Raw genomic sequence first — 65,109 nt, forward strand, 5'->3', positions numbered from 1 at the left:
GTTGAATTTGTTGAATTTTGAATCTTTGTTGAAGAGCAAAAAATGTAATTGCGGGTTTTTTTCTCCCCACCGACGTCCAGAGATGTAATTTTCATTTTGATTGACGCTATAAAGAGAGTTTCGTTAGCGGAAGCTTTTATTTCATGTTATTTCTCAGCGAGACCGTTGAGTCCTTCCCTTGAAATAAATGTATTAATGGAAAATGTATGAAAGTTACGTTTTCCAGCTTTCCCCGAGGTCCCTTTTTTACCCTCCCCCATTTACAGTTTAGATTTAATGTATGGAAACCGTGACTGGTCAGGAGGTAAAGATATTCTGAATGGAGTCACCTTTATTCAAGCAGGGATTCCAGCTGTGATATAGCAGGGAGAAAATAACCAATCGGGATCCTCAGATATCGTTTAATCAGAGGAGAATATGAAGGAGTCGGCTCCGGGCTGTGTGACCCCAGAATCTGCCAAATCACCCCAAGACCCTTACACTGGGGTAAAACCTGCCCATTTGCCCTGAGACTGGGATAAAAACCCGGGAAATCGGACCATTCACCCTGAGATCGGGGGTAAAAACTATGGGAATCTGCCCATTCCTCCAGAGACACTGAGACTGGGGTAAATACCCTGATAATCTGACCATTAACCCCATGTATCCCAAAACGCTTGAGGCTGGGGGTGAAAAGCCTGATAATGGGCTTGTGCCTCCGCGGTATCCCTCCTATAGGGCTTGTTTATGTTCTGGGTGACCAGGGTGGTTTTGGAGTTTTAGAAGAGGTGCGGGAGATGCCCTCATCGAGACAGGTCCTGGTGGCCCGGCTTATGGAGTCTAGCCTAGGATAGAAACCCTCATAAATATACCCCCAGGAGGAAATGATGACCCGTAACCGGGGGGGGGGTAAATGGGCAGGACTACTGCTGCCGAGAATTTGAAGAACTACCCCGGAGGCCGTAAAACCAGCCCCCATACCGGGAACTCCCCGGGGGGCATTTGTGAGCCATTTCCAGGCATTCTTTCTTAGTTTGCACCAGAAGGGGTTAAGGAGAAGTCGGACGTCACTCGGCAGAATTCTGGATTTAATGCCGAATGATTGCAATCAGATAATGCGTCTCCCAAATCCCGGCCGCGCAAAGATTACGCGTGATAGACGGGTACTTAACCGGCGGGGTAAATTAAATTCACCTCAGGTCCAAACTACAGAGAAACCGAGAAGAAACAGGAAGTCAGTCATTGACAGAACGAAGATTCTAGAAATGACTTCCTGAATGACAATAATTAAGAATTCATTTTGGGGGGGGAGATATGGGGGCCTTCATGGTATTTAACAAATATCTCCAAAAACTAAATTCATGAATGAACAAAAATAAAAAAGAATTGATACACAGCATTCTAATAATTTCCCTACGAATGGGTCCTGCGCAGGGATGCTGTTGCTATGACGTTTCCATGGTGATTCTATTATTGGACTGAGTCATCCCGTGTCTCACGTGCACCGAGCGGATACTTTTTTTTTCTGCCGTGCCTCCCTCTCATGTTTGATGACAGGAAGGGGTGAGGGGGCAACTAAAAAAAAAAAGGTTTAAATAAAAATAATGGTGGGATAATATGTGGGGGGGGCGAGGATGGGAAGGGGCCTCGGATCTTTCTCACCTTTTGATGGATCAGCGGGGAGTGAAAATCCTGAGAAAACCTAGAAATAGGCAGAAAAATCCCGTGGCGACAGCGGATTGACGGCTGTAAAGGACGCAAGGATACGGGGGGAGGCATGGGGGGGGGCTCGACGCCAAAAAATGCTACATTTGTCAAAAGCTAAATAAAAATAAAATGTACATTTATATACATAAAAAAATAATTAGTGTTATTCAGTGCATTATGTGATCAGGGCAGTGGATTCACGAGGCTCTGCGGAAGACGAGGGATTGGCAGATAACAGTTTCTTCCGGCGTTTCTATTGGCCGTCCCAACATATGCGGAATCTTGGATAAAGTTAATCAATGACCCCCCCTAAAACTGTTTTTATGACCCCTCTGGTTATTGTGTTCTCTCTCAACCATTCCACATGGCGATGACGAGGCGGTCCCGGCACTTTAAGGCCAGCGGCCGTCTGATGACATAAGAGCGGCATTTGCCCCACTACAGGCCCGATTCCATATTCAGTTCTCTGGACTGTCCAGGTAAATCTGATTTAAATTTCTGCTGATTTGTAAGTTTTTCCCCCCAATAATTCATTGGGGGGGGTTCTCTCCGGCTCTGAGAAAAACTACAGTAGCTGCCCTTTAAACGTTCCCGTATGCTAATGACTTCCCCCCCGAAAAAAGAGAGCAGTCGGGTTATGTCAAAGAAACAAAGAAAATATTGTTGTCATGCGCAACGCCGGCGCCGATAGAAAAACTCGCTATGATCCGGTTAAATCTACTAACCCCGGTGAGCTAAGAGTTACGGATCAAAGGGCCGTATCAAAGATTTTCCGTCGGGCTTATCAAGAAAATTTAGTTCCTCGTTTAGAATGAACAGAACGAGTGATCTGCGTTACCATGGCGACGGAGAGTAAAGGACACGGTAGCCCGGTAACAGGATAGCTCGTTCCCAGCGATGCTGAATCTCCGTATCGGTTTATTGAAGGCAGATCAAAGCTCCCTCGCTTCGCTTACAGCGTCTGATCCGGACGGACGGAAGCCACCGGTCCTCCACTTACAAGATCAAAGATAACGGGACTGGCCCCGGCCCATAAATCCATTGGAAGAACTAATTAAAGATTATCTTAAGTGTTTTCTTAAAACATTGAGCGTAAGGTGAGGTTTTGGCCCCCAGAGGATTCAAAAGTTTAACCATAAGTGGTCAACCCTTTGGTCCTCGACAACAGGTTAGATAAAGATGAGAATGTCTGCTGTGAGCTCAACATGGAAGAAGGGATAAAGTCCCATTCTGAAGAGAATGTTGGCCCATTTATGATGTCATTTTTTATTTTGATGGTATATTTACTCGGCCTATCACAGCTGAGGGACGCAGGGGGGGTCTCTAGAAGTCTCGGGTTATGAAGAGCCTCATCAGAGGTCATCAAGAACTTTCACACCTTCTCCAACTCAATGGTCATCGGTCAATGACCTTCAACGAAGTAAAGCTCAGGATGATACATTGTTTCACCTTGAGATTTGGTCATTTGGCAGCTTCACGTTGTCATCGATATACTGAAGCCTCTTTCCTTTCCATATCGACCTAATTCCTAACGAGTCTCCCCGTTCCCTAATAAGTCTCCCCCATGAAAGCCAGTGGCTGGTGGGACACGCGGCTCACGGTTGGATCCATTGGCAGTGGAAGTGAAGAACTCTGCTGAGACCTTCGAGGAGGGCGACTAAAACGATGAAAAGTTTGCAAGATAAAAGACTGAAGGATCTCAATATGTCCGGCATGAACGAGAGAAGAGGAAGAGGGGATGGGAGAGAGATAGAGAGAAAGAAAGGGAGAGAGAAGAGAGAGAGGGGGGGAGAGACGTTTAAATACAGAAAGGGATTTAACTAAGCACAGGAGAGAAGTTAGAAGAGGAGACCAGAATCTAACACTAGAGAGTCAGAGGCTGAGATGGAACGGAAGGAAGTTTTACTTTACCGAGAGGGTGGTAGATAAGTGGGACAGCCTCCCAGCAGAGGTGGTAGAGGGTAATACAGTGAGGGTATTAAACACGCATGGGATAGACATACGGCTCCTGAATCTAAGACGAGACCAACGACTGATTAAGGTTTGAGTCTTTACAGCAGGAGAAACGGGAGACTAGACGGGGGCCGCCGGGGGCCGATCTTATATATTTTTTCTATTCTTTCTTAAAATAACATGCAAAAAGCTTTAAAAAAAACCTACTGGCATCGCCGATTATCCGCCGTACATTTCCCACTTCACTGGAACGCTGTTATTTTCCTTTGAGAAACAAATTGTGTCCCTGAAAAAAAGTCACAAATGGCATTTAAAGCGAGGATCTCAGCAGGGAGGCCGATGAAAACTTATTTCTGCCGCACACCCATTACTGAATCTTCAGAGGAAATTATAACGCGTATGGCGGAGGAGCGATGAGCCGGCCCGTCCTGCACAACCAGAACCCAACATTTCTGTCATTTATCTATTTTTTTTAAATATGGCCCAATTTGGGTGTGAGAAATTTAGTTTCATTCCAAAGGTCAGAAAGTTTTGGCTGAAAACACAGATAATCTCCACATAGATAAAAACCTCCTCTCTCTCCCATCCCCGCTCTCTTCTCTCCTCGTTTCTCTTTCTCATCTCCTTTCTCTCTCTCTTCTCTTCCCGCCTTCCTCTCCCATCCCCTCTCTCTCTTCTCTCCCCGTCTCTGTTCTCTCTCTCCCATCCTCTAATTCTAATCTCACCCTGTATCTCTCTCTCCCATCCCCTCTCTCTCTCTCTCTCTCTCTCTGTCTCTCTATCTCTCCCATCCCCTAATTCTCTTCTCACCCCCCCATCTCTCTCTCTCCCATCCCCTCACTCTCTTTTCTCCCCATATCTCTCTCTTTCTCCCATACGCTCTCTCCTCTCCCCCCCCTCTCTTCTCTCCCCCTCTCTCTCCCACCCGGTCTATCTTCTCTCCCCCTCTTTCTTTCTCTCTCATCCCCTCTCCCTTTTCTCTCCTCCAAGCCGGACATATTGAGATCCCTAAATATTTCCTGATCATTTAAATCCAGCAAACCCTTTCTTATTTTAGTCCCTAGAGATGGGGGTCTCCAGAACCGGCCGCAGCACTCTCGGTGGGGTCTCTCTTTTCCTGCCACTAATGCCCCTCGCCAAACTCCCAGCACCCTCTCGCTGTTTCCAACGTTTTCAGGGATTACCTGTTTACCTTTATACGTGATGGTATATATCTTATATATATATATATATATATATTACTTTTTCAGATTGCAGCTCCCATTACCCTCAGCCAGACACAGCCTGGGAGTTGCATGTAACAGCAGTTTTTTTGCTCCTGTGTATTTCTGTACCAGCTGTACGAAACTCTGCCCGCGGATATCGCTTGATGCCATCGGATTTCTATAAAAGCCGCTTAAAAGACAATCAGAAGCCGTTACTAGGATACGGGGACGATCATCATAGCGGTGTCTAAAGATCGGCCCTTCTGGAGCCCCCTGGGGGGGATCGCACTCCCGTCAGAGAATGGAGGCGATCAATGGAGCTCATCAAACGCCCCGAACGGCGGGCAGCGGCCGTAATGATGGCTCAAAGTTACATCGTATCGAGGTTCGGAATCTCGTATCCGCGGCATTCAGCCTGCGCCGCCACAAAAGAGCCGGGACAAAGCCAGATGAATAGGTTTCCCCGGGTGGCGGATGATGTCACCTAACCGCTTTCTGGGATTTTTCTGCATTTTTTTATTATTATCCTCTCTACCAGGGATTGGCCACTAATCTTATATTTGTACCCAAAATACTTTATTAAAATTAGATTCTTTTTGCATTTTGATGAAACAAATAAAGCTTGTTAAAAAAAAAAAGCTAAAATGGGCAGGAAGTAGCGACTTCCGTTGCAGGTAAAATCCAATGGGAATACGGTTGGGTGCGTCATGTGACAGGAAACACCGCGGGGCGTTAATGTGCAGAATTTGGTGCCGACCCCAATGCCCTCAATCCGTCGGTGGGCGTTCCCAATGACGGTGGGCGGTCCCAATGACGTCAGCGGGAAACAACCCCCAATTAAAAGGGAAATAAGCGGGTAGTCAAGACCCCGCTCCCGCGACCCAGAGGATTCAGGTCTTGACCCGGAGAACTGGTGAAGCGGTGCTTCACCCGGGGATCTCCGGCTCAAACCTGGAGAGTTCCCAGGTATGTAGATAAGTGGAACAGCCTCCCAGCAGAAGTGGTAGAGGGTAATACAGTGAGGGGATTAAACACGCATGGGATAGACATATGGCTCCTGAATCTAAGACGAGACCAACGACTGATTAAGGTTTGAGTCTTTACAGCAGGAGAAACGGGCGATTAGACGGGGGCCGGATGGGGCCGATCTGCCGGCGGGTTCTTGGTTTCTGTGTTAATGGAATTTTTGAAACTATAATATTTCTTTTTCAGTATTCGGGGCAAATCATGTAGAATCGGTGGGGTAAATGTTACTATTTCTTGAGTCACGGGGGGGGTTTATCTCGGTTTATGACATCATGCTGGGGGTAAGAGTAGAATTTGAAGGCTTAGGGGGAAATGTCTCTGGAGGACGAAAGATCCGGAAAATAACTTAAAATCTAAGAAATATATAAAAACTAATAATAACCCAAGTGGTCGAGGGTTTGCACTACAAAGTGTAGCGGAATTCCGGCGGGCTGCGCTGTTGTCGGAGCGTTCACCGTCGCCACTCCGAGCAGGTGGTGATAAAGATACTCGAGAGCGTCATTAGCGGCGTAATTTGAAACATTTCATTTTAAAACGCTGTGGAATCTAAGTGTCCGCAATTACAGCTAAACTTGGAGTACGGCGCGCAATCAAGACGGTTCCCCTGCCGCCGCCGTATCGTCAGACATATCATTCCGGGTAATTCTACCGCATGTCTGAGTACCCGGCTAAGTGAAACCAGAAAACATATTTTATTTAATACAGCATAGCTTTGCAGAAAAAAAAATAAAATATATATATATATATATTTATTTGCCTAATTAGCCCCTACCACTTCTGCTGGGAGGCTGTTCCACTTATCTACCACCCTCTCAGTAAAGTAAAACTTCCTTCCATCCCATCTCAGCCTCTGAGTCTCTAGTGTTAGATTCCGGTCTCTTGTTGTAACTTTTCTCCTCCATGGATATAATTTTTTTATGAATTAATACGGAATAAACGCGGACAGTCCTTGGATTTGTGACATTAAAAAAGTAGTTTTGCTGCTGGCATTAATCTGCATCTGATTTGCATAATTAATCCCTCCTGTTATGTTACTCCTCCCCCTTGTTGGAAGTTGATTGCTTCTGGCTTTCTGAATAAGGAGGCGTTAGGAAAAGGGGAGGGGATATCATCTTAAAATAATCAACAAAAAAAGGAACTGGAAGGAAGACCGCGAGGATTTATAATTATTCGAAAAACATTAAATAAGACATTTAACATCTTTAAGAGAAAAAAAACACTAAAAAAATATTTATCAGAAAAAAAACATTAAATAATACATTTAACATCTTTATGGGGGGAAAAATACACAAAAATATTTATCATACAAAAGTGTAATAATACATTTAACATCTTTATTTTAAAAAATGCACCAAAAATACCACTTTAGGGGTAATATGTCGGTTTTTATCACTGACTGCGCTGGAGCTGTAAATGATGGTTAATTTTTTTTTTTTACAGATTACTTTTTAATCCCGGATCACGCGGACCGATCGGAATCCATCTCCGAATTGCGTTTGTAAACGTGAATATTAAATCTGCCGCCTGATCCATAACCAGGATTTGCTTCTATCACAGCTTCTCCCTCCCAGTGCCCGGGGCCAGTCAGCGATCCAGGTTTTTTCCGGGTTTTTCTGGGTACCCCTTCCGGCCCCCAGCCTGGTAATCCCCAAATCCTGGACGGTGTGTTTTTGGCAGGGAAGGGATGGGAAGAGGGGGCCGTGAGGGGGCCGTGAGATTTTAAGATTCTTGCTCCATTCTGAAACCCCTACTTTTTCCTTAAAGTGACCTTTAAATGAATCCCCTCGGCGGAGCTGGGTAGCCCCGCCCCCTTCTCATACCCCACCTCTTTATATTTCAGGTGTCCAAATCGGGACACCTGTATTGGGCGGGGTGGCAGGAGGCGGGAATGTGGGCGTCAGAAGTGGGTGGGGACAGGTGTGTGGACCTTACCGGCTTCAAAGCGTCTCGCTGTTTATACGACGTTATAATTTCTTCTCCCTTCAGATAATGGACCTTACATCCGGTGAACAGATTCCGCGGCTTATTATTATTATTTTTAGAAAATGTTCAGGACCACTCAGAAAATAAATATTTGATTATATTTAATAAAACATTTCTCCCGGGAAAAGTCTTCTTTTTAAATATTAAATTTAATGTATACGTGTTGCTGAATATGCTATAGATGTGACCGCACTTCACGCGCATGTATCTGGTTTCTTCCATTTGTGATTCCAGCCCCCCCGCCCCCCGGGTCCCGGTCTTGGATCACTTCACGGTAATAGGAGAAACGGCAGGGAATTTCTGACGAGGCTGATTGAGGAACTCGGTGACTCAATCAAGAAAATTAGACGTGGCAGATGGTCGGACCGGTGGGGTGGGGGGGTGGTTAGGAGGTGCCGCTCACCCCTAGTAATAAATCTCAAATAAACCCTGAAGCGTATCTGAGTGTAACCAATTCATTAGGCTAATTCCAATGCATGCCAACATCTGCAGACTTACTCAACATACACATACATATAACATAATATAAATAAATATAAGATATAGCATAATATAAATAAATATCAGATATAGCATAATATAAATAAATATAAGATATAGCATAATATAAATACATCTAATACATAAATAAACAGTATAATATAAATAAATATAAAATATCGTATAATATAAATACATATAATATATAGTATAATATAAAAAATATAATAAATATACATATAGCATAATATAAATATAATATAAAGTATAATATAATTACATCTAATAAATATATATATAGTATAATATAAATAAATATAAAATATCATATAATATAAATCAATATAATATATAGTATAATATAAATAAGTATAATAAATATACATATAGCATAATATAAATATTATATATAGTATAATATAAGTACATCTAATAAATATATATAGTATAATATAAATAAATAAAATAAAAAGTATAATATAAATAAATATAATGTAAAGTATAATATAAATAAATATAATATATAGTATAATATAAATATAATATATGCTATAATTTAAATGCATCTAAGAAATATATATAATAAAATAAATATAATATAGTATGATATCAACAAATATAATCAAATATATATATGTATTATAATATATAAAAAAATATAGTAAATATATAATATAATATAAATAAAAATACATATTTATGGATTTGGACGTCCTCATGTGTCATTAATTTCAATGGAAGAGCTTTCATGACACTGGTTGGCTACTTGAAGCAGCCAATCAGTGACAAGAATAGTCATACCAGGTAGGCAGCTGCTGCGGCAGGGCTAAAGCTTCTACCTCAGGTAGATGTTTTTTATTTTGAAGAATGCATATTAAGGCTCTTAAGGTTACTGAGTAATATGCATTCTTCCTCAGAGGGGGTGTCAGGGGCATTAAAATGTCCTTTAACTGTTTGTCAACCAGTAATTGTTTTGGAGACACTTTGGAACATATGGAACAGTCTGTTCCTTTACCTACATTCTGTGTGCTCTATTAGCACTGTTATCAGGACTGTCTGCATAAAATCAGGACCCTTGTCGACTATGCAATGTAATAAATTCGCAGGGAATGTTATTTTTCGCTAGAAACCATTTCATTCTGCTTAATAACCCCGACCTCTGCTTGGATTCATTAAACAATAAATGTATATAATCAGCTTTATTTAAGATTTGAATAAATTAACTTATTAGCATTAATTACAGGTAAGAACGTTACATTCTCACGCAACGCGCGTTTCGGGTTATTCTTCGGAATTAGCAATTAATAGGGAGCCAATTAATTCCAGGTAATGAGTTTACGGTGAACTAATTGGTTTTTTTAATCTATTTTACACTTAACCCTTCATGTGCCGGAGGGTGTAATGCTACGTCTTAAAATGAGTGTCCGACGCGTTTAACATCATGTCTGGCGTTTTAAACAGTTCTTTTTATCCTATTTCCTTTTTTATATAAATTATTTAACATTTTGTTCCAAACCCCCCCCTTCTCTGTTTTGTGAGAATACGAAAACTCGAATATTGATTTTTCTAAGATGAGGTTTAAATGCATAGTTATTAAAACTGATTAAACCCAACAGAAATCAATGTAAAAATAATGGGATCCCCACTGTGAGGAAAATAGATTAGACAAGTAGATCGGCCCCATCCGGCCCCCGTCTAGTCGCCGTTTCTCCTGCTGTAAAGACTCAAACCTTAATCAGTCGTTGGTCTCGTCTTAGATTCAGGAGCCGTATGTCTACCCCATGCATGTTTAATACCCTCACTGTATTACCCTCTACCACCTCTGCTGGGAGGCCATACCATTTATCTACCATCCTCTCTGTATCCAGAACAGCTATATGCTTATCTCAGTGGCTCTCTCCGTTTAAGAGGGTTAATGTCAGTTTCTAAGAGTTAATGTCACCAGTAAAATGAGTTAATGAGATCTCTGCACATCGGCCTGGCTACATCTGATGGGAAATGATCAACTCTAAGGAGTCTGGAAACAAAAGGGTTAATCTTTCTGCTGTTTGTGTCATTCTTTTTGCATGTTGCTGCGTGTTACATGCGTGTTAAAGGTAAAGTTGGTGACAGTGCAGAGGTACGAGGCTGCTGTGTGCGAGTCGGTTTTTATTCTCATCCTATGGCTCCTCTCAGTGGCAATAAAGTAAAATGAAAGAAAAGTGAGAATTAAAAATGTTCTGTATTTTACATTTTTAAACCTGGTTTAATCTCATTTTCCCCAATAAACTCCCTTTATCTGCAGACCCGGAGCCGCCGTTGCTGTCAGTCATGTGATATTTTGGGTGACTTTCCCGGCTCAATCACCACACTGAGCTGATGCTTTATGGCAATGCTAATGAAGTCCGTTCCTCCATAGACTTTCATTAGTCAGAGAGTCTGGTTGGGTGATTAAGTCTGAGCCATTCTATTGTTCCCCACGGGCAGTATGATAAGGAGTCGGGGTGTTTAGTAGATTAGTAGATGAAATAATAATAATAATAATAATAATAATAATAAGCGAATGGCCATTTCTGTTGTTCTGCTGCCACCTAGTGGAATTTTGTAAATTCGTTTCTCAGAAGTTGCAGGAATGTTTTTTTTTCCCAGAGGCTACATTTCCTTTGCAGGTTTTTAACCAGATATTCAATTATCCAAGTGGAATTCAATATTCTTAATATTAACTCTGATTAACTATTAATGACGCATTGTCAGCTGAAAACCTACTGAGAATAAGTGTTGGGACTGCGGTGACCTCTCTATGTAACAATAAGAGAAGAGAGAGAAGGGAAGGGAGAGAAACCAGGAAGGGAGGGAATTTATTTCAAAGGAGGAGAAAAGTTACAACAAGAATCTAACACTAGAGAGTCAGAGACTGAGATGGAATGGAAGGAAGTTTTACTTTACTGAGGGGGTGGTAGATAAGTGGGACAGCCTCCCTGCAGAAGTGGTCAAGGCTTACACAGAGAGGCACTGTAAACATCTACTGTCAATATATAGTATCAATTTCCTCCATGGGTTAAAATAGAACTAGATCACCTTTAAAAAATGGCAAGAGTTCAGTTTTGGGAGAATCTCGCCTGCTTTTGGTGCCACCAGGGGGCGCTGGAGCTCATGGTATAAATACAGGCACATTGCCCAAAATTCTAAAAACTTTACAGGGCCCTGGTATGTGGATGGTTAATATTTTATGCATCATGCTTTGCTTACTTTTATCCTAATTGGTTTTTACTAAGAAGGTGATACTTAAGTGAAACAGCCTCCCAGCAGAAGTGGTAGAGGGTAATACAGTGAGGGGATTAAACATGCATGGGATAGACATACGGCTCCTGAATCTAAGACGAGACCAACGACTGATTAAGGTTTGAGTCGTTACAGCGGGAGAAACGGGCGACTAGACGGGGGCCGGATGGGGCCGATATGCCAGCAGGTTCCATGTTTCTATTTGACCAATAGTGACATGCGTTGGGACATCAGTAGGAATTTTTTCACATGGATGCCAAGAGTCGGATGGCCGAGTAACTTATTATTTAAAATATCAGACCTGGTTTGGACGAAGTGAATGTTCTAGAAATAAAAATAAATCCCTTCTTTTGAAAAAGTTCCTACTTCCCTAGAAAGTTTCATTTTCCTGCCGTTTCGGGTCTTTTCCGCCGGTGTCTGGACGTTGGGTATGAGAGACAATTTCCAAGAATTCTCCAATTTCCAGTACGAATTAATTTTTTTCTGAATTTTCCCCTTTTAATCTTTTTTTTATTTTTTATCAGATTATTCGGAATGCAGGTGGGGGTATAATGCAGTTTTTTTACCCCTAGGAATTTGCCTTGGTCCCCGTCTAGAATGAAAGATCGTCGTATTCTAGAATCCAGTCCCAGCGGGTTCCATGTGCGTTCCGCGTACGAAGGCGTATCGGGGGGGGGGAAAGGTGCTGATTGATCATCTTACCCGTTGTTGCCATGGAAACCGATTGATTATTCCATCTTTGTATCAGTTCAGGGTTCTTAATTACCCGCCTGTCCGCGGGCGCGCTGCTCGCCGGTTCCAGTGTACAGGAAGACGGCGGCCGCTTTGGATTGGGGTAGAAAGTTAATGGCGAGGTATTGATTTTGCAGCCAGCGGCTGAGTCGCTCCATTTAATTATCGTAACTCCCGGCTGCTTCAATATCCGCGATCACTTTAAGTGCCGCCCTTAACTATATTACTGTTTCAGAGTCATGACCTCCCCTTCTCCATCTCACTAATACATTCACCTGAATGAGTGTACGGAGCAAAGGCTTAACCCTTTCATAACATCTTTTTATTTGACCTTACTGAGAGTGTGGTAGATCAGTGGAGCAGCCTCCCAGCAGAAGTGGACCAAGGCATTGGAGGGTACTAATAGCGGTCTTGTAAGTCCAAATTTCTGTTAGCGACACAGGCAGCTTCCTCTATTTTATGCCCCCCTCCCCAAAATGGACCCCAGTTAAGAATTCCCAATGACTATTTCCCTGTTTTTATAAATATGGTATAATAAAAAAAAGTCTCTCCCCCCAAAACCAACACCAAATGCAGACGAGGTGACTTTATAACACGACACGACCGACCATAAAGCAGCCAAAACTCTGAACTTTAACAAGAATAAAATAATAAAAGCAGCTTTTTAATTTAATTTATTTTATTTTTATTGTAGTTTTTTTTTTCTGGATTGACCTAAAAAAGTATTATTTCAAGGTGTGTGAAGCGGATCTGCATGTGTTCCAGGGAGATAACGCATCTGCCAGATGCCGAGCCGTCGGCCAATGAGAGAGCGGCGCTGCTTGGCAGCTGTTACAACGTTTCAGTAGATTCCACCCGAGTGAAACAATGGATCCATTGTTCCGACGTTCCGAGCCCGGAACCCAATGATCCGGTTACTGTTCGGTCTTTGTTACGAAAAACGGATCTGAATCCTAATAAATTCCGTGTGATGCGCTTAAGACAAGCGGTAAATAGGTATCAGAGCCCCCCTCTATGGGGATCCCATGGGGGCAGCCGATCACATGATGCTGACTCTGCCACAGGCTGCCACCGGTCTCAACTTCCATGAGGCTGAACTTTTTCAGACAAAACAAAAACACAAAACAAACAAAAAAAAGCTGGCTATGGGTAATTAATTAGAAACACAGAACCTGCTGGCAGATCGGCCCCCAGCGGCCCCCGTCTAGTCGCCCGTTCCTCCTGCTGTAACGACTCAAACCTTAATCAGTCATTGGTCTCGTCTTAGATTCAGGAGCCGTATGTCTATCCCATGCATGTTTAATCCCCTCGCTGTATTACCCTCTACCACCTCTGCTGGGAGGCTGTTCCACTTATCTGCCACCCTCTCAGAAACGTAAAACTTCCCTACATTCCATCTTTGCTCGTTAACGTTACTTAAAACATATTGAGGGTTATTTCCAATAAGCGATTTTCATGCAAACTTTAAAAAGTGGTCTGGTTACTATAGCAACCGATGGCATGGTGCAGCAGGAACAAATATTGGTTGCTGTGAACACCTTTAAGTCACCCCCCCCGCGCTCTAACGTTATCTCGCATAGATCGTAAAAGAGCTCTAAATATCTTCTAATGGATTTATTAAAAGCGCATTAATTATCACATAGAGGCCCTGACTCCGTGGCCGGCGCCGCGCTTCCTCCAATCAGATTATTTGTTTGATCCTCGAATAGTAAAATATATATATATTTTTAATTAATATATAAAGAGCCATCATTGTGCAAAGTAAATACAATCGTGCAATCGCCATAGCAACCCATTAGATTGCTCCCAACAACCACTCCTCGCACATTCCCTGTATTACGGCATATAAGGAAAACCAGGCATGGGGCTTTAACTCTTTCAGCCCCTGGCACTTTTATTTCTCTCTGCCGGATTGTGTACAGTAACTCGTCTGCATTAAAAGTGCCAAAAACTTCAGAAAAACAATCACAAAACTACATCTGTTGTTATATTTAGTAATTGTTTTTAAAATTTTGAACCAAAACTCCCCAATTACCTCCAAAAAATACATCTAAACTGGGACTGGGCGCTATGCAGGATAGCAGGACTGTGCATGGAAAGCTGGGACTGTTGGGAGTATACCAACCTGCTTGCATACTCTCTGCTTGGATATGATGATAGTAGCGGGATATTTACATAACGCCCAAGTATCCTTGTTTAGTTTGTCCAGTCCCTTCTTGGGACTCATTCCTCTCCTGTTACCCTCCCCCTAATTGTGCGGCCATCTTTATCCAGCTGGTGGCCCATGAGGCCTACATGGGAGGTGCCATTGGGTACCAACTCACCAGGCATTTGCCTCGTTTGCCCGAAAGCCTGATCTACAGTTCAAATATTTTTCCCCAGCTACTTTTATCTCATTGGCTACTCATTTGGCATATTTTTAAATGACACGCCCCCGAGGAACCTCTAACCCAGTCTGTGCTATATCACCAAAGAAAAAAAAATATATATAATTATATACGTTAAAACATTCAGCCTCCCTGCTCTGTTCGGTAATAGTAATTAATCAATAATTAGAAATAGATATATTTTTAGAATATTATTTTTCATTTAAAACGGAACCAAACTAAGGAAATTGGAATTTAGAAAATGACGTCATTTGGCAGGAAAATGTACCTGATGGTTTGGTCACCATCCCGGGGCGAGGTCTCTGCCTTTCTATTGGTCGCTAGCAGGAGATGTTCCTCCTGTATTTGCAGAATGACGGCTCTAATTAGGATTCATATTCCGGCTTCGCTTCCTCCACAAAAAAATGATTGGGTTTAATGGGAAGCAGGTGGCGTTCATTTAAGGCAGGAAAACCGGCGTAACGCTCTAATATAAACCATAAAACACATAAAACAAACTTAAAATGCTGCCGACGTAGAATACTCCTTATAAACAAAACACATAAACGTTACGTTATAGGAAATCTCTCCAGTCCCTAAATATTATTTCCTCCCCCTGATGCCCCTCCCTCCTCCTGTTGCCCCTCTCTTACAAGAGGTGAATCCCACAAAACTAAATATTTTCCTCTGTATACAGAAATATAACCCCCAGCGCTGTATACAGATCTGGAGCCGCCGTCGCTGTCAGTCATGTGATATTTTGGGTGACTTTCCCGGCTCAAACACCACACTGAGCTGATGCTTTATGGCGATGCTAATGAAGTCCGTTCCTTCATAGACTTTCATTAGTCAGAGAGTCCAACTGGGTGATTAAGACTGAGCCATTCTGTTGTTCCCCACAGGCAGTGTGATAAGGAGTCGGAGTGGGGGGGTTGTTTAGTAGAAAAGGCTGATAGGCAGCTGCCTGAAAACATTCTATTATGGGGCAAAAACTACAACTGGGGCAAAAAAAATCAAACAGGGCAATATCTAAGGAAACGTATTCTTAATCTGATACGAGGAATAAAATAAAAACGTTGGAAACGTGAGAACGCTCGTCATACGGAGCGCGAGGAGACAGAAGTCCAAATAAACCCACTCGAAAATGAATATTAATCTCTGAACGTCTCCGAGCCATCTGGATATTTTTGTCTGTTATTTTTTCCTTTTTTTTCTATAAGTTTCGTGGTTTTTCGGGATCTCCGCCTTTCTAGACGGAGCGGCGATTAGCAGTCCGAGGAAGTCGTCGAAATGATCCGCTTGCCAACAACTGCGGCATTTTCTGTGACAAGAAATATCTTTGTTGGACCGAAGCTGCATCTTCCGCTCCCAGACGCTGCCGTTCCTGGAAAGAGATGACGGCGAGCGCTCTCTGCGCGTCTCCCAAAGAGACTCCCTGTCTGTGATCGGTGACGGTCCTGCGCGGCCTCGTCTTCATTCAGTCTATTCAGCCGTATGCTAATCTCCCGAGTAATAATTAAAGATCATCGTATCCGCAGGCCACGCTCGGCCAATCAGAAAGAGCGTCTATCAAAGGGACGCTCCAGGCGAGAGAGGGCCCTTTAAATTGCCATGGCGTTCCTTTTGCCCCCTAAATGAATTTGCCCCTCACCCTCCCAGCTGTTGTTGCCACGTCCGGATGACCTCATCTCGCGGCGTGCGGAAAGTGCTGCCCCGGGTTTCAGTGATAGCGCTTTCCAGCCACTGATTGGCTTCTTCAAGCATCCAATCACTGTGATGGAACATCCAAACACGAAGGGGGCGTTCTGCTGCAGCTCTGGAGCTGCAGCTTCTCTCTGCATTAGGTTTTTTCTTTTGTGCTAGCGTGATCAGGAGCTATGTTTCTGGCCACATCCGTGTCTCGTGGCCTAGATCGTGGTTTTTGAAGCATCCGTGTATTAAAATCACTCAAACAAACGACTTTACTTGATTTTGTTTGAGGACTGAGGACCCGAGGAGACGCAAATCAGCTTTTGTATACGGACCGGCGTATTATCCTGCAGGAACGCTTCTTCTTTCCACAATAAATTCGTAGTTGTGATTGGCGTTATATGCGGCCAGGTGGCAAAACATGGCAGCGAGGCCAGCAGATCAGATAAATGGAACAGCCTCCCAGCAGAAGTGGTAGAGGGCAATACAGTGAGGGTATTAAATACGCATGGGATAGACATACGGCTCCTGAATCTAAGACGAGACCAACGACTGATAAAGGTTTGAGTCGTTACAGCAGGAGAAACGGGCCGACGGGGGCCGGATGGGGCCGATCTGCTGACATATTCACAGATGGAACGATAGGTTCAATTATTACTGTTTTCCCAAATAAATTAGTAAATATTTACTAAACACACAAATATTAATTTAATTACAGTACGAAATCTGCGCAGATTAACCCGTTCAGCTCCAGCGAGCATCCACGTCATCTCACTTACTCTGGAGTTTTTTGGTTTTATTTAAAGAGATAAGTGCAGCCAGGCACTCACAGGGTTAACAGAAAAGCAATCCGTATTTGTCATGAAATATGCAATAATCCTGTCCAAATATTTGCAAACACGCAGATTTATGATGCTTTGAAAAACTTCCGCATCCACTTTCTGAACGGTTACATTGTTGTGAATTTTTAATCTACAAAAAAAAAAAAAACAACTGAGCTGGAAATTTTACAACTGGAAGTGATAAAAAAAAATGGGCAAAATAATTCGATTTTTTGTGAATATTTTTCAGCCAGTTTCATTTGTACTGAAAAAAATTTTTTTTTTAAATTATTTTCCAGGAATATCTTTAATTTACAAACAAGTCAACACTCTGTCAAAAATATGGGCAAAATAAATTGTGGGTTTTTTTTTTTATATTTTTAATAATAATTTGAAGGCAATTTTTTTTATCCTAATAAAAATTAGGAAAAAATAGTATTTTTTATTGTTTTTCCAAAAAATATCTTTTTCTTTTCCAACAAGCAGGATATTAGTATTACTCAAAAATATACACCATAAAAAAAATGTTAAAAATAAAATAGATGACTTAATTCTGTGAGGTTTTTTTCTTTCTTTTTTAACTGTTTAGTTAATGAAGTCTATGTATTAGATTTTTGTTCCCAATGAAAAATTTCCAAAAAAAAGAAATAAAAAATTCCTTTCGGCTGCAGATCGGCCCCATCCGGCCCCCGTCTAGTCGCCCGTTTCTCCTGCTGTAAAGACTCAAACCTTAATCAGTCGTTGGTCTCGTCTTAGATTCAGGAGCCGTATGTCTATCCCATGCATGTTTAATACCCTCACTGTATTACCCTCTACCACTTCTGCTGGGAGGCTGTTCCACTTATCTACCACCCTACTTACATTACATCTAAACGTCCTTGCATCACAGACACCTTCTCTATTTAGTTTACTATTCCAGATAATTTTAGTGCTGAGACAGATAAAAAAAAACCAGGCATAGAGAACCAAAAAAAAAAAGAAAAAAACCACAAAAAACCCATAACTTCATTTATTTGATGCAGATCTTTATTTGGGTAAAATTTTACATTTAATAAGTAGGGGGGAAGCTAGGATGCTTGGAAGGAGCAAACTTTTTTGGAAAAAAAAGCTTATTATTTTTCAAGGTGACGTTGGAAGACTTGACCCCCCCCCCAGTAACTTTTATCAGGTTTTACCCATTTTGCTGATTTTTTTTCTTCTCCTTTTTCCCACCGGTAACAGTTATTATTCTCTCAGTGTCTTTGGATGTTGGGGCGTCCGGAACGTTAGTAAATAACTCCAAATGTTCAAACTGAACTCACTTTCTATTCTTCTCTCAGCTGCCAAAATATATATTTTTTTTGCCGTAACATGGAGATACCGGAAGGCAAAGCGGTCCCTGCCAGGGTAAGCAGCGAGACGGGAAGTCTGCTGGTTGGCGGATCAGCTGCCATTTGGCTGCCATATTGCGCTTGTCGCAGAAATCTGTGTATGAATTAAATATTTCATCTCCCGGTCCGAACGTCTGTACCGTAACATTCCGACTTCCTCCGTAGGAAAATATGTTACGTTTTTTTATTTGGTTTGGCTGTTTTCTTTTCTGGAGAATTTATTGATGGTGAAAAAACCATTTTTTTTTGGGGGGGGGTGACAAACTTTAAAAAAAAAAAGAAGTAAGAAAAATATATGAACATTTTATGATATAGCAGCAAATCTCAAATTTTACAGCAGAATATCTTTGAAACGATATACTCTTTCATGTTTGAATTGTTCCCAAAGAAAGGACCCCTAACTTCCTCCGCTTCGGGGCAAAACATTTGTCTAATTACCCCGAAACTTTACCACCGAGTCAGCAATGTCCCTGATGTGGGGCAAAGGGGCACATGTACCTACCAATGAATCACACTTTTCAACAGTTTGCTTTATGGCGATGCTAATGAAGTCCTTTCCGCCATAGACTTTCATTAGTCAAAGAGTCCGACTGTGTGAATAAGACCGAGGCATTCTTTTGTTCCCCACAGGCAGTATGATAAGGAGTCGGGGGGGTTTAGTAGATCGGGGGTCAGATAACAGAGCGAGAATCATACAAACGGCTGATATGCAGCTGCCTGAAAACATTATATTATGGGGCAAAAACTACAACTGGGGTAAAAAAGAAAATGTATTTTTAATCAGAAGCGATTGGCCGGAGATCTCCTTTGAATTCTCTGCCGTTTGATTGGTCTGCACATTGAATTAAATTATATTTTGAAATTGGGGTATTTCTGGCTGTCGGTTTGTCCGTCTCGTCTGTCCGTCAGGCCGGCTCTTGTAAATCTTTGTAGGGGAAGCGAGTGATATTCGGGGGGGGGGGGCAGTTACAATGTATCTGCCATTTCTTTTGCGGATTGGAATAAATGAACAGACCTCGGAGATAAAGATTTAACTCTTCGAGGGTTTATTGATTGAGGCTTTTGTTGTGTGAAGCGTTCCCAGGATCCGCAGCGCCTCGAGAATCGCGGCATCCTGGCAACGGCCGCCCACTTAATTAAAAATGACCGTTTTCCGCGTGGTGGATTAATCGTCTGCTTTTGGCGTGAAATGTCACATCCGGGCGCCTTCAATCGTTTCCCCCGCGTCCAGTAAACAAACTGCCTGCATTAGGGCCGCAAACCAGGGTATGTGGCAACCCAATTTGCCGCGGGGCTGTCTTGCAGGAGGTCTTCCGACCCCCCCCCTTTGCCGGGCAACTGAGCTGAAAAATTGATTGGTCCACACTGCCCACGAAAGCAGGATAGTGGGGCAACTACCCAGGAGAGAGGGGCAGTGCAGGAAATTCTGGACTATCCCGTGAAAACCAGGACTGTTGGGAGGTATGACTTAAATTTTGGAGACGAAGAGTCAAGTTGATATCGGCTAACTGAGTAGATTTAGAGTGCAAGCTTTAGAGGCCTCTAAGGTCTCTTCGTCAGGAACACTATACAACGTAGGGGGGGTATAGTTTAAGACTCCCTTTAAGTAGACCGGGGTCACACCCAATGTACCTTTTTATGTAAAAATACGTTTTTTTTATTAAATTGATGAATTTACTGGTATGAAGTAATGTTATGAAGGATCAGGTTTGTCACGCTGTCTGGATTCACGTAAACTTCTCTTTTTTTTTGACTGGTTTATACTGGGGGGGCGGCCAGTCGGACCGGAAGCCCCGTTCGGTGCAGAAACAGATGTTGCCGGAGACCTCTGACTTGCTGAAGCATTCGTTTTAAAGGATGATAAAATATTTATAAAGGCTCTGGATTAATTCAGTCCTGATTTATTTCTTACAGAGACGTCACCTACCCTGCGCGGCGACAGATGTTCAGAATAACTACTTCCTAAAATAAACCGATGACCGAAAAATGACCCAACGGAAAGGGTTAATCCGGCTGGATTTTTGGGGAATTAAAAAAAGGGATCATTGAGAATGTGCCTTACTTTGGGGAAAGTTTTAGGAATGAGTTGAGTTGAGTCGGCACGATGGACCCCCACCTCCTCCCCAAAAATCACACGCACAGGGGGTAATGAGAAAGAGGGCCGCTACCACCAAGCTGCTCGGCCCCCTGTCAGAAGATAAAGGAGACGAGCAAGCGAACTGATGTATTACATTACCTATTACACAGAGCATGTGGTTAATAAAAATCTATACTTTGGGTTGAAGGGGGGGGCACCTTAAATATGTTCTCTTAGACCCCATTAAAACTGGAATGGACACACTATTTACAACTCTATACTGAGTACTGGTAGGTAAGTGGAGCAGCCTCCCAGCAGAGGTGGTAGAGGGTAATACAGTGAGGGTATTAAACATGCATGGGATAGACATACGGTTCCTGAATCTAAGACGAGACCAACGACTGATTAAGGTTTGAGTCGTTACAGCAGGAGAAACGAGTGACTAGACGGGGGCCGGAGGGGGCCGATCTGCCGGTAAATTCTCCAGTTAGAAGATATACACGCGGCTTGGGAAGCACATCGAGTTCCTGCGGACGCTAAAGAGATGTTAATCTAGTCCAGCTTTTGTTCCCATAGCATTTTGGACCCAGTATTTTGCCTGATTTATATTTATATGAAATGATCTTTCCATCTGATCCTCCTTTATGGACACAAGAAACACCAGATCCGGGGCACTGGGGCATTCTGCATTTTATTTGTCCCCTAAAGGGTACTTAGACCCCAGCGAGCCCCCTCCCCAGCCCCCCCCCCCCCATATTCCAGAGAGGGTACTCAATAGCACCATGGACCTCTTCTACTACATGATGCTTTAACATGCTCTGGCACACAGGGGGTTAATGAGCTGTACACATCCATGCATCTTGCACATTATCTATAGTGATTATTAAAGGGACAGGCACTCAGGGAGGGGGCAGCAGGGGCTGTTTGCAGCTGGCAGTGCAGGTCACTTCAGTCTCCCTGTTAGCTCCTGTTTATTCAGTTAGTGAATGCATTCTGCCATGTTTATGATTAAACAGCAGGTTGGGGATAATTATTACCCTGTGTTCTGGGGATGATCAGATAATACCCCCTCCTCCGAGAGGCAGAGAGTGGTACTGAGCATGGCTCGGGAGGGGGGGGGGGAGGGAGGCTGTGTGAGGGAGGAGGGAGGCTGAGAGAGGGGAGTCGCCTTCAGGCTCCAGCAGTGGAGGATGGCAGCCTCGCAGGATGGAGGCAGCCTCTCAGCACCAGGGCTGGGTTAATATCTCACTCGCCCTACCTCGGAGCTGCTAAACCAGACACCGGCTTCCACTGGATCCCCTGGCAGATCCCCCAGACAGATCCCCCGGGATCCCCACGCTGCAGACTGTCCTCACTCATCAACCAGGTGAGCATTTCTCCATCAGCTGATTGGGGAGTGGGTAAGGGGGGGGCACCCCCTCTGGCAAACACAGTGTTAATGCATGGCTGCATGTAATAATATAGATCACCCAGATACCGCTGCAGCCTCCAGATCATCAGTGATCACAGACAGGGATCCCTGGGCATGCGCTCCTCTGCAGCAGGCAAGGGGTTAACCCTCTGTGGGTCTCAGCGTCCCCTTCCGGGGGTCTTCTCCCTTTACATTCAGCATGTTCAGGGTTTGCCTGATTTGCAGGGTGGTAGAAGGAGGTGGGGGGGGGGGCAGACCAAGACACATTAAGGAGATGCTTATGTCTGCATCCTGGCAGAGCCCCCTGGACCAGACGCCCTCCCAATGATCGGGGGGGGGTTGTGTCACACACAGGGTTAATTGTGGCTAAAACATGATATTGATAAGTTACCTTTTTTTGTAATCAGAGCCCCCCTCCTCATACCCCCAGGGAATGTTATTGTTACAAACTGGCAATTATGTAACAATTTATAAAAACAAAACAACCCCAACGTTCCAAGCACTCTTTCCTGTCCAGAGCCCAGGCACATGCCAAGCTTTTTGAGTGCCGGGGCATTGCACAGCCGTCCGGTGCGTGATGGGTTAATGGTGTTTCTGGTGTGCTGGGGCACCTTTATGGCATGGTCTACCCCTGTTGTCAGGGCAGGGTAGAAGCTTTTAGATAGAGGAGGGGCAGGTGGGGGTAAGAATGGATCTTCATGACCTGGACATACAGTTTGCCACTGATTGCGCATACAGATCTGGAAGCATGGGGTGGGGTGGGGAGTGTGGCTGCTGCAGAACCTCTTGGACCCCAGAGATGCCAGTTTGGGGTATTTTATAGACCAGACCAGTGTTCTTTTTTTTGGGGGGGGGGGTATTTTTGCTGTAGGAAAAGCCCCGCATCAGGATTGTTTGGGTTCTGTCACTGGGATTCTTGGTACTGAGTACAGCTTCACTGTGGCCGTCATGATCTCCCTGAGGCAAGCCAGCATTCAGAGCTCGGAGGGTCCCTGTAGATATTGATGGATGTACAGCAGCTGCTGCGGGGGTCTCCTCGGAAATTCTCAAGGGAAATACGCCTTTTTTTTTTCAAGCCAGATTAAATTAAAATGTCCAGTGTGATATTTTTTCAATTATTTTAGAATAATTATCCTGAGTGGACTTAGAAGTCGCTTAATTCTGCTTCAGTCTCCAGATAGCGGGGGTCTCGACTATGCAAAGGAAAGGGTTAAATGCCCTCTCTCTTACATTAATCCTTTTAGGCTCCTCAGATATCTAATTTGTACGTCGCCCTCTTATGTCATTTTATATCTAAACCCCCGTTTTACGGCTTCCTTTGGCCTACTCACCGGCCCCGTGAGCCTCATCTGCTCAGCGACGGAGGTCTGGCAGAAAATATTGTAGAAACGTAAAAATATGAAGACATTATGGGTCAGAAATTCACCTTTTGTGGATTTAAAATGAATGTGATATTAGTTTGAATATTCTTCACGTATATTAATATCTGTGACATCATAATTATTAACACAGAATGAAATGTGTTCCAGCAGCAATCATTTTAATACCAGTTTTCCCTACGTCTGTCTTTGTTGAGCCAGACCACAATATCATATCTTATCCATTGGCAATGAGCTGCATGCTGTACCCTGAGAACCCATAAATCAAATCCTAATAATACCCCCCCCAGACACATTGTTCCCATGATTCTGTCTCCTGCAGGAACATAATGCTGATTGCACCAAATTTACTACAAAATAAAAATTCACAATTAGCAGCATTTTTCGGACAATGTCCTTGGGGTGTCCGCCAGACCATGAAATCACGTGTAACGATCAAAATGTTACAGTTTCACTTATAAAGTTCAGGGTTTACAGGCTTTAGATGGAATGTAAGGAAGTTTTAGAAAAGTGGAACAGCCTCCCAGCCGAGGTGGTAGAGGGTAATACAGCGAGGGTATTAAACATGCATGGGATAGACATACGGCTCCTGAATCTAAGACTAGACCAACGACTGATTAAGGTTTGAGTCTTTACAGCAGGAGAAACGGGAGACTAGACGGGGGCCGGATGGGGGCCGGTCTGCTTTTTGATAAATAAGATAAAATAAATTAACCCCCTCCCCCCCTGATACTGTGCTGTTGGGGGACAAACGCTCGGGGCTAGGAAAGCTAATCTCGTGAAAGGCATTAAAGCCGTCACCTTTTGCGACCGAAGCCATAAAAATACCGTTTTTTAATGAAATACCCGCTTCTGGTTAATTTTCAGCGGCCCGGCCGAACCTGCTCCGCAGACCGCGAATAACCCGGGGGGGGGGGAGGGGGGGAGACTTGTTAACTGGAAATTTTTGGTGAAATATGTAAAACTTCGAATAATCGCACGCGATTGGAGACGCGCTCCGGTGACTCAGATCGAGCCCCTTCGTCGATGGGTAGGAAGTGGTTTTTAACCTCTTGTGTGCCGGCGGGGCAGGTGCCGGCTCGTGGAGACGTGTCTCCAATACTCATACCTTGTTGCGTAGTAGTGTACTTGCTCAGGGCGCCCCGGGTGATGTTGGGGTACTTATCCATACTCACTCTGTTGTGTGGGGTATCGGGGAAAATAGTAAGGATTATTACCCAACTCCTTATTCCAGTAAACAAACAGTTAAGTCAGGTCCAATAGATTGTAAGCTCCTAGGAGCAGGGCCTTCATCTCCTTTGGTATCAGTGCGTTTTAACATCATAACTTCCTTTTTGTACCCCCAGTTATGGCGCCCGTATCTCTCCCCAGGTGGGGGTTCCCCGCGTGACCCTCAGCCTGCGTTAGGCCCTGGTACCGTGGGGCCTCAGTAAGCGAGTGAGGGTCCCGGAATTGGGTAGAAAACCTTGTTTTTAGGGAACGGCCTCGGCGCGGCTCTCTGTGAGGTCTGTTTGTTTTGCAGAAAAACACGAAGAACTCGAATTTCAGGAGTCCTCGGCCGGTTTGCGGAGCGGAAACTTTTACAAACTGTGTTAAGGTTCAGCGGCTCCGGTGAGTGACGCCTCTTGCTGGTCACGAGCGCCGTGGGGTGATGGGCGTCCGACAGGCAGAAGGCGTAATTTCACCCCAACAACGAAAATGCGGCCCGGAGAATGGACACCACATCCAGTACCAGTCTAGAAAAGTATGGTGCAGGAGACGGGGTCAATGGATCTCTGGTCTTCTTCCCTGATGCCCCCCGATGCCCCTCTCTCCCCCCCTGATGCCCCTCTTTTCTAGGAGGTCAGAATGTTTGCTGGGTATGAGGGGATCGCAGGGTTCTACAGCCCTAAAAGCCCCGATAATGTGTATAGAAACAGCAGGGAACAGCTTTATAAATGAAACGGGGTAAATAAACCCCATTATTCTTCTTCTAAATGCCCCCCTCAGTCACACAAATACCCCCGGAATAGTGTATAGCACCGCCCCAGCCACACCCCTAACCACACCCCCTAAAACAAATGTACCCCTCTTTGATCGTTTCAAATGCTACCAATAATGTTATTCCGGACACCTTTACTAAAAAGTCAGAGCTGAAATCCTGCTTTTATATACCAGAAAATGTTTTGGTTTTTTTTTACTGTTCAAAAAACGGGGGAGCAATTTTCCGGTGCGCTTTATCTGTCTGGCACTTCCTGAGCTGAAGACACGGCAGGAAGTGGCTATTGTAACGGAAAAATGCATCCCTTTTGTTAAAAAAAGATTATGTTTCGAGTAAAACCCTTTCTAATAAAAAACGTGCAGACTTCCTGTCTGCTGATTAGAATATTTATATTTATACGAGATCCTGATATACATCTCGCTAAATCCGCTGGAAATTTGGTGACTTTTTGGCAAATATCACGTTCTCACAAATCGACAGTTTTGGTGCCAAGCTGTAGTTCCATCATTTCTGTCTTTCCTTTGAAGATTTAATCAACTAAATGTCTGGAAACGTTTTCCGTTTCTATGGCAATAACCTCTCAGTGGTTACCTTTTGTGTCACATGACAATTAAGTGTTCCCGGCCAAAATTTCTGTGAAAAGTTTGGTGGGATGTTTCAATCAGATTGTTTGCTGACGAGCGGGACCCTCATGAGCTAAAGGATAGATTGCAAGCTCATGGGCAGGGTCCTCAAACTCCATTCATCCCATGTTTCCGGGGGGGGGTTGGGGGGAGCTGGTCCTAGGGGCCCGCATGATGCACGTTACTTGACCCCGCTTAGCGCTTCTCTGGGACCAAGCGGCTGTACCGGTTGCACCTGTCCGATGGCGGCCCTGCTCCTGAATCCAAGATGAGACCGAGGACTGATTACGGTTTGACTAGACGGGGGCCGAATGGGGGCCGATCTGCCGGCAGCGTCTGGGTTTCTGGGTGTTAGAGGCTATAAAGCAGCGGGACCTCGCGATATTCTTTTCATGTAAGCACCGGAGACCCCGCGAATGCCTCGCTCCGTAACGTCTGTGACGTCTGTGGCTTCGGGGCTTTCGCTCTCCTTCTCCGAGAAACGTTAAAAATGATGAATCAGACCCGGAGAATGTTTGAGAGCGTCGTCGTGGAGGCCCGCGCTCGCTCCAGAATTCCCAGTTTGTGTTACTAAATTTTACCATTCATTCCAGTTTGGACAGCAAAAAGTGGATGGGGGGGGGGTTACAATAGATTCCAGATGCTTTGGTTGCGTAATAAAGGGCAAGACTGTCCCAAAAAACTCGCTTTTACGCAGCGTGGAGGAATTACGCTGACGGAAATGTTAATTTGATGCATATGTCTCTAGTTAGATAATACTTGAAGGGGCCCACATCTGCTGAGAGGCTGCTCCACTTATCCACAACCCTTTAACATAAAGCCAACAACCGGGCGAGTATTTGTAGAACTATATATGGAGACAGACAGACCGTAAATAAGTACTTAAACTCAATAATTAAGTTAAGTTTAACTAATTTCAAGTATGGGTATTAAATCCATGCCCTGCGTCTACAGTTTCCATGTATGACATCATACGCAGCTCAGTCTATAACGTGAGCCGAGCTATGACATCAAGGTGGGTCTACCGAAGGAATGCCCAGCCCCCGCCCAGGAATTTCCAGCAACTATGTAGTTAATAAAGAACGCCGACACCGTTTATTAACCTTTACAGCCCCGCGGAGGGCAGATTCAGCGGTTGATGCTGCTGGCGGTAAGCGGTTTGTTGTGTACAAAACAGTCGGAGAAGAAAGCGGAAAATTTAACCCAAGCAGTTAATAAAATGTTTATACTGATGAATTACGAAGTGTCACAGGCATAAAAAAACAAATAAAAAATAGCAAAATATATAATTTCAATAACGAAAAAAAAACACAAGAAAAATGTATAATTTAATAACAGAAAAATAACACAAAATTTATAGTTTAAATAACTAAAAAGCACGTAAAATGTATAATTTAAATAATGAAAAAAATCAGGCAATATATATATAAATAAATTAAATTAATAAAAAGAAATTGCACAAAATGTACCATTTAAATAAAGAAAGAATTTCACAAAATATATAATTTAAATAACCAGAAAATTGCATAAAATATATTATTTAGGAAGAAATGAATTATAATCGAGGTTTATTATATCTGCTGATCCAAGTGGTTTATGGGAATTCGTGTTCATTTGCATGTTTGCGACACCGCAGCACGATTGGTCGGTTTCTGGCGCATTCCGACCAATAGGACCGCACTTTTTTTTCTTTTGTAAACTTTTTTTTCCAGTTCATATCTTTATTTATAATGTTTTCTGACAAATTCGCCCCTATTTTTGTCTCTTTTTTATCCTCCAACAGAAAACAAAACAAAAAAAAAGCATCTTCAGCAGAATTTTTTTTTTTTATTTTAAATAAATTCCGCTTTCTCAGCATAAAGTTAACTGTGCATTCCAAGGTCGCTTGAAGGTCATTAACCGGCTGGTATAAAGATCACGGCCGAGGACGGGTCCTTTTTAAAACGTTTCTTCTGTCCTTCGGCAGTTTCCCGGCTTCATCAGACTTCTTTTTTAGGGCACGATTGTCTAAGCTGCGTCCCATGCACTTTATGCCGTAACTTTGGGGTGCGTTTTAAAGGGCCAGTCCCCAAAATAATTTGGGACAGTGACGCCAATCCTGACTTTCCACCTTCTGCTGTATCCCAGGATAACTTCTTATTTATCAATGCCCCCCCCCATAGACGAGCTGGACAGTCTCAACGTGGGGTCTTTAGGGTTCTGACGTTTAGGCATTGGTGGGGTCCTAAGGATACTTTGTCCTTACCGGCTTATTAACGTATTGTTATAACGAAACTGATGATGTCATAGTTGCCAACTGTCCTGATTCGCCACGGACAGTCACGACAGCAGGACTTTTAGCCGAATGCCCCGACAGCCCGGCCAGTGGCCACATATCGTTGCCTTGGAGCTTACGCTGGATATGAGCCGGCGCAGGCTTTTTATTTATCTTTTAATTGTGACCTCAGCATTTCCTCCGCCTGTTTAATCCTCCAAGATAAGCGGCTGCCCGGCCGAGGCGTCTCTGGGCTGCCTTTCTCCCGGCAGCTGCTCCAGAAAAGCGCCGGCTTCTATTATTAGAGATTATAACCTGATTTCATTTCCAAACGCGATTTCTATCCTTCCGGGTCTTTTTTTTTTTTGTTTAAAAAGAGAAGAATATTAAAAGCTCTTGATGGAACATCTGCAAAGACCCTGAGCCAACAGGAGCCTTCAGAGGCGCACCAGATATTAACGGCAGCAAATCTGACAGTTAGTACAGGAAGCAGTCATCTGATACATTTCCTTTCTATTTAAATTTTAAAAATATTTTTTTTGGGGGGGCAAAAAAATATTCTATAATTAAATATATATAAGCGTGTAAGTTTTGGAATCCCGAGTTCTATTAAAGTATAATGCTTATTGTTAGCATAGTTCTGACACGCCCCACTCTCTGCCCATTTCCCCCCTTTAACAGCGGTGTGTGGCTACGTCAGCGGGACCGCCCACCGATGTCAATGGGACCGCCCATGCATGTCAACGGGACCGCCCACCTTTGTCAATGGGTCCACCCGCTGATGTCAACAGGACCGCCCACTGACGTCAGAGAGACTTCCTGCCCGCATCTCGCAAGGGGGGCTCTGGGTAGGAGGAGCCATGAAGTTCCCAGGTAGAGCTTGACAGGATAGCGGAATTTGAGACCCCAATTTCCACGGTAACGATTTCATTCTCCGGTCTCATACTCCGCATTCTACCTCCCAAGCTCCGCCCCCTGGGGGTCCCGATACACCAGGGGGGGGTATGTGAACAACTGGTTAACATGTAACACATTTAAAAACTTTTGACTCTACAGTCGCCCCAGAGACTCATTTTTCGGTCTGGAATGCCGAAAAACTAAAATCCCCTGTTTACTAAACGCAGGGAGCCGGCGCTGCCGCCACCAAACATTCTGTTTCTCCAAAATATTTATAATCCTCTTATAATCGTTTTGGAAATAAAGCCGGCGGAACGCCCTGTGAACGTTTAAAAGCGCAATTAATCAGAGAAAGAGGGATCTTTGGTCTGAGAAGAAGTAATGAGCTCAGAAGATAACAATCACGGGGACGAAAGTCACTCAGCGGCCGCTGAATCCGTTCATTTGTCACGAAAATAAAAACATGAAAAAAAATAAGGAGATTTCTTTTTGATCCTTTAATCATCTCACCGGCTCACTATTAGGCTGTAGGGGTATATTCACTAAGGTGGGGGTTGGCACCTATTCTGCTGGAAGAGCTGAACTGGCCCTGCATAATGTATAGATCAAGCAGTGACATGACTTAAACCAAATGATTTAAACATGCTTTATCCAGGGCCACCCAACCTGTTTGTGGCACTGGGGTCAGACCCTTATAATGTAACGTTTCAGTGAATAGTGACGCTACTTCACTGGCTATGAGTAATAGGCCTGGCAGTAGTTGCCCCCCTAGGTAGGTACGGGGCAAATTCTTATTATTTATCTTTGGATAAAGAGGCAAAAACATGTATTTTCTGCAGTGGAAGTTTATGAGAAATGCATTAAATGCGTTATTTAGGTGGTCGGACGCGCGGAGATAGTACCGTTTATGTGCCAGTAGGTGGCGCTGTAAGTGTTAATTTGCAGCCCATAGATGATTATTGGAATATTCTTCCTTAAAAAGATCAAAGTTTGGGTGTTTTTTTGCTAGAGAGCAGCTTATGAGAAGACGCCGCAAAATATATTTATACTCCATTCCAGAATGTGGGAACTTTCATATAATTTGATTATTCTGATGATTTTTCATATCATTTTTAGTGATAAATTGGTCGATTGGGTTTTTCATCTATGGGTCATCAGAGGGTTAGAGTGTGTGTGTGTGTGTGTATGGTGTTAGAGTGTGTGTGGTGTTAGAGAGTGTAGGTGTATGGTGTTGGAGTGTGTGTGTGTGTGTGTGGTGTTAGAGAGTGTAGGTGTATGGTGTTAGAGAGTGTGTGTGGTGTTAGAGAGTGTGTGTGGTGTTAGAGTGTGTGTGTGTGGTGTTAGAGAGTGTAGGTGTATGGTGTTAGAGAGTGTAGGTGTATGGTGTTGGAGTGTGTGTGTGTGGTGTTGGAGTGTGTGTGTGTGGTGTTAGAGAGTGTAGGTGTATGGTGTTAGATTGTGTAGGTGTATGGTGTTAGAGAGTGTGTGTGGTGTTAGAGAGTGTAGGTGTATGGTGTTAGGGTAAGTGTGTGTGAGTGTACGGTGTTAGAGTGTGTGTGTGTGTGATGATATTGGAGTGACTGTGTGTAAATGTATGGTGTTAGGGTAAGCGTGTGCGTTAATATGTGATATTAGAGTGAGTATGCGTAAGTGTATGATACTCACATGTGTGAGTGTATGATGTTAGCATGTGTGATCGTGTGTTTCTGTGTCTCGATGGTGTGTGAATGTATGCTGTGATGTGTTGAAAAACAATTATTCAACAAAAAAAAATCCAATTTATAGAAAATTTTATCCCAATTCACGCTTCTTAAATATACATTTCTTTTGTTTTTTCCCTCGCAGAGATTGGCTTGTAGCGGATCGGGGGCCACTCGGTGCCAAAGACTCCGAAGATCTCATTCCCCTTCCTGTTTTCTCTTTCGGAAAGGTGAGGGAATGGGGCAGAAATGTTATCAATAACTTAAGGAACGCATACACAGCTACCTAATGCAGACGAGCACTCATCGGGAGAGGTGGAAACGTGGATTTAAAGGGAACTGTCACATGTGAGAGGAATGATCGCTGACTTCCTGATTGTGTCATTATTTAAAGTTCAGGTTTTTTTCGTTATTTCAATGTATATTTTCCATCTCGAAGCTTAAAAGACACAGCAGAGTTATTTTATGCAAATTCCCCTCCATTTCCCATGATCCCCCAGTGCAGGCTGCATCGGAATCCTCCCGTCAGCCCAAACAGGAAGTTGGAAGCCGCCTCCTGTTCCCTCCCTCCCGTCAGCCCGAGCAGGAAGTTGGAAGCCGCTTCCTGTTCTCTCCCCGCGTTGTTTTAGCGGGTGGCGCAGGAGCCTCCAGCGCTAGAGATTGTTTCCAGCCGCGCAGGTCCCTCCGTAACGCTATTATCACAGATACCTCAGGGCGACGGGCAATTTAACCCCGCGATGGCAAGGTGGCGGCTCCCGCATATAGCCCAACAAGGAATAAGAGAGGGTTTTTTTTATATTAAAACTTAATTTAAAAAATGATATTAAAATTTTGATCTGATAGGAGATTTTTTTAGTAGAATTATGGAAATATTTCACATTAGTCGTTGGGGCGGCGGATCTTCTGTCCCTTTAAGTGAACTTTAATATTTGACTCACGCTGTTGAGTCACGTCCGAAGTCTCATTTCCGGGACGTTATACATAACTCCATGACTCACCTTGTATACAAATCTGTCCAATCATTTAATTCTGCCAAGTGTCCCGCGATGCAGGGACTGGCTGGGACAGAATCAGGGAAAGATTCACTAAGCTGCGTTACGTTAGCGTGTTACTTCTGTAATGGATGGTACATTTTTTGGGGGGGTTGATTTCCAGAGATATTTCTCAAAACTCACTAATCATATTCCTCATTCACTCTGCGCTAGATGAGCTAAGGTGTGATGAGGAGCAGAGCTGTGCCACGAACAAAAAAAAATTCAATAAAAATGAAGAACAATAATAAATATATACTTTTAAAATAAAAATCATTAAAATCATGTTACAGCTTGCTATCACTCTCGCCTCACGTCTGTCACTCTAAAGAGTTAATTTACCTTCCTTCCCGGGTAACTACCCCCTAGGTGATAACAATAACAAAAATGACAAAAATGCGGTTTTTCAGTTATAACTTTGAGTGTGTTTTGCCAACTCTCTGGGAAAATAAGGGGTTAATAGAGCGTCTTGTTTTAAGATCCCCTCTCTTTTCTCTAGACACCCCTCTATTCACTATTCAAATGCAAAGTGTGGGGTGGAAAAAAAGGGGTTCACTTAACAGCCAATCAGAATCCCCCGTCCTGTGCAGGCTCAGTGTTGATTTTTTTCCCTGATCTCTCTCTCTTTCTCTCCTCTCTCTCTCTCCCCTCTCTCTCTCTCTCTCTCTCTCTCTCTCATTCCCATGCTCATACGATCAGCTCTCCGTGCCGTCTCTGTACGAGGAAGTCAAGCTCCGCTCGCTCTCTCAGTTGCGACATCTGAACCCGACGGCTTGTGAAACTTTATTTTTTTTTCTCGTTATTTTTTTTCTCCTCTCTCTATCTCGTTTTACTCCGTCTGCTTCCGCCATTCCATTTACAGCTACAGATACTTTTTTTTTTTCTCCTCCTCCTCTAAAAGAGACCGAGAGCCAAACCACAAGAATGAAACGCTAAAACTTTGGCTGCAAAGCCACCATTTCCGATGCACGAGGGAGCCGCCGGGCGTAAGACGACTCTTTGGGGGAAGAAGAGGCTCGGAAACCTAAACCTGCGATCGGAATCGAATATTTCCTCCGGGTTTTATGGCCGCTCCGTCGGATTGGGTCTCGATTAAAAGTCCGCCGTTCCCTGCCGGGCTGCGCCGAGACGTCCGTTAATTTATGCAAAGCCGGGCGGCTCGCGGGATTTATTCTCTGCAGCAAATGCTGAAACGCGCACTGACCATGAGGACTCTTCGCAGGTCGAAATTCATGAGTTCACCCAGCCTTAGTGATTTGGGGAAGCGAGAGCCGACGTCACTGGAAGAGCGAGGGACTCAGCAGAAGAAAGCTGGATCTAACGCCACCTGGAACAGGTACCGTCTTCTTTAACCCTTATAATACCATATTAATGTGGTTTTCCAGCGGAGAGGGTGGTAGATCAGTGGAACTGCCTCCCAGCAGAAGTGGTAGAGGGTAATACACATACCTGGGAGCACCAGGTTCTCCGGGTCAAGACCCTTGCGATGGTCTCCCTGACGTTGGTGGGAGGTCCCCCTGACATTGGGGGCGTTCCCGCTGATGGCAGTGGGAAACATCCCCATTTAAAGGGAAAATGGGCGGGGAGTGAGGCGTGTCAAGACCCCGCGACCCGGAGGATTCAGGTCTTGACCTGGAGAACCGGTGCTCATCCGGCAATGTTCGGGTTAAACCCAGAGAGTTCCCAGGTATGCCGATGACGTCAGTGGGGGGGTCCTGCTGAAAGCTGCCCGTTTTTGGAGAGGAAGTGGCGAGGAGTGGGGTGCGGTGACCCGGGGGTCCAGAGATGTGGAGAGGCCCCCTGTGCTGGAATGTTATTCACTAAGAAGCCCTCAGATATAAAGATATAAAGTCACATGGTCTTTTCTGTCCTCGGTGGTCTCTCTTGCTGTATAGGGTATCATGCAGAGAGGATATCGGGTATTTGTTTCCTTTATTTGCCCCTCCAAGAGAAGTCGCGTGGGACAAGTCTGTCAGTTACCTCCCACCCCCTATAGCAAGTTGGGCAAAAAAAAAGGTGCTGTCTGGATAAGAGGGAGGGGTTATGGGAACGCAGGAAGTCATCAGAGATACAGGAAGTGATTCTGGGGTCACCAGAGGTGTTACCGGGAAACATGTGCCGGGAACTTGCTTTTCGAGCGACAACCCGATTGGTGAGAAACGCCGTGCGAAGTGACAAATTTACCCCTGGGTCAGGCCTAGGGCAGCATCCTCCAGCCACCACCCCCGTGTCTGCTGTCATCACTATAGAGTACCAGGATATGATGTCATATCCTGCCATTCCGTGATTTAAAGGGACGCAGCACCTTTTAATCTGTCCTAAGGAGGCTATGGGGGCCTGGCTCCTCCCCCATAGTGTAAAAGAGCCAATTGGGAAGATCTGGGATCTCCCTCATCATCACCCCCCCCCCCCCCACCAATCTAGTCCTAGTCGGCCATCGGCCAATAAGAAAGCTGCTTCTGTAAAATCCAATTTATCACAAATTGCTTCTTGGAGCCACCAATGGGAGTTATTTATTACAAATGATAATAGTCGCCCAATCACCATAGCAACATGCGGAATTTTGCACTAAAATTGAGTACAGTTTGGTAATTTTAGTTCCCAGGAACCTTAAACTAATATTATGTACTTATTTATTTTCAGCAAAATGGGAAAAAATGTTATTATTTGCATTAAAGCGTTTCCGCCGCGTTACAGAAATAGCGATTAATGTCGCTTTACCTGCCAGCTTCACAGAAATGTAACCAAACGCTGACTTATGTATAAATTTATAATGGAAATGTCGGAAAAAGATGAAATAGCCCTGTTTAAACATTTCTACGGCCCACGCTGTCAAACTGGAAAATAATAAAAACTCTGTGATTCCGAGAAAATAGCTTATTTTGGCCTGGCACGATTTAAGCTAAATTTACAATTATTAAATTATGAATATAAATGATAAATGTTAAATTTCCCATAGTTATTGAAATAATAAAATATATATATTTAAAATCTTAATATTGCCTTATATGGTAATATACATTAATATATATTTACTTTTATTATTTATTAATTGTGAGGATCAGAACAAGTCATACATTTTAAAATCTCTATGTTAGTTTTGCCTTATATGGGTATTATAAGGCAGGATTTAAGATATATTTGGGGTTATTAATTCTGGAAAACAATAAATATATATATTTTTTATTTATTTATGTATTTATTTAAATATATATATATATTATATGGTAATATATATTTAGAATTATTTGTGTTTATTAATTATTTATTAAATATGAGGATCAGAATAAACTGTACATTTTAAAATATCTAGATTTCTAAAATATATATATATATTTAAAATGCCATTTTGCCTTATATGGTATTTAAAAGGACAGAATGTACATAAATTTGTCAGATATAATGTATCTCTAAATTCAACAAGGGCATTAGAAACGCCTTTCCTGGTTGTGATGAATGCCCAACGCCTTCCCAAAAATAATTTTATCATATTTGATTATTTTTGCTGGGGACAATTAATTGTCATGTGACACAAAAGCAGATGCTGATACGTTGTTGCCACAGAGAAAAACATTAAAAGTATCTGCATTAGTTTTTAGGGAAAAGAATAAAATGCCCGTTCTGCGCGGATGTGCTGGAGAATGAAAGTTTAGCTGAAGTGGAACCGCACCGTTAATTGTCAGATACCCTCCGGCAGGGGGTGCAGAGACCCCCCCTTTAAAGCTGGACCGTCCTGCGCTGCTCTCTAAACGTCATTAAAGGGTCGGATTCATAGGATTTGGGGGTTAATCCATTTGTGTTATGAGGCTGTTTTCATGAGATTAGGGATTGCGGAATTCTTTAGTATTAAAAGGGGAAGCAACCTGAAAACTCACAACACAACAGAGTTCACCAGCAGATCGGCCCCCGGCGGCCCCCGTCTGGTCGCTCGTTTCTCTTCCTGTAAAGACTCAAACCTTAATCAGTCGTTGGTCTCGTCTTAGATTCAGGAGCCGTATGTCTATCCCATGCATGTTTAATCCCCTCACTGTATTACCCTCTACCACCTCTGCTGGGAGGCTGTTCCACGTATCTACCACCCTCTCAGTAAAGTAAAACTTCCTTACATTCCATCTCAGCCTCTGACCCTTAAGAGGCTATGATGTGAAACTAGAGAGAGAGGCTCAGAGAATCCCCCCTACGCATTTGCAGGGAGGAGACCGCGTACATTTAATGGGACCACTCAGCTGTCACGTGGTTTTTTTTAAGAAGCAGCTCTCGAAGGGTTAAAAGAGCTCTATGTCTGCCCCCCCCCCAGGGGGGAGTATCGATACACCACGTAAAAAGAATTAGTCCTCCCCGGGGTCCGCAGCGCCAGCTGTGCCCGGAATAATAAACAGAGGCAGCTGGGCGCGCGTTAACCCTTTAATGCCCGCAGGGTTCCGGACTTAAAACTTCGATCCAATGTGCGTTTATCCTTTTTGTCCGCGTAACTAAGCTGTTGCCGGATAAACCGCGACGCCTTTTCGGGGCCCCTCTGGGTACGGCCGAGGTACGGCGTCTGCGCATGAAGCGGGACAGAAGGGCTTAGACGCAGTTTAACCGTTTCTTTGATGGGTTTAAATGCCCTGCAAGCCCCCAGCTTAATTTTCAGGAATTTTACTGGGGAGGGGGGTTCCTGACCCTGAATCTAGAACCTCCCCTGTATAAATTGGTAAGAAAATGTGTCTTTTTGGGCTCAGAGAGAGAGTTTTCCATACATTTTGGTGATTTACTTCTCCCAGGTTTTGGTATGCAGTTTAACAGTTTATCGCTGGGAGCCGGAACACACATGGTTAATCCTCGTGTTCGGGGGGGGGCACATCTGTCCCCCCTCAGGTGTATCTGTCACTCTTTCCAAAGTTTTGGCAGAGAGGCGGCCGGTGATTCAGAATTTCCGGCTCGGAACCGTTTGCCGGAATGACGGAATGTTTTCGGTTACGTTAATTAACATAAAAGGACAAAAAACATCAAAACCGAGGAAAATGATTCAGAACGGAACAAACGGAACATTATTATTATTATTATTATTTATTGTTTTATATAGCGCCATCAATGGGTGGACAGGACATAACAAGTAGTATATAACAGAAACAACAGGCGAGGAGGGTCCTGCGCACAGGAGCTTACAATCTAGAGGGTGCTGCATCAATCATGACAATGATAGGTGACCATTCTTTGTTGCCATAGCGGCAGGGAAAGCTGCCTAAAAGTTTGCTTCGGTTTTAAAATACATCACGTTATCAGCTAAAGAAAATCGAGTAATATTATTATAATAATGTAAAATCCACATTATTATTATTATTATTGTTATTATTATTATTATTATTATTATTATTGTTATTGTTATTATTATTATTATTATTAGTGTTATTATTATTATTAGTGTTATTAGGTAAAGTGTCAGCTTTTATCCTGACTCTAATTATAGCAAAAATAAAAAAAATTGGCCCAGCATCCTGGGGGGGGGCTTCCTGACCCCGGTACTCAGGGTGAAGGTATAGTGAAGGGGCAGTTCCACTGCTTGACTTATTTTATCCCTTTTGTAAAGAGACACTCAGCACTCCATGCGTGAGACCCCCCTACCCTCCACGAGACCCCCGTGTCACACGCGCTGTCACGCGCCCCCCCCCCGCAAAGGAAACCAAGGTCTCATTAACTCCCGAAGTGCTCTAATTGGAGTTTAATGGCTTCCGTCTGGATGATTGACATATTGTGTAAAACAACAAATTGAAGCATTATCTGATCATTCTCCCCGTTTCCTTAGAAACAGGGAGTGCTTAATCTTTGTTCATCAGGAGAACGCGGGATCTGATTTTAATAAATTCCACAAAAAATAATCATCTGGTTACTGGAATTTCTTGGCGCTTTATTCATGGAGTAAATCTTTTTTTTAAATGCAAAATTAGCCGATTTTTGAGAAAAAAAAATTAGGAATTCCGCGGCAGCTGACTTTTGTTTATTCAAATTTTTGGAATTAAAACACAATTTTATTGATTGGTGAAAAGTAGCAGATTTTGGGGTTTCTTCGGAGGTTTGCCGCTGACGGTTTCGGGATAAATGACGTTTTAAAGAATGAGTCAATTCGAGTGTTTTTGGTGATTTATGGGCCGGCCGTTAGCTTTTATCAGCGTTTGGCTTCGCTCAGCAAAAAAGCCGATTCTCAAAAACCGCTGACCTGTTCCTTGGCTCCGAAATCGGGTTTTTTCACCTCGAATGGATGACGGTGATAAATAAATACCGGATATATAAGAGGCTTTAAAACGGCGAGGAACGGGAAATATTCAATGATCTGAAATCGCTGTAAAATAGCATGAAATTCCCGCTGCGTTCGGGGTGAATAACGGCGGATTTCTCTCTGTCGCAGCATCCAGAATGGAGTGATTTCCGTCTTTCAGAAAAAAGGACTTCCAGATCATGAACTCTATAACCTCAACGAGGGCGTCCGGTGAGTACAACGTCCGGCCCCTGTATAATGTATAGATAAATCAGTGACCGGCCCCCTGTATAATGTATAGATAAATCAGTGACCGGCCCCCTGTATAATGTATAGATAAATCAGTGACCGGCCCCTGTATAATGTATAGATAAATCAGTGACCGGCCCCCTGTATAATGTATAGATAAATCAGTGACCGGCCCCTGTATAATGTATAGATAAATCATCGACCGGCCCCCTGTATAATGTATAGATAAATCAGTGACCGGCCCCTGTATAATGTATAGATAAATCAGTGACCGGCCCCTGTATAATGTATAGATAAATCAGCGAGCGGCCCCTGTATAATGTATAGATAAATCAGTGACCGGCCCCAGTATAATGTATAGATAAATCAGTGACCGGCCCCTGTATAATGTATAGATAAATCATCGACCGGCCCCCTGTATAATGTATAGATAAATCAGTGACCGGCCCCTGTATAATGTATAGATAAATCAGTGACCGGCCCCTGTATAATGTATAGATAAATCAGCGAGCGGCCCCTGTATAATGTATAGATAAATCAGTGACCGGCCCCTGTATAATGTATAGATAAATCAGTGACCGGCCCCCTGTATAATGTATAGATAAATCAGCGAGCGGCCCCTGTATAATGTATAGATAAATCAGTGACCGGCCCCCTGTATAATGTATAGATAAATCAGTGACCGGCCCCCTGTATAATGTATAGATAAATCAGTGACCGGCCCCTGTATAATGTATAGATAAATCAGCGAGCCGGCCCCCTGTATAATGTATAGATAAATCAGTGACCGGCCCCCTGTATAATGTATAGATAAATCAGTGACCGGCCCCTGTATAATGTATAGATAAATCAGCGAGCCGGCCCCCTGTATAATGTATAGATAAATCAGTGACCGGCCCCCTGTATAATGTATAGATAAATCAGCGAGCGGCCCCTGTATAATGTATAGATAAATCAGTGACCGGCCCCTGTATAATGTATAGATAAATCAGCGAGCCGGCCCCCTGTATAATGTATAGATAAATCAGAGACCGGCCCCTGTATAATGTATAGATAAATCAGTGACCGGCCCCTGTATAATGTATAGATAAATCAGTGACCGGCCCCTGTATAATGTATAGCTAAATCAGCGAGCCTCCCCCTGTATAATGTATAGATTAGCGAGCCGGCCCCTGTACATTGTATAGATAAATCAGTGACCGGCCCCCTGTATAATGTATAGATAAATCAGTGACCGGCCCCTGTATAATGTATAGATAAATTAGTGAGCGGCCCCTGTATAATGTATAGATAAATCAGTGACCGTCCCCCTGTATAATGTATAGATAAATCAGTGAGCCGGCCCCCTGTATAATGTATAGGTAAATCAGTGACCGGCCCCTGTATAATGTATAGATAAATCAGTGACCGGCCCCTGTATAATGTATAGATAAATCAGTGACCGGCCCCTGTATAATGTATAGGTAAATCAGTGACCGGCCCCCTGTATAATGTATAGATAAATCAGCGAGCCGGCCCCTGTATAATGTATAGATAAATCAGTGACCGGCCCCTGTATAATGTATAGATAAATCAGTGACCGGCCCCCTGGATAATGTATAGATAAATCAGTGAGCCGGCCCCCTGTATAATGTATAGATAAATCAGTGACCGGCCCCTGTATAATGTATAGATAAATCAGTGACCGGCCCCTGTATAATGTATAGGTAAATCAGTGACCGGCCCCCTGTATAATGTATAGATAAATCAGCGAGCCGGCCCCTGTATAATGTATAGATAAATCAGTGACCGGCCCCTGTATAATGTATAGATAAATCAGTGACCGCCCCCCTGTATAATGTGTAGATAAATCAGTGACCGGCCCTCTGTATAATGTATAGATAAATCAGTGACCGGCCCCTGTATAATGTATAGATAAATCAGTGACTGGCCCCTGTATAATGTATAGATAAATCAGCGAGATGCCCTGTATAATGTATAGATAAATCAGCGAGATGCCCTGTATAATGTATAGATAAATCACATCTATCCCTTTATAAGGGGTGCCAGGGACTGTTCAGGGGTACTTTTTGGGTAAAAACATCCAATGTTACAATTAGCGTTAACAAGTAGCGTAGAATAATCAGTGGAACTTCCTTCCGGACTCAGTAGGAAGAAGACGTTGATTTGGCCCCAAAAGGGCCCGTGTTGGTAAATTACTATGGTTTGCATGTATTTAACCCTTTCATGTTCCAGGCAGCTATTCCTCCCCGTCAATCGTCTCGCACTTAGTGAAAAAAATAAAATAATAAAATAAAGGGATTAAGCTGTAAATATCAAAGTTCACGTTTATTGCGGCTGAAGCTGGGTTTGTGGCGCTGCGGGCGGATCGGGGCGATTTACGGCGTTTGTCTTCTTTCTGAGGTTTTTTTATTCCCTTTTAAGATTCCGATAAGAAAAGAGTTTATCCGACTTTTACTGCTCTGCTTCCCAGCGGATTTTATCGCTCAGTAACTTTGTATCTTTCACCCCCGCACCTTTATTTAAAGAGAACGCGCTTTCCTTAAACATATATTTTCTTAAAATAAATCCGGCCCCTGAACGACTCCCAATATAAAGAGTTTTATGAACTTTTTTAACAGGGAAACAGTTTTTTAAATCACTTTAAGAATGCAGCTTCTGAGTTTATAATTGTTTTCCCCGCTTCCTGATAGGCTGTTAAGTTTTTATGTTTTTTTTTTATGGTTTATGGTTTTATGTGTTTTGTAACCGGTGCAGGAATCAGACAAAAGTCATATAAAGAAAGAGACAGCGGGAGAGACCGCTAGGATCTCTAAAACCCCTCAAAGTTGCCTAGGAATCAGGCTTTAATATAGTAAGAAAAATATTCTAAGGCCTGACGAGCCGATATCAGAAAAATATGGATGGAATGTTTTGTTTACGAATGTAAACATTTTCTTTTGTTTACAGGACTTTAGAGAAACTTAGAATGCTATTTGTTTTATTCGTAAATATAATAAAAATGCAGCATTTTATTAACCATGCGATATTTCAGCGTCCGGCTCACGTGAATAAACAGGGAAATATTTCTAGTTTTTGGATGAATGGATTAATAGGTTTGTAGAATCCGCTGATTTCCGGTCTTTCTGTTACAGGCAGCTGCTAAAAACTGAGCTCGGATCATTCTTCACGGAATACCTTCAGGTGATTCCATCTATGTGGTTTGCTCACCAGTGGTGGTCCAGGGGCATGTCATTACTGAAAGAGTGGTAGATACGTGGAACAGCCTCCCAGCAGAGGTGGTAGAGGGTAATACAGTGAGGGGATTAAACATGCATGGGATAGACGTACGGCTCCTGAATCCAAGACGAGACCAACGACTGATTAAGGACACAAGGAGACAAATCCGTGGGGAAATAGCTCTATTATATCACTTTTTTGTCCCAGAATGTGAATTAATTTACCGAAATTTTACTAAAGGGCATTTAAATTCCCCAAATGATTTATATTTAAAATGATTGACTTTCTGTGGTTTCAGAACCAGCTTCTCACGAAGGGGATGGTGATACTTCGGGACAAAATTCGCTTTTATGAAGGTGAGGCCAAATCCTGAAACCGTCTGAAAATCGCCTTTAAAATCAATTGGCCTGGCAGTGGGGGAGGGGCTTGTATTAAATACTGCATTAAAATATATATATATAAAAATAAAATATAAAATCTATGACTAAGGCTGAAGTTGTGTTCCGTTCTTGCACTCTGGCGCCCCCTACTGACACCAAATGTGTTCTGCGATGAGTAGATTTTTTTTATTTTATAAACCTATATTTTTATTTCAGGGCAGAAACTTTTGGATTCTTTAGCGGAAACTTGGGATTTCTTTTTCAGCGATGTCCTCCCGATGCTCCAAGCGATCTTCTACCCCGTCCAGGTAAACGTGAGAGATCTGCGTAAACCCGCCTCCGGACGGACGGCAGTACAACGGCGTCGTTTAATCGCCCGCTTTTATTACAGGGGAAGGAACCTTCCATCCGGCAGCTGGCCCTGCTGCACTTTAGGAACATAATCACCCTGAATCTTAAGCTGGACGATGCCTTATCCCGGCCGCGGGCGCGCGTCCCTCCCTCCATTATCCAGATGCTGCTAATACTTCAGGTGAGAAAATACATCCACCGAGGGGGCAACTTCAACAAACACCCCCTGAAATGTGCCCATCGCTGAAGGGCTGTATTTAAAACATATTTTTTAATACCCCAATAAACTCCCTTTATCTGCAGACCTGGAGCCGCCATTGCTGTTGGCCATGTGATATTTTGGTTTAATCGCCACACTGAGCTGATGCTTTATGGCGATGCTAATGAAGTCTGTCGCTCCATAGACTTTCATTAGTCAGAGAGTCCAGCTGGTTAATTAAATAGAATTTAGGTAAATAAGCAGTATTTTTCTCATTTCTAAAAGCCATTTTTTTCCCGTAATGTGTTTTTCAGGGAGTTCATGAATCTAGAGGGGTATCGGAGGAGTATTTGAACCTGGAGTCTCTCTTACAGAAGGTGGTCTCACCGTATCTCGGTACATACGGACTCCATTCTAACGACGGCCCCGTCACCCACGCCTCCTGCATCTTAGGTAAGAGAATGGCAGTAAACGGCTGACAATCTACTGCCCCCTAGTGGCCTTCATGAGTATTTCTAAAGTATGTTCATTTAGGAAAAGTTTCACCACTGAAATCCAAAACCTTCCGGCAGATCGGCCCCATCCGGCCCCCGTCTAGTCTCCCGTTTCCCCTGCTGTAACGACTCAAACCTTAATCAGTCGTTGGTCTCGTCTTAGATTCAGGAGCCGTATGTCTATCCCATGCATGTTTAATACCCTCACTGTATTACCCTCTACCACCTCTGCTGGGAGGCTGTTCCGCTTATCCGCCACCCTCTTTGCCCCTGGTTATGCTTCAAACCAGCTTTAGTGGCTGCAGTGTAACTGTGTTTTTATGTAAGATCTTACTGGTTTTTAAAGTTGATCTTTTGCCAAAAATATAAGCAGTAGATTTTAAAAACTACTAATATTTCGGAGACAGCGCGTGGCGGCGTATCCCAGCGCGTTCCTGTACTCTGCTTTTTGATTGGCTGCTGTGTAACTTTGTCCTAATTGGTGCAGAGAACAGGAAGTAGAACGTCTCTTAGAAGAGTTCCCAAAAGGGCTTCCCCGTAAAATGTTTGACATGTTTTTTTTTGTGTGTTTTTCGACAGAAAAAAGGATATTCCGGCGTTGTCCGAAGTCCGGGGAAATCGTCACCAAGAACCCAGTGGTTCGATCCAAGAGCTACAACAACCCTCTGCTGACGCCGGTGGCCGAGTACGACATGGAGAACTTGGCCTCCAGCGGGACGGGGATCCGGCGGCACTCGGTGTCGGAGATGACCTCGCTCCTGGAAATCCAAAGCTACTCCAACCTGACCACGATCCTGGACTCCAGCTCCAAGCTGTCCGTGTCGGCCTCCAAGCCGCTGCCTCCGGGAGAGCCGGAGAGGCCAACGGCCGCCAACGGACAATTTACTCCAATGCACGACCTCAACGAAAACCAGGCGGGATTGTTCCGCGGCCAGGACTCCAGAGACGAGCTTCCCCGAGAGTCGGAATCACTCCCGCCGCCTTCCTCCAGCCCGGAGACCATGGTGGACCAGATCTTGGAGTCCATTGACTCGGACTCTGAAGGGATTTTTATCGACTTTGGCAGAGGCTGCTCCAAATCACCCGGATACACCATGGATGTTGGGAGACAAAGCCTTGTATAGAGGACTTCACATTTTCTAAATTTTTTTTAAATATTTTTTTTTTTTTTTAAAGATATTTCAACCTATTTTTCCATTTTTTTGCAGAATTAAAGATTCTTCTTGGAATTTCTTCACGGAACCCGAAACGATTCATAAGAATGTTCTGTCGTTGCATTTTTAATTAACTCTTCAAGTGCCAGGGGTTCAGATAACACAATGTGTTGGCCTCCCTTCCAACAGCCAAAGGCAGGGCTTCCGCAGGTAACTCCCATGGAGGCGCGGACATGCGCGAACCTGGGCGGAAAATACCGCTTTTTCACGCGGAAACATAGAATAGTTACTGAAACGCTGTATTTATTAGATTACCGCAAGCAATCACTTGATACGCGCATCGTGGCATGGTCACCATGGAAACAAGGTTTCCCCCGAATGCCATTTTTGGAGATTTTGCTTTGCCCCCCTATGCTGAGGTTTGCCCCTATATGGGGTCATTAATAAGGTAGACATCGTCCTAAATGCAGCTTTTTATTTAAATGCCTAAATTCCCCAAGTCTTTGCAGTTACCCCTAAAAAATGGCTTCCTTTTTAGTAGGAAAGACCCCAAAAATCTCTTCTTTACCCTCCTTAAAACCACCTGGGGGGCTCCGGGTGGATTAAATCTTTTTATCCATTTAATAAACGAAAAAATGCAGACCCTCTGAACATTACAAATCGGGCAACGCGTGTTGAGGGAGGGGCTAGGGGAGTGGCCAGAGCAATGGTGGGCATGGCTGGGACCGCCCACCTGCCACACCCAAAGAGCCCCCTTGCCGCAGACTATGGTGGGGTAGGAGCCGCCATGGAGATCCGCGCTGCTCATTCTCTGTGTTTTTAAAATCTTTAGGACTCGTCTGGGACTGGAGCAGGACTCGGGGGTCGGGGGAGGCACTAAAATTCAGTGCGATCTTCTTTATGTCACAAGCAATAAGACGTCTCGCAGTTTTCTTTTAAAATGGATTTATGGAAATTAAAAATATGAAAAAATGCCAAGGAAAAAAAAATACAAAATAGCTTTATTGATTGATTTCGCTCCTCAGGACTTCTTTGGACTCTTTCCAGGTCACAGGAAGTCCGGCTCGCTCGGTTCTGTGGTCTTTGGGGTTCCGAGGGGAACGGCCACTAAATGTTTTTTTTTTATTACTCGGATCCAATTACGTATCGAAAATAAATTGTCAAAAAACCTCGAGCTGCAGATGCCTCGTTTTATTGGGTCGGTGCCTCTTTTTTTGTTAAAAATGACTCGTTTATTTACTTTGAAATTAAAAAAAAAAAATGAAATCCTTTAGTCCCAAAATATTGGAATATTTGTAAATGTACATTTTTTTGTTCAGATAATTAAATGATATTTTATACAAAGAAATCAAACTGTTATTTAATGGTGGTTATTGCCGGTAGAATAAGTTCTGGCCACCAGGGGGAGTCGTTGGTCTCGTCTTAGATTCAGGAGCCGTATGTCTGTCCCATGCATGTTTAATCCCCTCACTGTATTACCCTCTACCACTTCTGCTGGGAGGCGGTTCCGCTTATTCACCACCCTCTCAGTAACATAAAACTTCTTTAATGCTGAAAGAGCTTATGCTTTCTCCATCAGTGTGACTGAGTGGGCGGACCGGCCGGCAGCGACACACAGAGGGCGGATCCGCCTGTCGGCACCCGGCGGTCGCTGGCCTTAAAGCGAAAGTAAAGAACAACCGGCGTGTTTTCTGAAAAATGAAGTTTTTTTGAGTAAATTCACCACCGGCTCCGAAAAAATAAAACCAATAATAAAGGTCCCCCTTTTTCTGTAACGCCTGAGGGGGGCCCTGCATTCCGAGTCCGCCCCCCCCCCCGGATCGCAGCGTATTTTCATGAAGAAAGTGTGTTTTTGGTGATTCTGTAACTAAATGCTTCGCTGGGGTGAGAGGCGGATTCTGGGATTTTAAGGACACGAAGAGAGCGAAAAACTTCAATTCCTATTAATGTTTAACCGCGAGCCGCCGGGGGCCGGACGTTCCTACCCAATGACATCAGGGGGGGGGTGAAAGGTAAAGTCTAGCGGGCCGGAGATTAACCCATTGTGTGCTGGAGGAGATCTTTCGATGCAGTTTGTGCCGCAGAATGAAGACTCAGTGAGAAAAAACTTTATTTATTTGCAGCAGAAATCTAAATCTCATTATTAAAACGTTTAATTTCCGGCATGCAGGGGAGGGCGACTTTTTTTTAACGCCTGGTCCTCAAAGGGTTAATTTGTCAAAAGGAATCACAGTCTGGGAATGAGTGGCGTCTGTTTAACCCTCTTACATCATAACCCATGTCATAGTCCGACTCGAAACCTCCAAATAAAATGAGGTCGGTGCTCCAATGGGACGTCACGCCTAATGTCACATGTCGTATTACCTGTAGGTGGAGCTAAAGTTTCAGGAATTTGATGCATTCAATTATATTTGTATCGAAATGTTACTTTTTATATCGTGGGAATTAGAATAACATTTTGGGCTCGTGTTATATGAAGCGCGTCACATGATTCTCTGCGCATGAATAGAATTAAAATGAGACACTGACAGTGACTGAGCTGGCATTAGAAGTCAACCATGCGCTGCCCCTCCCCTGCATTATGGTAACTCCTCCCCTGCGGAACCATGCACTGCTTTCTCCGATCCTACAGGGGTTTTTTGGTGCAGAAGACATTGAGCCGGGTCTCTTAGTCGCTGTACGCCGGAGCTCTCCTTTCCCTGTAAAGATTCATCTCCCTCTTGACTTGAACTACAACTCTTCTGACTCTCAGCCGGCTCCCTGAGTGCTGAATGTTGAAATATCCCAATATTTCCACCTCTTAGGGGGGTATGAAACCGTCTCAAACTCAATTTCACTCCGTGGGTGCAGGATATAATTCAGTGTCAGCCGCTCTAAAGGTTAATTTTCAGTTTATATTGACAACCCTGATAGTTTTAGGGATAGCCTGCCTGCAGCTCGGCCCATCCGGCCCCCGTCTAGTCGCCCGTTTCTCCTGCTGTAACGACTCAAACCTTAATCAGTCGTTGGTCTCGTCTTAGATTCAGGAGCCGTATGTCTATCCCATGCATGTTTAATACCCTCACTGTATTACCCTCTACCACTTCTGCTGGGAGGTTGCTCCGCTTATCTACCACCCCCTTTCTTACAATTTATCACAGATTCCTGTGTATTTACAGCATACATCATACGTTGGGACATCAGCCTGGGGGTGACATTGAACTTTATTTTGGAAGTCACACATTTAACTGTTTGTGCACTGAGAGCAACAAATCACTTTTCGCTGCTCTGCTAAACTCCCTGGCATGTAAAGGGTTAATTCACAAACTCAGACTAAACGAAACCGTTGTGGTTTTTTTTACGGGGTTAAAAGCGTTCACAGATCTGACATCGCTGGCTTTGCAGGTAATTCTTGCCCTCCGGCTGCCTGCCGGGAATCAGGGGCGGATTCACTAAACGGAAAGGTTTCTAATTTCTCCGTGATTTAAGGAAGTTATTTTGGAATCCGCCCCGCCTTCCCGAGTCATTTCAACAAAAGAAGCAGGAAATCAGCGACCCCTCGGTGCGGATCCGGCACCCGGGGCAGGTAGAGCCGAGACACCTGAGCTCAGAATCTGCTCCAGTGAAGCGAGGGTTATCCGGGCGCCGGGGCCACGAGGCGTGCGATCTACGGACCTGCGCAAGGTTAGTAAATAACGCTCGGTCTGGAACGTGCCCGGATCTGCTAAATACCTGTGATCCTCTACAGCGAGACGCTTATAACAAATCCATCGTGCAGGGAGACCGCGCTGACCTGTGAGAGACGCCTGAATACATAGACGGGAAGTTACAACAAGAGACCGCAATCTAACACTAGAGAGTCCGAGACTGAGATGGAACGGAAGGAAGTTTTACTTTACTGAGAGGGTGGTAGATACGAGGAACAGTCCCCCAGCAGAGGTGGTAGAGGCTAATACAGTGCGGGTATTAAACACGCATGGGATAGACATACGGCTCCTGAATCTAAGACGAGACCAACGACTGATTAAGGTTTGAGTCTTTACAGCAGGAGAAACGGGCGACTAGACGGGGGCCGCCGGGGGCCTCAGCACCGCTCCAGTGACTCGGAGATACTCAGTGACGACCCGGAGAGCCCCGAGGCACCGGCGCTTAACCCAGAGTCTCCGGGCGAAAGCCTGAGAGTTGGCAGGTATCAGTCCTAAGATACAGGAGACTATAAGGGGGGCGCCTGCTGTACTCAGTACTTCCTAAAATATATTCCGGCCAATCAGTCCTCCCCGTGAACGGCGCCGATTTCCGCCGCGTTGCCTTTTCTTATTTTTTTTTTGCTGAGCCAGCGCCCCCCCCCATTGATAAAATCCCCGGAGTCTCCGTTTTTCTCGTATCTTTGCTTTTTTTTTTATGTATTTCACCCGACGTTTATTCCGCGAATCCCCGGCGAGCCCAATGCTGTAATTAGGAAGTACGGTTGCCGTAGCGCGGACCTTTTGTCCACAAACTTGTCAGGTTAATTTAATTAAAACGCTAAGAAAATCTCCAAACCGGCGTAAAAGGTTCAAAGCGTTTAACCCCCGGAGGGAAGGTTTCCATCCGAGAGCCAATCGAGCGGCTGGTTAGCGAGAGTCTGCGAGGGGAGCAGGAGATCGATCAGCGGGGGTTTTATTAAAGTCTTAATTAATTGCGTGCCGGTTTTGGGTACTATCGTTTGTGGGGGGGGTCGGGGGGGAGTCCTCAACATGCGCGAGGCTACCTTCCTGATTGGCAGTAAAGGGGTCGCGCCCCGGGCTTCGGTAAATAAACATAGTTTCCATGGTAACGAGATTTAGACAGCCGTGTGAGCAAGGCTCTTTGAACTTTAAAACTTTGATTTTCCTGCTTTTCATTTTTTTTTTAATGTAACGAAAAATGGTGAAAAAAATCGAAAATTAAAAGGAATATTTTCTCTTTTTTTCTGTAAATTTGTGAAAATATCGACGGGGGCGGGGAAATAGTTATTATTAGTTTGGAATAAATATAAATATTACGTTTTATTCCCTGTGAAAAAACTACCTGAATAATTAACATTTATTGTCACCTTTACTGTATCTCCATAAACCTAAAACTTCTGAATCTTACACCTTCCAAGTGCCCCTGTTTACTTTTACCAGTCCCTTTTTGTCTCCTCCCCTGTTGCCCCTCTCTCCTCCCCTGATGCCCCTCTTTTCTAGGAGTCAGAATGTTTGCTGGGGATGAGGGGATCGCAGGGTTCTACAGCCCTAAAAGCCCCGATAATGTGTATAGAAACAGCAGGAAACGGCTTTATAAATTAAACGGGGTGAATAAACCCCATTATTCTTCTTCTAAATGCCCCCCTCAGTTACACAAATACCCAGCGATGGGGCTCAAAGTCAGAGCTGAGGAAAGAGGAGTTCACGATCCTCGGAGGCGGGATCAGCAGAAGTCATCCGTCCTGCGAGGAAATACTGGAGGCCAGCGGGGAGAATCGGGTTTTCTTCCGCTTACTTCCTTTTTATCCGCAGATCGTTAGAAATCTTTCTCCGGACTCCGTGGACGACCGCCGGCCGTGCGATACGCGGAGCGCCAGCCATGGAAGCCGTCGACTTTGAGCAGTTAGCCGAGATCGGTGAGGATCTGTGAGACTCGGGAGCCGTTGATGCTGATTTGATATCAGAGTCGCAGACGTTCCGGTTCAGAATTCTGATGGAATTAAAAAAAAAACGTATTTTTGGGATCTTTGGGCAGAAATGTGATTAATTTCCATCGATTTCGGGGAATCCTTTCTCTGGGGGTCTTTAAAGCTTCATTTCTAGCAATGTTTCCAAAATATTAGAGGGATTTTTATCAGCGGCCCTCCTCGCTCTCTGTGACTCTTCTAGAGCTGCAGAAAGATGAGGAAGATCTCGCGAGTCTCGGCCACGACGAGCCAGCGGCCCCCGGCCCCCGCGACCCCGCCGACGTCAGCCTTACTCACCCGTTTTACGACGTCGCCCGCCACGGCATCATCCACGTAGCTGGTAAGTCGCTTCAAACATTCCATTTAAACGCGCGTTTTTGGTGTCATAAAACCAGTTTTTTTGTCCCGTACCGTTACCCATCGCCCCCCCCCCGTACATCACGCTTACCCCCGGGGTTGGAATTTACCCCTGGCGTCATGTGACTCCAAGGGCTGAGCCCACCCAGTGCTGCCCTCCAAGCCTCGCGCCGTCCTCGGAGCCCCCTTTCCCTGATGCCGTCTTAGGCCGTCGGTTCTGGTTCTGTCGGACCCTTTGAATGCAGGGACTGTGAGAAGCGCCGCGGGGATTGTTGCCGGTATATAAATAAAAGATAAGAATAAAATCAACCGATCCTTGTAGTTATTTCGTTCCGGGAGTTTTTGTTCCGGATCCAGTAACCCTTTCCCTGCCTTGTCCTGCAGGTGATGATAATTTTGGACGGAAGGTGATCACGTTCAGCTGCTGCCGGCTGCCTCCCGGCCACGAGATCGATCACATCCGACTGCTGGAGTACGTGGCGCTTCACTCACTCACTCACTCACACTCATACACTCACTCACTCATACACACTCACTCACAGATACATACACACACTCATACATACACACACACTCACTCATTCACATACACGCACTCACTCACTCACACTCATACACTCACTCACTCATACAGACACTCACTCACACATACATACATACACACACTCATACATACACACACACACATTCATTCACATACACGCACTCATTCACATACACGCACTCACTTACTCATGCACATACACGCACTCACTCACTCATGCACATTTACTCACTGAAATGAATGCCTCACTGGTAACATGGTCCGGTATATGACAATATTTATTTTTATTTATCCTTAGTAGGAAAGAGTAATTGTAAGTTTTTTACTTTACTGAGGGGGTGGTAGGTAAGTGGAACAGCCTCCCAGCATTTGTAATAGGACAGAAATCAAGATCTATATATTTATTTATTTTTTAATAAAAAATGTATTTTTAATAAAAATATCTAGGAGAGTAAAGCTGATATTTGAAAGTTTTTTTTTTGGTGGATTTATTATTTTTGCCATTATAACCAACTATAGCTAAGGATATCCCACGGACCCCCCCCCCCGGTCAGTGTTTATAAGATCCCCGCAGGGTCCCCCAGTAAACGTTTTGTTATTTTCTGCAGATACCTGAAGTACACGCTGGACCGGTACGTGGAGAACGATTACAGCGTCGTCTACTTTCACTACGGCCTGAACAGCAAAAACAAACCGGCGCTGAGCTGGTTACAGAACGCCTACAGAGCCTTCGACCGCAAGTATGGGAACGGGGCGTCCGGGCGAGCCTACGGAGGGCCAAATACCCAGAGAACGGGCACTTTTTGTTTTAGGGGTGTGGTTAGAGGTGTGGTCGGGGCGGGGTATTTGTGTAACTGGGCGGGGCATTTAGAAGAAGAGTAATGGGGTTTTATTTACCCCGTTTAATTCATAATGGACTCTGATCAGCCTGCCCCCCCCCCTCGTTACGAGATCCCGGCCAAGGAGCCGCTCTCCGTCCTCCTATGATCTTCAGCCGCTTACCAGACGCTCTGATTATTTCCCGAGTCTCTCTAACCCTCTAAACCTCGACATGAAAGAGTTCTGTCTGCGACCCGCTTCCTATCTGGGGGTCTGGGAAATAAATTGGTGAAAAATCCGCTACTAAACTGCAGGAGAAAATCGATTTATACCGAAAGTGTAGCAGATAAGTGGAGCCGCCGCCCAGTGGAAGTGGTAGAGGCTTATACTATCTTTATTGTGAGGAGGTTTTATCTGCCTCTCTTTAGGTATAAGAAGAATCTGAAGGCTTTGTATGTCGTTCATCCGACCAACTTCATCAAAGTCCTTTGGAACATCTTCAAACCGGTGATCAGGTGAGACGCCGGCGCTCATCAAAATGCCTCCTTTTACCCAAAATACCTTTTGGTTTCTAAATCAAAAAAATTGGAAGTTCTCCAATTTGTGCTTTTTTTAAAAAAAAAATTTAAACTGAGATTTCTGGACAGAGGCTTGGTCACACCCACTTTCTGGTTAGGTTCCGCCCACTTCTGCCTATTGGAGGTATGTGTGCCAATCAGGCTTGAACCTGCCATCTAGCGCACCGGGCAAATGCCCCGGAGGGCCGCTGGCCAACAGCCCCACCGCACTCGCCTGATCAGCCAGGGTCGGCCAAACTTACGTCATTAGGGGGCTGCTGGCCTTAAAGCGGCAGTGCCACCCATCATCGGGATTCGCTGCTAGACACCGTGGTGAATTTTGGCCCCAGGCCGGCCCATCGCTTACCTCCCCAGCCGCCGGACCCCATTCCAAGCTCACACTCCAGCCCGCATTAACCCCGTGCGCTAAATGTTTATATGAGTTCTCTTATTCTGGCCGTTATCTTATTGTTTTGCCCAAGAGCTAGCACTTTTGTGAACGTTTAGAATTCCGCGTGCGAACGGAGCGCCGCTCTGACAAAGACCCTCGATATTCCAGCCCCCCTCCCCCCTTTGTGATATATTTTTATATTATATGTTTCTGTTGTATTCAGACACAATGTTTCTCAGTAATGTTTATGAGCGGAATGTTCTGTGATTCTTTATTCCGTTATTTAGTCACAAATTTGGGAAAAAAGTTCTTTACATGAATTATTTAAGTGACCTCAGAGAGCATCTGAAATTCAACCGCCTCGTCATCCCACAGGAAGTGCTACAGTGAGTATCAAACATCACTAATACTAATAATAATAATAATAATAATAGTAATAATAGTAATAATAGTAATAATAATAATAATAATAGTGATATTTAATAGGTTTGTATACCTCTGTGGAGGGAGGGGATCCGCCTCACACCTGCAGGAGAGAATTAAATATATTTTCTTGTATTTTTCCCCTAAATACTGTTTTTTTGTTGTTTTTTTTTAACATCCCGCTTGTTGTTTAGGCATGATGAAAAACTACGCACGTCACGTAAAGGCAAACCCCCACCTCCTTCCAGATGCCCTCCCCCGCGACCACCACTCCCCACCCAACAGTTTGGAGTCAGCCTGCAATAGTAAGTCGTGTTACTTAATGTTCAAATATTAAAGGGAAAGAATGCGTTCCTACCCCCGACGCTGTATACAGTAATAACCCCCCAGCGCTGTATACAGTAATATAACCCCCCAGTGCTGTATACAGTAATATAACCCCCAGCACTGTATACAGTAATATAACCCCCAGCACTGTATACAGTAATATAACCCCCAGCACTGTATACAGTAATATAACCCCCAGCGCTGTATACAGTAATATAACCCCCCAGCGCTGTATACAGTAATATAACCCCCCAGCGCTGTATACAGTAATATAACCCCCAGCGCTGTATACAGTAATATAACCCCCCAGCGCTGTATACAGTAATATAACCCCCCAGCGCTGTATACAGTAATATAACCCCCCAGCGCTGTATACAGTAATATAACCCCCAGCGCTGTATACAATAATATAACCCCCAGCGCTGTATACAGTAATATAACCCCCAGCACTGTATACAGTAATATAACCCCCAGCGCTGTATACAGTAATATAACCCCCAAGCGCTGTATACAGTAATATAACCCCCAGCGCTGTATACAGTAATATAACCCCCAGCACTGTATACAGTAATATACACCCCAGCGCTGTATACAGTAATATAACCCCCCAGCGCTGTATACAGTAATATAACCCCCCAGCGCTGTATACAGTAATATAACCCCCAGCACTGTATACAGTAATATACACCCCAGCGCTGTATACAGTAATATAACCCCCCAGCGCTGTATACAGTAATATAACCCCCAGCGCTGTATACAGTAATATAACCCCCAGCGCTGTATACAGTAATATAACCCCCCAGCGCTGTATACAGTAATATAACCCCCAGTGCTGTATACAGTAATATAACCCCCCAGCGCTGTATACAGTAATATAACCCCCAGCGCTGTATACAGTAATATAACCCCCCAGCGCTGTATACAGTAATATAACCCCCAGTGCTATATACAGTAATATAACCCCCAGCGCTGTATACAGTAATATAACCCCCAGCGCTGTATACAGTAATATAACCCCCAGCGCTGTATACAGTAATATAACCCCCAGCGCTGTATACAGTAATATAACCCCCCAGCGCTGTATACAGTAATATAACCCCCAGCGCTGTATACAGTAATATAACCCCCCAGCGCTGTATACAGTAATATACCCCCCCAGTGCTGTATACAGTAATATAACCCCCCAGCACTGTATACAGTAATATAACCCCCCCAGCGCTGTATACAGTAATATAACCCCCAGCGCTGTATACAGTAATATAACCCCCCAGCGCTGTATACAGTAATATAACCCCCCAGCACTGTATACAGTAATATAACCCCCAGCGCTGTATACAGTAATATAACCCCCCAGCGCTGTATACAGTAATATAACCCCCAGCGCTGTATACAGTAATATAACCCCCCAGCGCTGTATACAGTAATAACCCCCAGCGCTGTATACAGTAATATAACCCCCCAGCGCTGTATACAGTAATATAACCCCCCAGCGCTGTATACAGTAATATAACCCCCCCAGCGCTGTATACAGTAATATAACCCCCGAGCGCTGTATACAGATCAAACACCGCACTGAGCTGATGCTTTATGGCGATGCTAATGAAGTCCGTTCCTCCATAGACTTACATTAGTCAGAGAGTCCCTCTGGGTAACTAAGACTGAGCCATTCTATTGTTTATATGGAGCATGCATATAGTAGCCGCCGTCACTAGTAATAATTTGCTATTTATAAATGGTCGTAGGATATTAAAAGTCCAGCAGCCTAATCGGAGACTCGTGATTCGCAGCCCTGAGATTTAGTAATTCATCCAATGGAAAATCAATCGGGGGGGGGGTTGGGGGGGTATTATACCCGCATCGCTGCCAACCTCTGGCACGGCGGCCGGCGCTCTCTATCGCTCATTAACGAGGAGTCCATCGAACCGCCCAGACCCAAACCTCGTTTATTTGCTTCAACGAGCAGCCGGCGTGCAAACCTAAACCGTAATAACCGCCGATTACCGAGGAGGAGAGCCGGGGCGACCCCGACCGCCAACGCGTTTATACAAACACAAAGTGGTCGTCCCTTTAACCCTCGACGCGCCAGAGAATCGGAGCTCCGCTTTAAATACCTATTCGCAAAACAATTGGTTATGGTTGGGATTTCTCCCAAAATAATAATAATAATAATTATAATTTAAAAATAATAATTTAATTTATTAGAGTATTCGGTCGGATTCACAGATGGATTCATCGCTTTCTGTTACAGGAGATTAGTTAGCCGAGAAATAAACTTTTCTGTAATTAAACTTTTTAAATATTTTACAGATTAAATTCCCTCACTAGATTAGCCCCTACCATCTCCACTGGGAAGCTGTTCCACGTATCTACTACCCTCTCAGTAAAATCCTTCTTCCAACTCCAAGGAAGGATAATAAGGAAGCAGCGGTCACCCTGCGCATGCGTCCAGATAAAATATATTTATATTTGTTTTCTTTTTAGTTTGAAGAATAAAAACTCCGGGGAGTTGATTCCTCCGGTTATGAAGCAGACCGTCTCGTATTTGAAGATTAAAGGTAAGGCCCTCGCGTCGGGGTCTCCATCTCTGCAACTCAGACGCTTTTCATTTGTTGATTTGGTGATTTTCTCCAAAATTGTAAATGTTGCCATGGCAACATACATACTGAGGATGAACAACAACAAAAAATGCGTTATCAGAATTCCGTCAAAATGACCTCATAATAACAAAACATCGCAAAAGATCTTAAATAGGAAGTAAAAGATCTCGTTTTCAACTAAAATTTGTAACAAAAATAAGAACCAAAAACTTCAATCTTTTAAATTTAGTTTTTTTTTTTTTAAATAAAATAAAATTTTGGGCTCTCGGACGGCCGTTAAATTCCGCCCAGAATATCGACGTTTCATTTTCATGCAGATTATTTATTTAGTGCCCAATCGGTGCTGTTATGCGTCATAGGCGGTGAATTCCCAATCTTTACGGCTCTTTCCGTAAATTCTGCTACCGGATTTCACACAAAATGTCTATAATAATAATAATACTCATAATAATAATAATAATAATATTAAATTAAATGTTCGGAAGCCCCCCTGAACCCTTCAGAAATACCCCAAGAGGGGTAATACGTAGACCTCAAGCCGAGAGACTTCTGGTCTTTTTACCATGAAATCTCCCTTTTTTAACTCGTGTTGAAGAAATGTCCTCTTTCTGTAAAAAAGAATATTTAACCTAAAACCGTTGTGTTTTTTTGTTTTTTAGGATTTGGGACAGAGGGCCTGTTTAGGAGATCGGTGAACGTCCACATCATTAAAGACATTCAGAAACGTTATGATCTCGGTAAGTGTTTCCCTACATGATGGGAGGGCAACTAAGACACATGGATAAGTGGAACAGCCTCCCAGCAGAGGTGGTAGAGGGTAATACAGCGAGGGTATTAAACATGCATGGGATAGACATCCGGCTCCTGAATCTAAGACGAGACCAACGACTGATTAAAGTTTGAGTCGTTACAGCAGGAGAAACGGGCGACTAGACGGGGGCCGGATGGGGCCGATCTGCCCGCAGGTTCTTGGGCTCATGGAGTCTGTTTGTGGCTGAAGCTCTTCATGTAATTGGTCGAAGGCTGAATCATTTTTAACCCCATGTGCCGCTGCCGTTGCCCCGCAGGAAAGCCGGTGGATTTTGATGATGGCGGAGATGCCCACGTACCGGCGGTGATCCTGAAGACTTTTTTGCGCGAACTCCCAGAGCCTTTGCTGACCTTCGCCTCGTACCGACCCATCCTGGAGATCACCGGTGAGTTCTGTCGAGCTGAAGATGCGTGCGAGAGAGCGGGGGCAGGAGGGCAATAGTCTGGCATCAATTGAACTTCCCCATCCGGGCCACCGGCAGCAGCATTTACACATAATGTACAGGACTGGAGAAAGCTCGGCGTGGGCTACGATCCAGCGCGGGCTATTAGCGGCTTTACATTATGTGTAAACGTTGCTGCCGGTGGCCCGAGTGGGGAAGTTCAATTGATGCCGTCCTCCTGCGCTCGCTCATACTTCAACGCGCGTCTCTGAGTGCCGTCGCTCTTGGTTTTCCAGGTGTGGAGAGCATCCTGCGAGTCACCAGGTGTAAGGAGGTCGTGCAGAGTCTTCCAGATCACAACTACGCCGTGTTAAAGTATCTCGTGGGCTTTCTGCACGCGGTAAGCATGATTAGTCGCGCATGTGTAACGTGTACGGATCTCGCTGCCGTGGGGGGGGCCCAAAGGCTGGGCTTATGATCATCTCCCTTGAGGTGAAGGAACGGAGGCGTCCAAAGCCACTCAAACCCTTCGGTGCAGAAACTTTGATATCTACCCTCCCAATCCCGCCCCACGCTTTCTATTTACCCAAAGCCTTGTTTGTGTTTTGCCCTAAACTTGCATAACCCACAATCGGCCCCATTCGGCCCCCGTCTAGTCGCCCGTTTCTCCTGCTGTAAAGACTCAAACCTTAATCAGTCGTTGGTCTCGTCTTAGATTCAGGAGCCGTATGTCTATCCCATGCATGTTTAATACCCTCACTGAATTACCCTCTACCACTTCCGCTGGGAGGCTGCTCCACTTATCTACCATCCTCTCAGTATAGTACCTCATGATCTGGCCCCCCAAGACGAGACCAATGACTGATTAAGGTTTGAGTTTTTACAGCAGGAGAAACGGCCGACTAGATGGGGGCCGGATGGGGCCGATCTGCTGTCATACTTATACAGCCTTTAACGCTCCATGTAGTAGAGCTCTACTTCACGATAAAACATCAATTACCTCTTTTAGTGTACGTGACAATTCGGAGTTCCCATTAAAATTATGAATAAGAATAAATTTTTCACACGATTAGAGAATAATTTCTGGGCAGGTTTGGGGACTAATGCGGCATTTAGTGTTAAATTCAGCAGAGTAGGTGGAACAGCAGCTTTAAATACAGTTACAAAACGTCAAACAAATTCATTCGTTTTACTCTTTGGGTGGACATTTTTAAAAAAAATATTGTTTTTTTTTCTTTTTAAACCAACAGCCCTTCCTTTAGATGTTCAGTATAAAAAAAAATTTAACGTTAACAATAATACAATTTTTTTGTTTTCCCCCCTCCTTATGTATATATTGCACGCCTTTTAAGTATTAATTATTTTTTTCTTTTAGTTGTCTCAGGACAGTATTAGAAATAAAATGACCGCTGCGAACCTGGCGTGCGTCTTCGGAGTGAATCTTATCTGGCCCCCGGACGGCGTCCCCTCCATCAGCGCTCTCGTTCCGATAAATGTGTTCACGGAGTTATTAATAGAATTTTACCCCAAGGTCTTCAGTTCCAGAACCGTCCCGGGAGAGAGCGAGTCCTGACCGCGGGGGCCGCCAGCAGCCGACACGCCATTTACACGGCGCGGCCCTTTAACTACCAACGTTCTCCATATGCTGCGGGGGTCAATTCTTTTCCCATTTCACCCTTTCACTGCCTTCTACGTCATAAAAGTGTCCGGATTCACTCAAAAAGTTATTCTAAAGCGGAGCGTCTTCTATTCTTTTATTACTATTATTGCGTTAAAACACTTTTTTTCTAGCTTTTGAAAAATGTTAGCCATTTGTACTCTGCTCTGTTATTTACTAGAACCCCCCCCCCGACTCATTATCATACTGCCCGTGGGAAATAATAAAATGGCTCAGTTTTAATCACCCAGCCGGACTCTCTGACTAATGAAAGTCTATGGAGGAAGGGACTTCATTAGCATCGCCATAAAGCATCAGCTCAGTGTGGGGTTTGAGTCGGGGAAGTCACCCAAAATATCACATGACTGACAGCACCGGCGGCTCCAGGTCTGCTGATAAAGGGAAATTGGGACAAAATGAGATAAAACCAGGGTTTTGTCCGACCGACATTACTGTATACAGCGCTGAGGGATTGTTACTGTATACAGTGCTGGGGGAGGTTATGCTCATGGGGAAAATATATAATTTTTTGGCCTCCCCCATTAAGTAACTTTTGGTTTTAGTTACATGGAATTTGTTACGGATAAACTGAAGGACAAACAGCCGGTTTTAAAACATTAATATCAAAGTAAAAACTGTTACAAAGAAACCGGTTTATTTATTTGGTTTTCTGTTATAAGATCGTTTGTTGTATTTGTAATAAATCTGTTTTTTGAAATTCGTGTTTCTTTCTGATGCCTGTACGTGAAAAAAAATACATAAAAAATAAAATAAAACCATTTTATAAAATAATAATATATAAAAAACCTGCTGGAATTTCTTCTTCCCCATCACAGAGCATTCCCGTAATCCAAGCTGTGCGAGATATATGGATACACCCCGACTCCTTATCATACTGCCTGCGGGGAACAATAGAATGGCTCGGTCTTAATCACCAGCCGGACTCTCTGACTAATGAAAGTCTATGGAGGAATGGAATGGATGTTAATTTGTAACGATTGCAAATGTATTTAATTCTGGAGAACAAATTAGTAATTGGTTAAGTGAGCTTCCAGGGTACGAGGGATCTCTTATATTTAATGAAAAAAATGGTTAAATTAGGCAAATAGGAGTCAGTAATTATTTGACATGAATGGAATTTGCATAAAATAACCCACAGATAACCCCCCCTCCTATTGTAGAAAAAGTGCATTCCCATAAAATGACCCCAAAACACCCATAAAAATGAAAAACATTAGAATGAAGTCTTGCTATCTTTAGATTTTTTTATAGCACCATCAGTTTCCGTGGCGCTGTACAATGGGTAAGCAGGACGTTAGTTAATCGCGTAACAATCCGGACAGAAACAAAGTAAGGAGAGCCCTGACCAAAGGAGCTTACAATCAAGCGAACGGCTTTTATTAACCCTTGATGCCATGGTATTTAAAGGGTTAATATTTTGGAACCCCCCCCCCCCCGGTGGTGTTTGAGTACCCACTTTTTTCCAGTAGGGGTCACAACGAGCGTCAACCTGACCATAAAATATTTCTATTATCTGGGGAAATCGGGAGAAAAACCTGATGTTTTTGATGTGGAACGAGAATTCAATGTCTGGGGGGGCTGTAAATAAAAATGTTTTATTTTTGTTTTTATTAATTTGCGGACTCGATTGCCCCGAGTTCTTCCATTAACGGTAAACGGCGGAGTTAATGTATGTTTCACGATTTACTTAACTAATTATCAGCAACTTTATGATTTATGCAAATTGAGGTCACAAAACGGATGCAGAAAAATGCAAAAAGAGGCTTTTTTTCCCCCTCACCTGATCCCGGCGATTCTTCTCGGAAAATACTTCATTTATAGCCAGTAATCGGAGGCGAAAGCTCGGCGGGATTCCCAACGCGTTCTTAGCGGCTCTGTCCAGAATAATAAAGTTTTTGTTCGTTTTCTCGCCTTTATCGGAACGCAAGGGGTTATCGTTACCCAACAAACAGGGGAATTAGCGTCCGGTCTGCTGACGACATACTCCGAGCGCTGCTGCGTTTCAGTAATTACACAGTATGACATCATCAGTCAGTGACGCAGAGACCACGAGCGAGAGGTGCGGAAGAGGGTAGATAAGTGGAACAGCCTCCCAGCAGAAGTGGTAGAGGGAAATACATCAAGACATTTGGAACCCTCCTTCCAGACTGTAATAAAAATTGGGCAGAAGTTGGATATAATTGCCCCCATATCAGTCTTCTGCCCCCAGCGACGGGCTTGACCGCGTTTCCTGGCATCTAATAGAAAACTCCCCTTCTTCCTGCGCTGTGGTGCCCGGTCACCTGGGAAGAGTTCAGGCGCCGCTGCTCCCCGCTCACTGATTAAACCCCAGCTGCTTTCGCAGGTTTTGTTGTAATGAAGGATAATTAAAGTTAACCGTCTTTTAATGTTCTTATAATTTGTTGCCGTCTGACAATCTGCGGGAAGCTCCGGCGACAGAATCAGAATCCAAACAATCGCTTCATTTTTTTTTTTTTGTTTGCTGTTGACATTCCGGACCAAGAAGCTGACGATCTAACATTCTGGCCGCGATGAACCCTTGCAGGAGATCAAAGATGAGATATGGCGAGGTGGCGCTTAATGAGACTCGATTCTAAACAAACATCAAATCAGGAAATATAGAGATCGACCATTATTATTATCGATCAACGATTCCCGCAGCGCTTCTCACAGTCCCTACATTCAAGGGGAACGCCGAGAGTAGAACGGACAGACGGAGACAAACCGATACGTATGAGGGCTCGGCTCGCAGGCTTACAATCTAGAGGACTCTGATACCAAGTTGTTGGGATCTAAGTCATTAAATGATGGCCTTAATAAATCAACCGGTCGTCTCATACTGGGCAGTCCACCAAATAACAACCAGCGGTTGACTCCAAGTGGTTGACTGGCAGAAGCCCCACATTGACCGGTTCTTCGTAGGGCGCTTTAATCACCAGAGCTTGGTGGTGCCCCGCGAGAGACGGCGTCCATGGTAAGCGAGTGGCAGGAGATTGAGAATCCCTGGATTCTTCTTCAATGTGAGCATTAGATCCAAAGCCTTCACTCGGTGATGGATCTCCGTGCCGGAGAACATCGCTGGTCATGAGCTTCCTCCGTAGAAGACCTTTATGATTTGTCCCCAACACACAACCTGCAACGACTCCATAACCTGAGCTCACAAAGTCAATTCCACGCGGAGACATCTCTGCCGAGCTTACCCACCGCAATCAACTACTTCTCCGCGGCCGAAGAGGAGACGGGAAAATCGTCTCTTAGAGGGTCCGGAATGGAAGGACTGGAATTGCACAATTATGATTTGGAAAGAGACTCTGTTATCAGAAGACCGGCGGGGGGTGAAGCCGCGGGACTCCCGCAGAAGACGTGAAATTGGAAACGCACATTTTTTACATCACGATCTCTTTTTTTTCTCCCCTGTAGAAGTTTTCTGAATTATTTATGAGGGTTGACTGAGTGTCGTTGATAACCAAGCCAGCGATTTGTTCGACTTTGTAAACGGATCCCAATTATCTCTGAAATGCTTGGTTAAAAAAAAAAAAAAGAGTATTGCGCAATCACCCGAATCCACAATAAATCCCAGCGCTTTCGTTCTATCGTCCGACGGGCTCCCTAAAGTCACGATCGCTTCCCGAAACCGAGGAGATGTAGGACCCAAGGCAAGAGATTTAGAACTCGGAATACTTTAGATGCCGTTACATGAGATCCTAGCGCGATCGAAGTCGGAAAAGAATGATGGGTGTCCCGCCCCCCCCCCGGGTGCCTTTTCCTTAATTAATTGAGAAAATATTTTAATTTCAGGCATTGAGTAAGCAGCAAAAGACCGAAACCTCACCTTTAGTCAGAACGCCCGGTGTGTGCAGCCAATTAACCCCGCGAATCCGCTAGAATGTTAAAGAGGTTAAGGGTGACCTCTTGAAATAGCTTCGCTGCACCTCTACACGGGGCAAAACTTAATGAGCATATTTCCAATTGCGTTTCCCCCCCCCCGGCTACCTCGTTATTTAAATACTTAATTTGCTAATTTAATATCGTAATTTGCAAAAGATTTTGCTTTTAATCCCAGAAATGTCTTCCCATAAACTGACTAATAGATTGTAAGCTCTCGGGAGCAGGGCCATTTTCTCCATCCCAACAGATATGTCTTGAAAGGGGGTGCTTTCCGCACATCTTCAGAAACTGGTGGGAAAAGGGGCAAATGCATTTGGGGGCCCTGTAGAACCCCCCTCCCCCATTTATTTGCATTAAAGGCACTGTCCGGTTAACACTTTTTTTTCACTCTTCTGTCTTGTAGCAGCGCTATGGAATCTGCTGGCGCCATATAAATAAAGATACCGTAAAATACGTTAAGCCCTAAAAATAACGGCAAATATTTGGTAAGAAGCTTCACCCCCTCCGGTGGGATCCCCCATTTACTCTCCACAATAATAGAATGCAATAATTGTGAAGATTTAAGCCCGGAATAAGTCTGCGCACCTTTGAATCTGGATTAGTTATGGAAGCCCCCGGCGGTGCCGTGTAATTGGCTCCCGCCTGTCGGCCGAGTGTTGGGCTTTTTTTTTTAGGTTACGATTTTTGAACGCGTTTTGATTTTCATTAAACATGACTCGTTTTTAGAGAGATTGTTTTAATGACCACGTGGCGCGGCGCGGCCCTCGGACGCTGCCCCAGCTGTCTTGGTGGAGGGGGGGGGGAATCGCACAAAGAATCCAAATTCTATGGTAATAAAAAAAAATCACTTTTAAAGAGACCAGTTTTGTTAATTGAAAAAAAGGGTAAAAAGAATGATTTCAAGTAAATCTTCATAAATACAAAAGTAATTACAAAAGCTTCATCTTCGGTAAAAAAAAAAAAATCAATATTCAATGTAAGAAGTGCTGAGTATATTGTTGGGCTATATAAATAAAAAAGAATAATGTCTTAAAGTTACTGGATTTTTTTAACAATTTTCACATTTCTGTTAGAGGATTATTTTTCTTTTCTTTTTTTTTTAATTCAGCACAAATTACCCCAAATTATTCCTATTTTCAAAAAAATATTGTAAATCCTTTTAATTTTGCCCTATTTTTTCATTATTATTATTAAATATTTTGTAATTGTAGATTATCATCTATCTGCAGAACAGTTACTAAAACTTTGCATTCAATGTTTGCGTCGCAAAAGGTCACATGATGCAAATGCCCCAACACGTGGCGAAAATGACAGCAGAAATGTCATTTTGTGACATAAAACAATGACCCCTTTTCTGCATTTTTTTCCGCACATTTAATTTTTTTTAATGGTTTTCTTTTGTGTGTATTTAATACTTTACATTTTTTTCTAAAGTATTTTTTATATATATATTAAGCCAATGTCTATTTAAAGAGTTCTATGGCATCCATGGAATGATGGTGCGGATCCCGAGAACAGGAAGTCGCGTTGGATCATCCCATGGGATACACATAAGGAGGGGGTTACTAAGATAAATGCATCGCACATCTAAATGTTACCCTTTAAAATTTGCTTAGTCCAAGAACCATCGGCGTCTGAAGAGCCGAACATTCTACTATCTATAATGAATAAGACGAGGAATTCATTATTTATCAGACTAAATGTTTACAGCTTAATAAACAAACAAAATCGACTAAAACTTTGAAATTTGTACGGATAATAAAAAAACAGCAGGACTACCTCCAAGCGACTCGCCAGTGATGGATAAAAACACTTCACATCGGGAGTTCATTTGCTTTTTTTTTTGCAGCCGGGGGCAACAGACGTACAGGGATCCGAGGCACCCCCCCAAGTTCCTGTTGCCATGGTGACAGCTCTGAAATCCTACCCAGTGGAAGACAAAACATTTCACTTTTAGTTAAACAAAAAAAAGAACTTTAGCAACAGATTAAGGTTAATTTGAAGAAGAAAAAATACTGTATTAATGACCAATTTGGAAGTTTGTTCTTCAGGAGGTCTTTTTAATAAGGTAATGTGTCTCTTCCTATGGATTTTACACCGTGAGCGCTACATCAGCATGCGCAATGCGTCACTTTAAAGGGAATCTCCCAAATCCTACATGTTAAAGTCTAAACAAAATAAAGCAATATATTTATCTTAGAGACCCCCTCCTTATGAGTATCCCATGGGACGATCCATCCTGACTTCCTGTTCTCGGGCTCCGCACCATTATTCCATGGATGCCATAGAGCTCTTTAAATAGACAATAGGCTTAATATGAATGTGAAAAATAAATAAAAATATAGCCCATAGAGAGAGATTTAAAATATACTTTAGAAAAAATTATGAAAAGTATTAAATACATACACAAGGAAAACATTTTAAAAATGTCCACAAAAAAACAGATCTGAATGCCAATATATTTTACGCTTTCGAC

At 43.9% G+C, this 65,109-nt stretch overlaps 1 protein-coding gene across 4 annotated transcripts; it reads left to right on the forward strand.

Annotated features, from left to right (window-relative positions):
- The first annotated feature begins 21,935 nt into the window (after window positions 1–21,935).
- Window positions 21,936–59,034, forward strand: ARHGAP8 (Rho GTPase activating protein 8). Of its 4 annotated transcripts, XM_053462719.1 has the most exons (15): window positions 32,889–33,261; window positions 38,311–38,391; window positions 41,544–41,592; window positions 41,927–41,984; window positions 50,062–50,199; window positions 50,601–50,688; window positions 51,369–51,500; window positions 52,008–52,094; window positions 52,815–52,913; window positions 53,145–53,255; window positions 55,759–55,832; window positions 56,534–56,611; window positions 56,942–57,070; window positions 57,364–57,467; window positions 58,443–59,034. In XM_053462719.1, exons 1-15 carry the CDS (start codon window positions 33,068–33,070, stop codon window positions 58,638–58,640), a joined length of 1,620 nt encoding a protein of 539 aa, XP_053318694.1. In that variant the 5' UTR covers window positions 32,889–33,067; the 3' UTR covers window positions 58,641–59,034. The 4 variants fall into 4 exon arrangements, with proteins under 4 accessions (XP_053318693.1, XP_053318694.1, XP_053318691.1 ...); XM_053462717.1 differs by lacking the exons at window positions 32,889–33,261; window positions 38,311–38,391; window positions 41,544–41,592; window positions 41,927–41,984 and adding exons at window positions 47,699–47,869; window positions 49,705–49,808; XM_053462718.1 differs by lacking the exons at window positions 50,062–50,199; window positions 50,601–50,688; window positions 51,369–51,500; ... (6 more) ...; window positions 57,364–57,467; window positions 58,443–59,034 and adding exons at window positions 21,936–22,015; window positions 31,040–31,124; window positions 42,225–42,316; ... (1 more) ...; window positions 42,873–43,011; window positions 43,632–44,208 and having other exon boundaries at window positions 33,148–33,261.
- Window positions 59,035–65,109: the final 6,075 nt, after the last annotated feature.

The sequence above is a fragment of the Spea bombifrons genome, chromosome 4 (assembly GCF_027358695.1).
Source record: "Spea bombifrons isolate aSpeBom1 chromosome 4, aSpeBom1.2.pri, whole genome shotgun sequence".
NCBI lineage: Eukaryota > Metazoa > Chordata > Amphibia > Anura > Pelobatidae > Spea > Spea bombifrons.

Bases quoted from the DNA above. Each gene is read 5' to 3' on its own strand.
- ARHGAP8 (XM_053462719.1), top strand. From the start codon at position 33,068: ATGCAAAGCCGGGCGGCTCGCGGGATTTATTCTCTGCAGCAAATGCTG. The intron at 50,689-51,368 runs GTACGTGGCGCT...TATTTTCTGCAG, and splicing joins GATCACATCCGACTGCTGGA to ATACCTGAAGTACACGCTGG. The intron at 52,095-52,814 runs GTGAGACGCCGG...TCCGTTATTTAG, and splicing joins ATCTTCAAACCGGTGATCAG to TCACAAATTTGGGAAAAAAG.